Source organism: Dermacentor silvarum, chromosome 3 (genome assembly GCF_013339745.2).
Source record: "Dermacentor silvarum isolate Dsil-2018 chromosome 3, BIME_Dsil_1.4, whole genome shotgun sequence".
NCBI classification, from domain to species: Eukaryota; Metazoa; Arthropoda; class Arachnida; order Ixodida; family Ixodidae; genus Dermacentor; species Dermacentor silvarum.
This window is the reverse complement of record NC_051156.1, coordinates 175,309,721-175,381,187: the sequence shown is the minus strand read 5'-3', so window position 1 is coordinate 175,381,187 and position 71,467 is coordinate 175,309,721. Positions and strand designations below refer to the sequence as shown.

General features: G+C 45.0%; 3 protein-coding genes across 3 annotated transcripts in view; all 3 read left to right on the top strand.

The window, feature by feature from the left end:
* Positions 1-7,661, top strand: part of LOC119445040 (ubiquitin-associated protein 2-like) — a 79,717-nt gene extending 72,056 nt beyond the window's left edge. Inside the window, 4 exon segments of the mRNA XM_049664848.1 lie at positions 2,060-2,147; positions 2,891-2,983; positions 3,501-3,559; positions 4,788-7,661. Coding sequence (XP_049520805.1) covers positions 2,060-2,147; positions 2,891-2,983; positions 3,501-3,559; positions 4,788-5,000 — 453 coding nt within the window. The 3' untranslated portion in view covers positions 5,001-7,661.
* Positions 7,662-11,728: 4,067 nt separating this feature from the next.
* On the top strand, positions 11,729-22,523 carry LOC125944086 (uncharacterized). The gene is made up of 6 exons (XM_049663928.1): positions 11,729-11,893; positions 14,044-14,137; positions 15,667-15,777; positions 20,185-20,245; positions 20,533-20,594; positions 22,384-22,523. The coding sequence occupies exons 1-6, from the start codon at positions 11,858-11,860 to the stop codon at positions 22,443-22,445; spliced, it is 426 nt and encodes a 141-aa protein (XP_049519885.1). The 5' UTR covers positions 11,729-11,857; the 3' UTR covers positions 22,446-22,523.
* An 800-nt stretch (positions 22,524-23,323) lies between these two features.
* Positions 23,324-70,668, top strand: LOC119446128 (nuclear pore complex protein Nup85-like). The gene is made up of 17 exons (XM_049664847.1): positions 23,324-23,401; positions 24,433-24,544; positions 26,815-26,939; positions 34,119-34,238; positions 34,730-34,852; positions 41,229-41,266; positions 42,896-42,989; positions 46,573-46,676; positions 49,517-49,600; positions 50,970-51,035; positions 52,186-52,236; positions 53,035-53,132; positions 54,713-54,798; positions 60,181-60,212; positions 62,504-62,695; positions 67,433-67,595; positions 70,458-70,668. Exons 1-17 carry the CDS (start codon positions 23,324-23,326, stop codon positions 70,548-70,550), a joined length of 1,659 nt encoding a protein of 552 aa, XP_049520804.1. The 3' UTR covers positions 70,551-70,668.
* The last annotated feature ends 799 nt before the right edge of the window (positions 70,669-71,467 follow it).

Below are 71,467 nucleotides of genomic sequence, written 5' to 3'. Positions count from 1 at the left end.
GTTTATTAGGCAGCATTGAGGTGCCTTTGTTCATGGGGGGGGGAGGAAGGGGATCACGCAACTCAACCTAACCAAGGGCAGTTACGCCGGTTCAATCACTGTTGAGGGCAGTGCTCCGTGTATTGCTTGTTTGCCAAACTTGCCAAACAAGCAGAAGTAGCTGTGAACAAAAAAAATTGTGCAACCGTTACATTTGAACCATTTCGTTTGTTTGCCAAGTATACAGCGTACATCCTGAGACAGTAAAAGCATATTCTGGGCGTTCACTGGCGACAAGAGCCCTGTATTTCTGTGAAAAACTATGACCATTCTTTTCATGCTTTCATTCACACTTCTGCCTCTTTCATGTTTGTTCAGTAAAATCATAGATAGCCTTTCTTTGCCTTTGATGTCTGGGGGGGGGGGGGGGGGGTAAATCTCATATTTATGCTTTTCACTTTTAAACCGTAACTTCTGTAGTCTAATTTTTGTGTGGCCCTTCGTGGTTTGTTCGTGTGTAATGTGTGGGGAGCTGCTTTGGACAAATTCATTGCTAAAGTAGTGATTTATGGCAGTTAGTGATGTGTGGGAGCAAAGTGTGATTGGAAGTAGCTTCTCTTTCAGTTCCACGCCGTGCGTTCTGATGCCACGCAAGTGTTTAACTTTAGCACGTCCACCCCACCTAGCATTTCTGGGTGGCGTGCTTTTCATTTCTTCCGCCTGCACTTAGAGCCCTTTGCTTCCTGTCTTCACCATTAAGATGAAGTAAAATGTAAACACTAGATGAAAGTGCAATATTTATGTGTAGTGGCAGTGTCAGAATTGCTCTTTTTTTGTGCAGTGTGGTACGAGCTCAGTCTTACCTAGCAGGTAACACTGTGGTAGCTACGCAAGTATGATTGTCCTAAAAATGAGTCATGGTGGCTCATTTTATGGCGAAGTAGTTCGCACAATGTTTTCACATGTCCTTGATTCTGAATAGGGGGCAATTTGTCACAAATGCACGCTACCTATTGCAGAGGCTCTTGCAAGTAGTAGACTGTAGTGTTAAAATCTGTAGGCTCTCCATGCAGTGAGTGAGCTGCGACCACAATGTGTTGAGCTTTTTGCTTCTGGTATGGGATCTACGTTTGCGTGTAAATGCAAGCAGTGTGGAATGTCCATTCACAGTAGTGCCTGCTATGTATAAAATAGAGCACAGGGACTTGATAGTTTGCTCATGCGAAGTTAATGCTGAAAAAAAAGAAATTTTAATTAGGGGGGGTCTTCCCAATAAGAATGCCCATTGGTATGGAAGGAATGCTTATTTTATTCAAGAGCATTGATAATGCCAGCTCCAGTGTGCGACATACAGCAAAACCTTGTCAATTCTGATTTCCTATGGGATGAGAAGAGCTGTTTTTGTGAATGAATGTCAAATTATCAAGTGGTCCAAGAAAATGCTTGCTGCATTGCAACAGTGCTTGCTGTTTGCAGCACGAAATCTATGCGAAAAGTGCAATTTTCATCTCCTTGCACAGAAAATGAGTTATTGAATAATTCCAGGGTCCAAAGGGCAAATTTCAATTCGTCTATTTTTCGAAATAACAAGCTGTTGCGGCATTGCATTGTAATTTGTGTGTATATATTCTTATTGTGCTTTTTACTCTGTATGAGGATTGCTCACCGCTACCTTTGTGTGGCCACAAAACATGCCCAGTTTATTAAGCATCCATTAAGCTGTGCAAGTGACGTTTCTGTGCATCAAGGGCAAGTTTGGGGGACAGTACATTGTGGCATTCTCACTTGACACCAAGATCCCTGCTCAGGCACATTTGATTTCCAATGCCTCAGCTGGGTAGTGCCTGGCAAACATTGATTACATTTCATCAAAGCAGTTAGTGGTCGTGTAACTTGCAAGTTGGGAGGCCGTTCGTAACAATGGCAGTTCCTCTGTGCTGTGCCCCACGTTAAACTCTTAATGCACATTCAAAGATCACCAGATTCGCTAGCAAAAAAGAAACATAGCATTGAGCGTACATAGTAGTTTGATTGTCAAGTAGACGGGGCAGTTTTGACCCCGGGGTGTGTTGTGTGGCAGGTGCCTCCAGCGACCAACGCCCACGGCCCCACCACAAGCGCGCAGTTTCAGAAAGCCAGTGCGTATGCATCCCACTCGTTCACCTCCGGTACGTCTGCCCATTGTCAGCCAATTCTTGTTTCTTTCTGTTGTTTTTCTTGAACGTTACCAGTGCCACCACTGTGTGCCTTTCCCCTCACATGCTTGTCAACATTGTTGTCCTTCATTCCCATATCTGGGGCCGGCAGGGCAAGTCTGTGTGGCATGCACCCTAGCTGATCTGGGTTGATAAATTTTGTATGTGGTCATTTAGCCTCGCAAGGCAGTGCAAGTTCCCGGGTTTCTGCCCATGGCAGCCACTCCTTTGATAAGGGCAGATTGGGCAGGCACTGGTCAGTCTGCAATGTGTACCGTGTCTGCTAAAAGCCTTGATGGGTTAAAATTTATCTGTAGCCGCTCTGTAGTGGTGCCCTTGTCATCCAAGCAGCAGCTGCGGGGCATAAAAATCTTGCAAGGCAGTGCACGGCAGAGGTGCTCTGTGAGAATTGGCTACAAGTTTTTTACCTGTGGTAGTTTTGCGTACAGCCAGCTTTTGGGTGTTGTAAGACACAGTGGACTGTTTGACGGCCTCATTTCTGCTAGCTCAGACTTGTTCTATGCTTCTGGTTGGAATGATGCAGTCTCCCTCTCTGAGTGACATGAGAGGCAGTTGAGGACATGGATGGCTTGTAGGGCTCTGTGAAATGTGCATCAGGTGCTGGTTGAGCCTTGTGCTAATGTGTAGGGTACAGGTTGAAGTTTGGAACATGCAGGCAGAAGGTGTCATTTGTCATCCCTCCTTTTCTCTTCTAGGCGGGTATGACAGCCTGACTCAGACACCAGACTACGCCAAAAACACCTATGGTGCAGGTTCTCAGGGACAGGCTAAGGGCATCTCGGGTTCATGTGAGTAGAGTAGTGTGCGTCAAGGTGGTGCGTACCCCCGCCCACTGCGACGCTTTTGTAATTTCTCAAGATTCTCCCATTCTGTACAATGTACTGCTGGTGTTGTGCACCACCTTTGTTGTGCTTCTGCTTGCAACCTGAGTAAGGTGTCGTGTGTGCCTTTCTTGGTTTTTTGAGAGAGAGATAATGACATCGAATGTGACCCCATTATTATTGTATTGTTTGCTCCCCCTGCTTCTTTTGTGGGCAGTGCCTTGTGTGCTGAACCAATGGTGGGAAAGAGTTGAGAGAGTGGTGTCGTGGGAGAGGGACGCAGAGGAAGAAGCTAGGGCACAGTACAACAGGTGTAGCTGCAATTTGGGGCTGCTGCGACCACCGCCACTACGTAGTGCCCCTTCATTTTTAATTTCACTAGTATGAGTTGAGGGAGGTTGTCCCAGGGTGACTTCTTGGGAGAGACGCGTGGCGGTGTCGGGTGGTGTCAAAACAAAGAACAAGACCTGTGTCTCTCTTGCAGTGGGTTCGGCCGATGCTTCCAGGTCAGGGCACACTAGAACCCACCCCCATTTAGCAAAGGTACTGACCCATGGTTTCTCCTCTGTGTTCCTCCTGCTCTCTCTCTCTCGGCTCTCTTCTTCCATTCCTCACTTTTTTCTCTTGGAGCTGCTGCTGCTTTTTGCTCTTCTCCTTGGCTTGCCGAAGCTCCCATTACTTTAGTGGGTGTTGCTCAGGAGCACTTTCCTCTGCTTGCTGCTGCCGCAAGGGCGCTTTCTTTCAACTTTTGCGTGCATTGCACCATCTGGGAGTGTGCATTCATTGCCTGTTGCTTTCTCTCCTCAAAATTCACTCCCCCTCCTTGTGGCCTTTACATTTGTATCTTTGCCGAGTGGCTGGGGTTAGCCACCCGTGGCTGTCTTTGCACTCCTCGGGAGTTTCATGGTCAGAACTTTCCTTCTACCTTTTTGATGGCACAAATGGTTTCTCTGCCCTTTCCACATTTTTGCTGATGATTTGCCCCATTTTTGTTTGTCGCAGTGAATTTGCTTATTTCTTCTTGTCTAGATAGGTGTCAGTGAAACCTGGAAAATCTACATGCGTGCTAGAGTCCCATTGATACGTTCCCGGTGTTGCATTTTTCATGGCTGCTGTATCACGTGTGCACACACACCTGGCCTTATGGCTTTTACATATTCACAGCCCCTAAATTTTTTGTTTCATAGCCAATAAAGAACATATCAATGCAGTTATATTAGTGTTTTGAATGTCTGGCAATGGTGGTAGTAATGTCTTCCTACTGCACCCTCCATCTATCAAGCCCAGCATTCTGGCTGTGAAAACTTACCTCAAACAAGTAAAATGCTGTTTTTGTCCACGTATACTGAAGTCCGGAAGGCTTGCGTGGCAGTAATGGTAGTTTGCCCTTCTGTATGCTTGTCTGCGAAACACGTGTAAGCCACACCATACATGGGAATTTCCATTAGTGTTGTACACTTGGTGTGAGTTTGGAACACCCATTCGCTTAGTACTAAGTTGGTGTTAGTAGCCCTCAGTGACTAGCTTTAAACCTATGGAGTGTCAGAGCGGCTCATTGTAATCTGTCGGGATGAGCTATGTTAAAGTTAAAACTAGTGCTGCAGTCGCGTAGCTTTTGCTGTAGACCAGACATAACAGCAATCGTTGTCTCGATGCAACATTGAATTTTTGTTTAAACAAACTGCGTGTTTTTGTGTGCATGTGTTTTCAGTGTGTTGACCTGGAGTTGAAAAATAATTTTTTTTTCTCCCATCCTTGACGCTCTGCGCAGTCTTTTGAGAAGCCGGGTTTTCTGACTGGTTCCCAGTCTTCGGCGGCAGCGGTGGCATCCTCAACAGCAACAGCAGGCCACCAGCAGCAGCCCGGAGGCTCGTCATACCCACAGTTCGCGGGTCCTCGTGGTTCACCTCCCTCGTTGGCAAAGCAGCAGCAGCAGCAACCGGGTGGCCACATCCGACAAGGATACCCATACTGGGGCAACTGAGCAGCCTGTGTGTTGTGCTTGGGTGCCTTTCTCTGTAGCAGTTGCTCCCTCCTCGCCCAAGAAGAGTTTGCATCTATGCCTCTTCTTCATCCACTCTCCTCGTATTGGAAAAAAGATGCACATCTCTTGGAACTCGCTCCCCCACCCCGCCTTTCTGTCGAGAAGGATGGAGCAGAAAAGGTTCTGTCCAAACGCGCTCACAAGACAGTCCTCCCCCGCCTTTTCTGCTACCCCCTTCTCTGTGGCCCATCTTTTGCTCCTGTTGTATGCCTAGCTTGGCTTGCAGTGCTCTGCTGCCAACGAGACGGTGTGACTGAACATTAGGTCTCCAAGTGGCTGGCTGCTCATGGGACAGTTTTTCGATTAAGCGTGTGGTGTTCTGTGCCTCTGTGTACTGTGGTGGCCCTGCTGCAGTGACAGGGATGTTGCTTGCTGCCCCCCCCCCCCCCCCCCTTTTTTTTTTTTTTTTTCTGTGCTGAAGACAGACTTTGTTTCTTACATCTTTTTATTTTTCCCCTGCCCGGCCACATTTTTCTCCCTGTACCTGTGCCGTCATTCTTCTCTTTGTAGCATGCACTTGCTGTATTGTAAACCCTACAGGTTTTTTTTTTTTTTTTTTTTTTTCTTTTCCCTCAAGTTTGTCTTGAACTTCTGTGAGATCGAAAGACTCAATGCAATGTGTACTGGCAACTGCAGGCTCTGGTGTTCTTGCCACTTGTAGAAGCACGACCATCTCTCTTTTCAGGCCTGTCTTGTGGGGGGATCTCGCAAGACGGCGATTGTGTGAAGTCATTCTCGGGGAAATGCGCTTTTTCCTACAAATATTTCCCTTTCTACACACATGCTGCTGCACTGATGGGTTATGCCTGCAAAGTGTTCTAATTGCGGATTGTCCTTCTTTCTGATGTTTATTTTATTATTTTTTTTTTAATTCATAGAAGGCCTAATGTGTTGCACCTTGGCTCATTAGGCTTGTTTGTTGTTACTTGTATTTCAACCTTCCTTTCTTCTTTTTTAATATAGGGATGCCTGCCAGCCAGTTGTAGAGAATCCTTCAAAAACATTTTTTGCTATGTGCTACAGTGCTCCGTAAACACGCCCTTGATGTAAAGCATTAGCGATGACATTTGATAGCAAAAGTAGAAACTCTGCAAAGCCGTAGCACCGACAACATTTCTAGCATTTGTTTGTCAGCAGGTTGAGTGTAAGGATAAAAAGCTTGGCCTTCATTAAGTTTCTTTAAAGCTGTCTGGAGCAGGGCGGGATTTTTGTGTGGCTCCTCGAGGGGTTCCATCCCTTGTGTGCGTGTTTGGGTAGTGCCATTTTCTGTGGCATCCACACCATGCCTAACGACATTGCAGCATCAATCTAAGGCTGCCGTTTCACAAATGTGCCACTTGGTCTTTTCGGCATGAGTTCCAGCAAGGACTCTGTACAGCACATTAAAAAATGAAAAATTATAAACAGTACAAAGTGTACTTGAGACTTTGCAAAGTCCATATAGCGCATTTAGAGATGACATTGCACAGATTGACGTTGCTTTGCTGCCTTTTGTTAGTCTAAAGGTTATGGATTGAAACAGCACCGGCAAGGAATGGAACCATGGTGGGAGCTGTCTATTTGGTTTTTCATTATTTTAATAGCCTGAGCTGAGCTTATGCCATTGTGCGTGCTTGATTCTTTTCTCTTTTGCCTCTTCATTTTGTCTGTGTGCATGCGTTTGAGTGGTTCTTTTGTACATATTTGCCAGGAAGCGACATCGTAAGGCACTTTGACGCATTCATATTCTGCACCATATTTTTTTACAGAAGCATTTTTTTTCCCCTTGCATTCTAGTGTGTGTGTCTGTGTGCTTGTGTATGTGTGTATGCTGCTTTCATTGCCCTGTCCTCTTTTTGCTGTTTTTTTAACTTGCTGTTAACAGGATTACGATTGCCAGGTGCTGGCAGGCAGGCTGTCTTGTTGTGAATGGGGGAAAGCATTGCCTCCACATATTTGTTTTTCTGACGTGAAGTGCTCTGCAGAAAAGCAAAGAAAATGTCCAGAGTGCAGTTGTTGTGTTTGCAACTTTGTTCTTCTTCATGTAATTATTTTTCTTAGGTGCCTGTTCTAAGTAGCACTCGGTGTGTGGTGTGGATATAAGGGAATTGCAGCAGCCTACGGTAGTATTTTTTCTACTGAGCCATCTTGCACGCTGTGCGAATGTTGTCCTCCTCTCCTGTAATATTTTTGTGCCCTCCATTTTCGTTTGTGAAGTTGACACACATAAAATATATATATATATATAATGTATATGTATACATATTCGTAGGGCAATTGAAACAGAGCAAACAGAATCCCCTTTGTAAAGTTGTTTTACCCCACACGAAAACAAGAAATATGTGTGGCACTGCTGCGTGAAATCAGGATGAGAAGAGAAAAAAAATAAATGTTTGTAAATATATGAATATACATTATTTTGTTTGTTTTCTTTTCCGACTGTGTTATCAGCCTCGACATTTCTTTGCTGTGCAGAATGCTCATGGTCTGATATAAGCATGCAAATGGGAAGAGCTGGTAGTTTGTTTGTGTGGTGAGAAGGTGTGATATAAATATATATATATAAATATAGTTTGTGACGAGAGGCTCCAGAAAAAATAAAATGCTTGTCATTAATTTTGAGTTCAGTGGTCTCTGCTGTGTTTATGCTTTTTAAACCTCCATATGGCACATTAATATGCAGAAGACGAATATAATGTTCAGTAGCCTGGCAAGAGAACAGGAATTTGTGATGGGCAGTCAGCTTCTAGCATCTGTGCAAGAGTATGTTTAGGGGAATTACTAATTAATTACGAGAAGGAAACTTGCAGGGTAAAAATGGTTGGGAGTGCATACGATAGGCATTATCAGCACGAGTTAATAACTGCTGTCTACAGTTTTAATTGGTGTAGATGAAATTCTGTAGTTTGCCAATGTGATTTTAACACTATATGAGCAAGTGGCACTTCATTTGAACACATGCATTGGCAATTAAACGAGTTTGAGGCATAACAGGGGGACAAGTTTCCATTTAATTCTTACAATATTAGGTTGTGGACAACGGTTGTCCTTTTCTTGCGTGACCTCTTTCGACAAATTTTTATTTTTTTTTTCAGTTTGCTAGGCCAAGGAGCAGTTAAACCAATTAATATGCACCAGATAGTTACTATTGAGAAGCAGCACTAGGGCGGACCACTTTTTGCAGCAGGAGGAACGGCACACGACCCATGCTGTGTCTTGCTGGAAGCCTTCAAAGCTGGCTAGATGACTTAACAGGCTTGGACACGAGAAAACTTTTATGTGCACCCAATCAGTGCCATAACCATTGTCACAGACTAGACATTTCACCGAAGACTTTTAATCTTGAAAATTCGTTGGCACATTATATCGCGCCACCAGACATCATAAATTGTGATAATTGAACCTGGTCTGTGCTTGGGATCGCAAAGCTATGGCAAGTTTCAAGGTTTTGATGCATAAGGAATGATGGTGCATTTTTCTGTAAGTTGGTAAAAGGTATGGTGTAGTGAAAGGATATTCATGGGCATCTGTAACCTGACTGGATTGAATTCCATAATTACGTTTTCCAAGTTCTTAAATAGGTCAGGGAATTTAGTTAAATCATAGCTACAATGGATCAATGGGTATTCTGTTTTGCTGCTAAGAAAGGTTGTAGGTCAGGGGAGAGGGGGGGGGGGGGAGCAGTGGTTGGAGTCGCCCCACACTCGGAAGCTGTTCTGGTAAGCTACCGCGCTACTACGTTTTCTGCTAATACAGCTGAAGGTTTCGCATTTGATGTTTCACATAAACGTGCTTTGATGGCTACATGGAATGGCATAAGCGGCATCTGATCGACATGACTCCGTATGAGGCACAAAACGCGAAAAACACCTTACACTTAGCATATTGAAAACAATGTTTTGCGGAAGTAGATGCCCGGCTGCTTGCAGTTGGTGATGTAATGATTTTGATATACAGGCAAGGGATTGAACGGTAGGAATTGCCGAAAAGAATGACTACACCATATAACGTTAGAACCATAAATTAAGCGAGCAAGATTTAAACTACATCCGTGCTCGTAAAGACAGCGCATTATTGCTTGTACAATACTTACGTTTTCACTAATAAATCTCTCCGAAGATGCTTGCTCTCCGCAGAGACTTTGCTGCTCAGCTTGGACCCAGAAGAGCAGCTCTGGGCCGTCCGGATGGCCGAAGACGCCGCCAGAAAGCAAGGGCTGGCTGCCGTCTGAGGAAGGGGAGGCCTGGGGGTTAGTCTCCCAACCCCCGCCGCCCCCAGACCCCATCATGGACACTATAAAGTTTTATCTCTCTCTCTCCGAAGATTCTATCAGCCTTCATTACTCTGCATTGCGCTTCGTCAGTGGCCGATAGATAAGAGTTGAACTACACGATGCGATATAAGCCCCGGGACGTCGCCCTAACACGTCTGATATACTTCCGGAGCCCCTGTTGCGACGGCGGCGTGCTTAGGCTAGGCAGGACGCAGCGGTTCCTGGCCAAAGCAAGCCACGCACAGTTGGGACGCCTGAAGAGCAGCGCGAATACGATGAGCGACGAAAGGAACGGCAACGTCAGTATGCACAACGGTGTCATGCTCGGGCTCGACAGGACTCAGTTCGAGGCTACGTCACATTCGTCTATCAGATCAGGTTAGGTCACTCTAGATCAGGTGATACCATATCGCTGGCCAACCACCTCCACAGCGTGCATTGGAACCCTCGTTTTTTTTTTTTTTTTTAGTTATGCGGGTCGTACGTTTCCCGGTTCGTACGTTTTTCCTCGATTTTTTGATTTTCAAAGACGTATAGATGAGGTTCTACTGTGTTTTTTTTTTTGGGGGGGGGGGGGGCTTTTTGCTTTTTTTTTTGTGCTTTCCCATGAGCACAAATTAGCACTGAAGAAATCGTTCTTTGCCAGTGTAAGGCATTCACACATCTTACTGCAAAGGAGATAAGCATTTATGCTAGCTGGAATATTGACAGGATTTACATAGCACTTCCTCACATTTCGTTAGATGTAATGAAGGTCCTGGTCAACTTCGCATGACCTGCCTGGCAGAATTGGGGAAAAAAGGAACTATCGGTGCTAAGTCATTAGCTTGTTACGGTGAAGTGACTAGAATATTGGTTATGTCCAGCTACTTTCTCGCACCAAACCACACTTCAGTGTTCAACACAATGTGTGTGTAAACGATGCAACAGATGCAGCAGAAGCATCGCCATGCTTAGTTTATATTTAATCCTACGATGTGCCAAGTGCAACAGATCACCAAGTCTGGTTCGTAATAAATGTTGCAGTAAAATATTTTTAAATTTTTTTCTTGCTATTCGTTCTTTCCTCTGGCAGCAGTCAGCAATTGTATTATAATGAATTTTTATTGCTGTACGTAGTTTTTCCAAATAGGCTACAAGATTTTGCAGGGCTCTGCATCAATTTTGACCGTAATTGGGTTCATTAACGTGTACCTAAATGCAAATGCAAGCGTGTTTTATTGCGATATCAATTATATGGACACTTCAACCGGATTTCTGCCGTCGTCGTCACTGTGAGGTTACAGTCCAAGGGCGATAAAATCGTCGCCGCGCGCCGTATGCGCGAGCGAAAGAGCGCGGGGGACCCGCGCGAAAGGCCGTGGGGGTATGGGAGGGAGGGAAGCGGGGCGACGCTGTGCTCCGGCACCAAAGGCGTATCTTACAACCGGGCGTAAGGGGAACTTGCCACTCATTCTCCCACGCGAAAGCAAGAAAGCTGGAAGGCAGCGCGGGAGGGAGGGGGGGGGGGGGCGCAGCTTCTACTCTGCCAACTGCGCTCGTACTTTGCCCGCGGCTGTGGCGGTCGCCCGCACCGTCTGTTATCTCCACACGGCTCTGACCTTTGTATGCGCTGTGCATTCGCCGCTCAGTTTCCGCTGAAGCGATAGACCGCACGAACCTTCGCCCGCTGCGGCGGCTGCGCTTGCTGCCAGCGTTCTGACAGTCGTTGTCTGCGGTCATTCAGTGTGATCTATTCATGTTTGCTTGTGCACGCTGACACCACGCTTGTTAATTCAGTTAGTAAGCGAATATGTCCAAGTTTATGCAGCCGATAAAACTACTATCCCTACTCCGAATAGCTCTCTACTAATTTGCTATCGCAATTGATGCTTCGCCTTTTGGGCGAAACTGCGATTCTTTTTTTTTTTTTTTATTCTGCCCTAAAAACTTGTTTTTGGAACTTGTTTTTGGTATCGGAAGGGAATTCCATGGTTTGCGCTGCGGGTTTAACTTCATATAATTTTTTTTTCGATATACGTCAGAATTCGAAATTGTGAGTGTACATGCATTCGTGTTGCTTAATTGGACGATCCTTGAATGTCTTTTTGATCCTTGAATGCTAATTTTGACCTCCAACGTTTTAGTTCGTAGGGCAGAGAGGTAAAGTGCTAAAGACTGCAAAATGGCATCCTTTTCAACTAAAAATAAACAAGAGCTGGTAGCAACGTGCAGGCTGAGCAGTGGAGAAACAGAACCGAAACTTCGATACTGATCGGAACGTTGCGTGAATCATCGCGTAGGATTATAAATAAAATAAATCAATCCCGTGTCTGCATGTGTTTGCCCATTGTGAATTGCAAAAACCACACAAACACAAATAGAACATTTTCTGGAAACAGACGACGAAAACCTTGGCATTATCATCATCATCGTGTTTTGAAAGTCGCCGGCACGAGCCGCAAACCGTGCGACGTGCGCGAGTTGCAGCAAGGTTCTTTATTCTATGGTTGCAGCAAGGGTTGAATTATTCAAGTCGCAAAGCGGTTGAGAAGTGAGCAGCAATATGCATTCTTTTTCGGATGACGAAACTTCCTTTCGGGTAAGCAGTATCCGAATTGTCCTTATACACCTTTATTCAGTGAGTTGTTGCCATCACATCCACTGTATTCGAAGTACGTGTGACTTTCGCACTAGCGACTAGCGGGCTTTACAATATTTAGTATAGGTGCAATCGCACGTGGTTGGCATTCTCACTCGTCTACAACTAGACTAGCCTTCGCATGAAGTTCACAGCGTTTTCATGTCATGCCGTTTTGTTTAAAGTGAGCCGACTCACTAGGCAGTATGAAACGAGGCAAAAGTGCATTCGCAGAGTCTGTCTTGCCTAAATCTTGACAAGAGCTCTGTTCGAGGAAGCGGTTAGGTGCCAGTAGGCATCGTTTTCGTGAAACATACGTGCGTTTGTGCCCTTTCATGGCGAAATTTTAGGCGTTCATGTTCGCTGTGTCACCATTGATACACCATGGAGCAGCCGGGTGATCAATTCACACTTGCGACTAGGCGAGGTCGCGCGACCGATTGCGACTGGCGACCAAAGGTACTCAAGACGAACGATGTTCACACTGACAAATGCGACCGACGAGTCGTTAAACCGAAATGTCTCCCGATATGCCGTTCACGTCTGCTTGAAATGGCATCGCCGCGTAAAATAAGCGTCAGCATATACGGACAGCCTGTTCCTTCGCATCAGCAGATTGGTTCAGCTGTTCTGCGACTGCGGTCGCGCGACTGAAAAATCGAGCAGTGAAGGCTCATTCACACTGGCGACTGGTAGTGGTCGCGCGAGTTGGTCGCAAATGGTCGCTTTTCTCGAAAAGCGACCATTTTGAGCCAGTCGCTCGCTGCTCGATTTTTCAGTCGTGCGACCGTGGTCGCAAAGCTGCTCAACCAATCAGCGCCGCGCCGAAAGTGATATGTGTTTTTATCCGGTGTCCTCCACGCCAAATGCAATGCCCACGCCACCATATGCAGACTACAGGCCGGCAATTGGTGTCTTTTCTTGGGGTGGGGGGTGACACTGGGACGCAGCAGTTCCAGCAACGTGTCGAATGTACGCGGGCGCATTCGCTGGAAGCTAAACAGCAGGAAAAGAAAGCACAACACAAACCCTTTTTCCAGCTGCCGTACACCACCCAAAGGTGAACAGAGGGTGAACAGCTTCACTTTAATATTATGCACCGAATCTCACGCAATGCGAACTAGAAATTACAAGTTGCTCTCGATAATACTTCGTTGTCGTTCACACAAAGTTTGGGCAGAAGGCGGCTTGCGTGGCCGGCCACTTTTTTCGTTGTCTGCGTATTCTTCGGAGGCTTCCACGCTGCCACAGCTGACACCCCGGCAGAGCACGTCAGCACAGGGACGACGTCTTCCTGTTCGCTCGAATCGAAATCCAGCCATTGCTCGAATCAAAATCCATGGCTGTTGCCGGAACGTGAAACCAATTTACACAGTGCGCGCGAACTGCATAGATTCCTAGAGTTCTCGCTGAGAACGATAATCTCCGGGATTGCGATTTGCCAGTCGCGCTCAGCTGGGCTTGCCGGTGTGCACATCAGTCGCCTTCGGTCGCTTTTTGGTCGCGAGTCGCAAATGGTCACGCGACCTCCTCAAGTCGCCGGTGTGAATGAGCCTTGAGCGACTGGCCTGAAACGGTCGCATTTAGAGAAAAGCGACCATTTGCGACTACTTCCGACTGGTCGCGCGACCTCGCCAAGTCACAAGTGTGAATGGGCCCTCAAGTCGCAAAGTCAGAGCAGCCTGACGTTTGCACGAGCTGCGGGTGAACGTCAGGCTGCTGAAGAATGACAGGATAGATAAAGACATGTGCTGACTTCTAAAATTTATATTCACTTGCCCACCTAAACATCAAAGTATCTGCCGGCGTCGTCCACTAGCCTAAACTACTTGGTTGATTTCTCAAAAATGTTTGAGATCTTTTGTTTTGGTTTAAGACTTCATGCCCGTGTTTCACGAAAATCAATTTTAGTCGAAAGTCAGCACTTGTCTTCGTCCTTCCTGTGCCTCTTTAGCCTGCTGCTGCGCTGTAGATAGTACCAATTTGGGCCCGGTCCAAAAAGAGCTGCGAAATCATAAGTGGTCAGTTTTCTTATGGGCTTGAAGTTATTAGCAGCTGATGCTGCTCTCGACGTGCTGCTCTGATAATGAACCTTGCATATCTGTTTTCAGTGTCGTGTGCCCGACCCTGCATTTGGGAGTGGCAGAACGAGCTTTGCATGGGGGATTGGGAATTCCCTCATGGTTTTCCCTCAGGCTCCGGATGGTACGGCTTGCTTCCCACTTCTCAGTGAAGGTTCTTTTACAGCGCCACTCCGAAAATATTGTGTGAGGAAAAGATCTGCCCTGCAGCAACTGCTTGCTTCCCTTGCACTGAAATTTAGCAAACACAGGCAATCAGGCCAGTGCAGTTAGGCAGTGCCCCTAAAGTTGTAAATTGGAAAACACCCATGGTAAGAAAACGCAGGTGTAAAGCTGTAAATTGCTAAACATCCATGGTAAGAAAAGGCAGGTGTGCAAAACACGAAACAACAGAACAGCATGAACGCCGACTATCAACTGAACGGTTGCACAATGAGCGAAAAGAAAGGCGTAATACCAGCAGTTAGGTTTTGTTTCTTCTTTACTACCATGGGGACAAGGATGCACAAGCTAGTATCCTATGATGGGCCAGTGTTGGAGTCTGCTATGGGCTATAGTACTATTAAATTGACCTGTACAGTACCCAGAGCAGCCAAGCTACTTTCATTCGAAGTAGTGATGATAATGTATACTCGTGAGCAAACGTTCGGAGACCACGGCACGAACAAAAATAATAATAATAATAATAAATTGAAATTTCTTTGAATGCAGTTTCACATTGTGAAATTGCTTTAATACAATACATTGGTAGAATGGGCATGTCCAGGCTGCACCACTTTATTTCAGGCAGTATGTCCAGGCTGTGAAGAAAATTTTTCTTCTATATTCCCACTACCATTAGCCTCCAGAGTTTTACTTGTGAGTGTACATTTTTATTGCAATAATTTGGTACTGAAGTCAAAGCTGCGAAGTGTCCTGTGGTGATTGAAGCTGAGCAAACGACAATCTCAGATGGAGGGATTCTCATTAGGAAACATGGCTTTTGCTTTCTTTTGATTCTTGCTTTTCGTTGGATCACGTAGCCTCAACTCCGTAACTAGATTAGCGTAGGTATGCTCCATTTTTATACATAGCAGGAAACACTATACATAACTTCTCTCACTGTTCACATTTGTGACCAAAAAACAGTGTGTCATATTTGAAAGAAACATTTGAAAGAAGAAACAGGTGTGCATCATGTAATTCCATGTAACATTAGGTCTGGCACATTTATGCCACTAAGTGTGACAATTATTACATGGAAGGTGTCGGAGATCTGAACGTACTTACCACCGAGTGAGGAGATTGACACGTTTCTGTGACCAGTGGCCCTTAGCTTGTGCTCATGACCAAAATATAGCACTCCGTATACTGGAAGCATAAAGGTGCACAAATAATAGGTAATTTGACGTAAGCTAACATCGACAAGTTGTAGTTGTAATATATGAAGTAGTTATTCTGTAGGCATCGCAGATAAAAAGATAACTGTACTGCGAAAAATACGGAGTGACACTTGTATGACTGTGCTACTTTTGTAGCTTCCATAGCGTAGCCTGCAAAGTATGCAACCTGGAGTGTAGTGTGTGTCGTCCTTTCTGATGGAAACATGTTTCAGGTAGAGACTTTGCATACATGTATCTTTTGTGTTATTTCTTTTTTTTTTTTTTTTCTCAGCCAAGCAAGCCAAACCGAAAGGTCAAAGAAAGGCCGGCTACCTGCATGATGTCTGTTGGAACACTTCCCTCTACAACAGCGTGATGAGACAGCTGGTCAATGAGTCATCTTGTGAGTTTGAACTCCGCTAGTCAAACCTGCACAAAGCTTTTCTTCTGCAAAACAATGTACACATCTTTCCTTGTCTTTCACAGTCTGTGCAAGATGATGAACTACTAGAGAACTTTTTAAAAAGTAATTCAGAATATTATTGATCCAAACAAGACAGTTCACAGGAAGATGGAGGCTTGAGGTGATGATGAGTTCCCTTACTGAAACGTTGGGTACAACAGCATTCTTTGTTCAACCATTGTTGAACTTCATTAATGTTTCATACAATATTATCACATTGCTGTTAGCATAGTAACAACTACAACACTAGGCATTAAAAAAAAAAAGAGAATAGATGCAGAACCCAGACTATTTTCCATCTTGTCTGTAACCTATAATTTTGTAAATAGCCTGCAAATGTATTTTCATCTTTCTGTCTACCTGTAGCATTAATGCAATCTTTCCTACTATTTCAAGATTACAATGAATAAAGTCTAATTTTGTTGTAACTGTGCCTGAGAAATTTATTCTAAGTACTATCATGCATTAAAGAAACAGTCAGGTTTTAATTAGACTTGGCTTTATTGAGGCTTTATGTCATAGCTTCTGTGCAGAATACCACAATACATTCAGGAATGAGCGCAGGTTGTAGCTTCTGGGCAAGCATAAAAGACCACATTAAAGTCTCTCGAGGAAATGAACGAGAAGAAAGGAAACCGAAGGCCCAATTTTTATTAGTCATGTCATAGGATACCAACAAACAAAGACACCAAGGACAGCATAGGGGAAAATACATCTACTTATTAATTGAATTAAAGAAATGATAAATTAATGGAAATGAAAGTGGATGAATAAACAACTGGCCGCAAGTGGGGCACGAACCCACGTCTTCGCATTACGCGTGTGATGCTCTTACCAATTAAGCTACTGTGGCACCGTTTTCCCATCCACTTTGTGGGGTATTTATGTTTATCTACTAGAGCTAAACCTGGGAATGTTAGGCCAGCACCGTACTTAACCATCTTGACGGCAGATGTGGAACATCCTTTTTTTTTTTTTTTGTCGCAGGCATCATGTGTACGCAATCTTTTTTTTTTGTGGGGGGGGGGTTAACGCAACTGGTTGATAAACCCACACATGCTACCTGAAGGCATCAATGCTGCCGGATTCGAGGCCTCGCTATGTAGTGAACCAAGAACTAAGGAAACCGAGAGCCCAATTTTTATTAGTCATATCATAACGAGCCAACAAAGACACCAAGGACAGCATAGGGGAAATTGCACGTACTTATTAATTGAAATATAGAAATGATAATTAATTAGAAATGGAAGTGGATGAAAAAGCAACTGGTTTCCTTCTCGTTCATTACATAGTGAGGTCTTGAATCCGGCGGCATTGGTACCTTCAGGTAGCATGTGTGGTTTTATTAATTAGCCAGTTGCCTGTACCGAAAATAAGATCACGTGCACGTGACACCTGCAACAAAAAAGGATGTTCCACATCTGCTGTCAAGGCCGTGAGTTGTGACTCTGGCTAACACTCCCAGGTTCAGTCATAGTAGATATACAGAAATACCCCAGAAAATGGATGGGAAAACGGCGCCGCAGCAGGTCAATTGGTGAGAGCATTGCATGCGTAATGTGAAGACGGGGGTTCGTGCCCTGCCTGCGGCCAGTTGTTTATTCAGACACTTTCATTCACATTAATTGATACATTTCTTTAATTCAGTTAATAAGTACATGTAATTTCCCCTGTGCTGTCCTTGGTGTATTTGTTTGTTGGCTTCTCTTGAGGAAATAGTCATTTCTGCTATTGTAGAACCTGAACAATGCTGGCACTTGTAGCCCACTCGTGTAACTGCAGCACATTTCAGAAATGCTTTCATTGTTCAGTTACTACAGTGATAAGGATGAAACCGGAAATTCTGCTGGTACCATCTAACTGTTTGTACAACCCATGCAATGTTGAAGAATGCATAGTCAAGCGTACTCACAATGGTACTACTCATAGTGGATGCTTGTTTATTGCAAACTAGCAAAATGGGGCATTCTAGACTTTTAAATTGCGCAATGGTGCCATCGCAAGCAGTATGTGAACCATTGGCTCTGAACAAACAGACTGGACCCCCCTCAACCACTTGATAACAATGACACACTCCCCTGCACATTCTCGTTTCTTCCTCAATTCCTCCCGGATTTTATTCAGCTGCAAGTATATGTGCTGCACATAATCGGGCAGCCCTGTGGTTAGTCATTCCTTGTTCTGCCTGGCTTCATCCCAGTGGATCGATTCTCGCATTATGGTTTTGCTTTACATTGTTCGGATAGATTAATTTGTTTTTCCCGGCAAATCTTGCTGTAAAGCCCGACCCTCATGGAGCGAACTTCCCCGGCCTCCGAAATCTTCCCGAATAGCCTCCGAAATCTTCCCATCTCAGAGGCCATATGCCATCTTCGCGCCTATCTCCCAACTTGACCGACAGGTGGCGCTCGCATCTCAAAGAAAATTTATCCCGTTAGGCTTAGGCGCGTTCGAAACGAGAAGCGATCTCGAAAATTCCTCACGATTAGCTCTAACACTTTCTCGTCGAAGTGGCATGAGACTAAGCAAATGCCGTTTGCGCAGTTATTTGCTACAAACGAAGTGAATTCTACAAAAACAACACCAAATTCAGTTCGAAGCGGGCGACCGGGACCGCTGCCATGTTTTAAGTAAACTCAGTCCCATGATGCAACGGCCGGAAGTGCTGCCTCCTGATTGGATCGGGATTGTCGCCGCGCGCTGAACGCTTCCGGCGGCGGGCGAAAATATCCATCCCCTCCAAGTCGGTGGCGTGTGTCCTGATTTTTGACGCCGGCCGACAAGCAGCCGCCGTCGGACGAAGTTTGCCGCTTGGACGCCGGAAATTCGTTCTATGAGGGTCGGGCTTAACTCCTAACTGTGAAATCCTTTGAGTTCTGCAATGTTGTATGCCCATGGTCAAAGTAGTGTATTCTCCATCATGTTGGATGCATTGTTGCAATTATCATTGAATACAAAAATAACAATGGACAGACACTTCGACCTCCTGAGAACGCCAATATGCATTATAGTAACAGCACATTGCCTTCAGTTAACTCGGAAGGGATTACAGAAAAAGTCTCCATCTGGATACGAAGTCAGATATACGTGCAAAACTGTGTGGAAATGGCTTAATCATGTTCTTCATGTCAGCCTTTGAAAAAATTGACACTAGTTTGATCTAAACCACTGTGTCATCACAGACAATGAAAAGTGCCCGTAAAGTGCATTTTGAATACTGCAAGGTGAAATGAAAACCCTGGATGCAGCATCAATATGCCCACCTACCACACAATGTCACAAATTCATCTCTATGTGTAGGCAATGAAAAATGTTTTTTACCATAAATGAGGAGATTGTTACTTTCTCCATGTATGGGGAGATGTTGCTTTCAGTATCTGTGTGTGATATTCGAACAAAAGATGGAGGTTCTTGAAGTCTGTAACGTACCAGAAGGTAGTAGTAGGTAGGTAGGTAATAAAAACTGTCTTGAAAATAAACTGTCCCTGAGCTGTTTTCAGGTCTCAGGAGGTTAATGTGGCATTAAATAGGAGTATGAAGTGGACTTGTATCCTAAGTTATGCTTATGCAATAGCAAAATGGCCACCCTTACATCTTATTTTGTGTCTTTATTTATAATGCAAATGTAGTTCTTCCTCTTTGATGAGCAATTAACTGGACCCTTATACTATGTAGACTTGTGTAAGGGCAGCACCCCTAAATTGGCAGCCCAAAATTTGGAAAAAAATATTTCAACAAAGAACTGATCGCGTTTGGTGCCTGAGGCCGTGCACCTGCATCGACAAATTTTTGCGCACTGTGTACTTCTGTGTGCAGGTACTAGATGGTGAGAGCTGTGCGTTGACCTCTGATGCAGTGGTAATCTGTTGTGTGCACAAGTCGCCGGCTGTGCTTCACATCGTCAAAATTGTGAAAAAAAAGTGCGGCCTTTAGATGAGTCTATACGGCACACGCTGTCAAAATTAGTCGCGTCACTCCAAGCTAGTATGGTAGCATCAGTGAATCATTGCCATTTATCTTTCGTTTCTTGCACTTTTTCTGGCTAGCCAATCTCCCTCTCACAGTAAGAATGAGTGTTTCATTATTGCATAGTTCAATAATACAGCTTAACATGATATTTCTCTATATTGTCAATTTAATTAATTGCAAGCTTATTAGGGGTGATTTTTTCTCCTTTCACTACAATGTGTCAAGCTTGCAGTTTTAAGGATTATCACAAGCGATCCTAATGCATATTGGCACATTCATTGCGACCTATTCTTTTTGATCTGTACACCTTTATTGCTGCTTTTTTTGTTCTTGTTCATGTGCACATGGTGACCCTGCTTTTGTGTTTATGGTCTGCAGCGGTGTTCCTAGACTTGCAGAATTTTGCTCGAGAGTTCAAGGGTGAGACAGCACATCCAGGGTAAGATGCATTTAAAGTTGAATGCTAAATTCGTCCACGAGTATTAAGTTCAATGACAGCTGATGATAATGATGTCATAGTGATATTTGGGCATATACTTCAATATACGTAACTGTAAGATGTGCTAGACATGCATTCTCATCGCAGCATCACACATGTGTATCAGCGTTCGCAGAGCATTGACTTGGCGGGGACATTTTGTAAGAGTTTGTTGCATTTTCTTGCAATGGTTGCTTTGCCATGTTTGTTTTTAAGTATTAGCACATGTTGATTTTGTTTCATTACAGCTTCGTGACGACCAGCAGGAGTTACCGTGCTACCCTGAATGGCTGCTGGAATAGCTGCCAGGGTAAGCTGTTCTGTTAATGATGGCCATCTATCTCACGTTTCAATGTGCTAAGGGCGTGCATCATGCCGAAGGTCAGTTACTTGGCTAGTGTGGAATGTGCTGAAGCCTTTCTCTTTTGTCAGACTTATGTGTGTTGCGTTTGGCGAATACTTGCTTCAAATGCATCATCACATGTACAGGCAGCTCCTATTTTGCCACTACTATATTGCGCAAGCATTTATCAAGGTATATGTACGCATGGTAACGAAGGTGCCATAGAAGCCAGTATATACTGCAATGGCGGCTTGTAGAGGCACAGCAACGCCATCTACATTTTGCGGGGCCAACCTCTCGGCTGAAAAAAAAAATCAACATTTGCCGTTACAGGCTTGTTGCGCCACGTAATCTACTGCGCCAGCTCACATCACATCGCTATGACATCGCATGTATTCTGCACCCAACAATACAAATGAAACGTAGTAAGTGAGAACATTCGCCACAACATCGCATCACAACCCTAACGTGAAATTCTCACATCTATATTTATAGACCTCATTCTATAACCGCACACATTACACCGGCGAGCCTTGAGAGTTTTGCATGAATTCACAGCAATGGATTTACCAAGATTTTTAACAAAGCATATCCATGTGTCATTATTACCAACACACATCTGTTATTCCGGTGTTACGATAAAATCAACATTACATTGAAATTATTCACAAAACCACACTTTATTCTTCACTAACAGTGCATGCGTGCCACTTGTAGTTTTTCTCTGGTACTGAAGACAGCCAAAATGTAATATTTAGTGAAAAGGCAGTTCAAAAATAAAGTTATTGATCTAATCTTATAGGGTAAACAAGATATGTAGCCATTACTTTTTATGGCTATGCACAGAGAGCTTTGACGACATTACAGTGTTAAATATGGTAATACGACCTCGGCATATCTCGGCACGCATTGCCACGAGCAAACTTAGAAAGCCTGCACAGTTTCGTATTCATGATTTTTCGTGGATGGAAGCAAGCAGCCTGCGACTTCACCTTTCCCTATTCTAATGGAATTGGCTGTACTTTTTAAGATGTTTCCATTGGAGAAGTATTGGATGAATAATTTTCAACAACTAGTGTTTTGCTCAGCGAGATGTCACGCCTCAATCGCACGACCATAATTGATGTCACTGCTCATTGGCTTGGAACCGTATTTCAGCATCGCCTTCGCGACCATGTGAATTGACCTTGCATTTATAACAGCGTAGACGACGATGGGGAAACCGTTGTCTGTCGTCTCGTTTTCTTGAGAGTGCATAGACCTCGCCTGTTTATCAGCTTTCAGTGCCACCTGCCACTTAGCAGGGTGCAGATTTGACTTGAGTGTCGTTCACGATTGGCTTGAACTGTGTTGCACGTATAGCGTGTTTTGTTTGGTGGTTTGCTTCTGTCCTTTGTTTGTTCTGTCCAAAAGCACAGCTGCATAGCTGCGCTTGGCAGCTGATAGCCCTGTGGGCTGATGAACAGTAGATACTGGGGCATGCAAAAAGCAATGGCAATAATCATAATGCTGCGCGTGTCAGGAATGATTGTGCACTATCGCCAGTCTTGCTGCTGTGCTCCTGTAACATGGTGCTGAATGACCAGTCGCTTGGCGCTTAGTGACTTGCATCATATTAATGAAAGGTCGAATAAATGTTGTGCGTATCATTTTTTGTTTTACTGTCGTTACAGCCCATGGCATTTATCTAATCGTGTTAAATGTGGCATCTCACCATGTAATATATATATGTTTTACCCTGCCTCCACATTCGCAGAGGAAATGCAGTCAGTGGATGAGGACAGCAGGCTGGATTTTAACTGCAAAGGTGAGCATTGACCAGTCATGGCCTTAATGAACAAGAAACATTATGATGATGCATGCAATTTCAGGCAACGTGCTTCACATTGCTTTCTGCCACCCTTCAACAGAGAATAGTTGTCAGGTGGTGTGACGAGGGGGGACATGCAAAACAAGATTGTCTCTGAAGTGTTGTGCTTTGTGGCTAAAATTGTGCCCGTCTTTTTTTCTAACAGCAGGCTGCCTTGGCCAACTGAGTAGGTTGAACCCCTCTTGCACATTCAGGAGTTTTGGAGTTGTGTTGCCATGGCACATATGTATCAGTACACTTAAACATTTATGTAATGTACTTCGCTGTAACAAAATTTTCTTTATAACGAATCGTCTTAATTTTTGTAAGTTGATGTCCAAAAATTGCCATATATATATAGTGTTGGCACTGGTGGTCAGATGGTTGAATTAGTATGTGCACTTTATTAATGCAACACACTTGGCAACGTAGGTGAGCATGGCACTGTGTAAAAATAACCTTCTTTCACAGCCTGAGTGTGCACAGGATGTTGCAGTGCATCTGTTACTCATTTAAGTGCAACCGCTTATTTCAGAAATATGTTCACTAAGCATACTGAATATATTACAGTCGATGCTTTTTACAACAGACCCATATGCAGCATACTTTTGGATATAATAGACCGTTCTTCTCACTTAGTTTGCTCCACCTATATTATTTGTGTAACAAATTCCACTTTTAACGTACCTGCCTATAATGGACTTATCGGCTACAAGGGACAAAGTTTTGGGCCAACAATGCGGGCGTGCAAGCGATAGTGCACTCAACTGTATCTGCCACTTGCAGTATGGTGCGAAAATGCAATTTTTTTTTAAGGAATAAGAACAGTACCGGCAACGTTCCCGCAATGGCGTGCCGCATGATGCCCCGCCATCTAACGGAGAGTTTTAGGGACTATACAAACAGCTCACCACTGCCTGCCACTGTTAGCTCAGTGCCAAGCAAGTGCCAGTAGTGCCCTTAGGCCTAACCAGCTTCGCCCTGAAGCCGTAGCATATGGCACCTCAAAAGTAACCACCAAGCTAATGCAAAATCCATTGATTTGAGAACACCTTATTTCTCGCCACATCAGTTTGCTCAAAAAAGAAAATAGCCTGCTATTTGCGTCATGCAGACTGCGAAGTGCGTAATGCGTTCGAGTCGTCTCACATGCAGTGCAGCGGTGACTAGACAGGGGCTCCGAGTTGAACTTGCCTCGTATCGCAGCTCTTGTTCATGCTACAGATTTGACAGTGGTTGTCGCTTCTCATCAAAGGTTAAGTTAAGACATCAGTTTATTCTATGGACCATTGTTTTGTGTGAAAAGCAAACTAGCCGATGTTTGTGTGATTGGCGGTGACAATGCGCTTGGACAGGGTGCCACAGCGGCAGAATTTAGGATGTTTAGCAGAGAAACTGCCATTTGTTGGCAGCCTGTCTTCGGAAAATGGTGAACAGCAAGGTGCCGTGCTTACAATAGTGTGGATGTACGATTATGGTGGAAATCCGTCTATCTCTTGATTTATTCATTCTCAATTCTGTTGAAAAACTTTTTTTCCATTGCCTCTGGGTTCTAATAATTAATTACATTAGGCAGCGATTTATGAAAAGTTCCGCCATTTCTCGACATATCATGGCATTGCTGTGGCATTGTGCTGCTAAACACGAGGTCGCAGGTTTGATTCGTTGCAGTGGCCGCCGTATTTCGATGGGGGCGAAATGTGAACAACACTCATGTGCTGTGCTTTGGGTGCAGGATAAAGACCCCCAGGGTCTAAATCCGGAATCTCCCACTACGGCGTGCCTCATAATCAGACAGTGGTTTTGTCACATAAAACCGAAGAATTTAATTTAGAATTAAATTGAACTCCTGTGCTTTGCTTTACACACTCCTGCATAAAACTTGCACCAGGGCCATCATGGAGGGATGCCACACTTTCGGAGTTGCTGCCGTGCCTTGAATAATTTGTGCTGGAGGTTGTTTTATCGCCTGTCTCTTTTCTTTCATTCCATGGGCAGTACGAATTGCTGAGAAACATCGAACACATTTGGCACTTGTGCGAGATACTTTTCTTGGACGTCCAACCAGGTGGGTTGTGAAAGCTTTTGTCAGGGTGTCATTTATCAGGGAAGACGGACAATTCTCAGAGAAATTGTAATTTTTGGAAAATTTAGGGCGAAGACGGGGGAATTTTCACCTCGGTTACTTTTTAGTCTGGGACCTATGTACTTATAGTGGTTACAGCCAAGCTATTTTTATGCCAGAAGTAAGCTAAGTTTTCAAGTGAACCTACACGGTCTGCATATTTAGTCTCTTGGTGGTTTTTTGGGTGCGACCCTTGCTGGGTGGTATGACTGTATACAGCTTGGACAACTTATAACGTAACCGCTTATAGTGGAGGACAGGATATAATGCGGTCATTTCTGACTCCTGTTTATCTTCCCGTAGAACTCAATGTACGTATATGCATACCGCTTATAGTGGAGCCGCACGATACGAAATACCAGTTATAATGCGGTTGCTGGAAAATAGACTGCGATCTATGCGACTGCGGACAAGTGAGGCAGAAAGCACGCTTCTCACCGAGGTGCAGCTAGCCAAGGCGAGAGTAACCAGGAGGCGCAGACCGAACTAACTTGGAACGGATAGAAATAAGAAAACATGGGCAGCAGTGCACTGGCTCGGTGCGCTTGTGGGGCTTGCATAGGCGCAGTACGCAGTCCGCACCGAACGCACACGCACTGTCACTTTTTGGCTCTTCAGCTTGTGCGCAGAAAGTAAGTGAAGTCACCGTCTTATATTTTCGGACATGAATGGGGTCTCAAAATTGTCTGAATTATCGGGCAGGCTGGAAAAACTAATTTCGACAAGACATAATTTGCATATATTTTTTTTTAAACTCCAGCATCGCACAAAAATCGGTCGAGGCTGCGAGTGTGCTTCACGTGCACCCGTCATGATGTGCATCGTTGCGAGGGGCAGATATCGCATGTGTTATCTTGACTCCGTGACGCTGTCAGTTTAACCTGTGCTCCCCAAATTAATCAGTTCAGAACATTGTCCACATGCGAGCTTTCGCCGTTCCTAGCAGTACATGCGTATAATAGCTTTTGCTATAAGTGTTTGTGGTAGTTCCCGGCTGATCGCCTGTAAACCCCGCTTCATGTGTGCAGCCATCAGTTCAGCCTGTGCGCATGATCTTGCATCAGATCTCCATGTATTTGTGTAGGGGTACGAACATATATCAAGGGTGAGCTTACTGTGACGGCATTTTGCCCAGCACCCTTGCCGGCTAGGCCTATTGTCTCATCAGGAGTGGGCAGCTAAAGTTGCAGTTTGGCGCAGAGTCAACAAAATGCTTCGTATCGAAATCGTATTTTTCATCAGATCATCATCATCATCGTAAATCATTAGATTTATCTAGCTCGAGTTCTTTGCACTGCACTCCTCTTGACGTGCTTCTCTGGACATAAAAGGGAACAAAAGGAAGGTAACTTCAAAATCAAAAGAAGGGCACACTGTAAATGGCTCAATGTTCATCGAAATGCTTCGCCATGGCTGTACAGCACTTGGAAAGCTGAAGAACCATCTCGCCAACTAAAGTTAGACACATTTCGGTTGTATGTTTAGATTCCTGGACACACGCAGCTGCTTGGTCTACATGTTTTGCACATGCACAGCCTTTGAAGAAAGTTTGTTTTCACTATAGTACAGAAATTCGCAACTCCAGCAACTTACGTTATAAGCGGTCTGTGCATCATGAAACAGATAGTGAAGACCTTAACTTTGGCAGCCTTGATGCCACGAGGTAGCATGCGAGGGTTTATTGGCCACTTGCCTGCTCACCTAATGCGTCAGTTCACATACTATATGGCACCTGCAGTTAAGTGGATGTTCCACAACTGCTGCCATGGCCATGAGTGGCACTGGTTAACACTCCCAGGGCTATCAACTATCAAGAAAGTTGGTGGGTGGACGGCAGCCATGGTCACTTAATGGTAAATCACTGCATGCATAATGCGGAAGATATGGGTTCAGCTCCAACCTGTGCTAAATAGTCTTTTCTTAGATGTTAATTTCCCTTTCCTTTATTTCTTATTATTTCTGCATTTCAGTTACACATAGAAATTAATTTCCCCCACATTTCATCTTGCTTAATTGTTGGCTTGCTTCTCATGGTCATAACAAACAAAATACCGAGCCCCTCAGTTGTTATTCTTTCTCGTTTATTGGGAATCAGCTCTATGGCTGCTAGTACCTGTTGACTTGCAGAGTGAGGATGTATGATGATGAATTGAGCAAGGAAGCCAGTACATGTGGTACCTAACTCTGAGTCCTACTTTTGCTTGCTGGAAAAGGCACAGCATATTTGCAGCAGCTGCAGCGCTGGGTTCAGAGCCGTTCTGCAGATACCCTGGGAGCCCGAGTGCAGGAGCTGCTCGAAGAGGATGAACCACACCGGGCTGTGGATTACTGGGATCATGTGAGTGATGGGGGTCGCTGTGGTCTTATCCTGGCCTGGTACCACATGCACACACACACAACAGCCAGACAGACAGGCAGAGAGGCAGCATTCAGATATTTATGCCAGTGAATCGCTAAGTTTAAATTTTCAGCCCCATTCAAAGACAAAAAGAATCTGGCTGTAAGCGTCCATTAAAACTATGACTGATTTAGCCCACATACACTTTACCACATGACGGAGGAATGTGGTAAATGGATGCATAAAACATATTCGTAAGCATGCTCCAATTCTTTTATATGGTAATTACTGTCCCCTTCTAACTTTTAGCATCAGATATATTTCTAGATTTATCTAGTTTCATCAAATCGTATTTTTCATCAGATCATCATCATCGTAAATCATCAGATTTATCTAGCTCGAGTTCTTTACACTGCATTCCTCTTGACGTGCTTCTCTGGACATAAAAGGGAACAAAAGGAAGGTAACTTCAAAATCAAAAAAAGGGCGCGCTGTAAATGGCTCAATTTTCCAGAGATCCTAAACTTTCATGCATACAGCCCCATGACCGGCAAGACAGCTATTCTAGGGCCTGCAAACGTACAATCGTGTGTCACAAAATTGCATAGTTCAGTGAATCATGGTGCATCCCATCCCACCATAATCAACCGGGTTGCATGATTCTGGGTTTGCCTTAGTATCAGCGCATTTGTGGTGCCGTCTACCTTCCAGATTGTGTGCTACAGGACAGCTTACTACAGTGTAGACCGCTTATAATGTAAGTCGCCGGAGTTGCGAATATCTGCACTATAAACAGTACCGCACTATAACCAAAACAACGATTTTCAAGCCCTGTACGTATGCAAAACATGTAGACCAAGCATGTAGACACGCTTTGTACTATCGCGCGCACATCGCGATTACGTTTTCTCTAGTGAGCTGGCGAAAACATAATCGCGATGTAGCCGGTGCTCTTCAAGCTCGACAGCTTTGCACCGAGTCAAAACGTAACAACTGTCTGCCGCAACCGCTGCAGAAAAAACCGTGACCGCTATCGACGCGATTATGAACGGCGACATTGTGGTGCTGAAGGCACGCGCCCGACGCACGCACCGAGTCATCCAGTCGCTGCAACTGGTCGTCGAAACCGCGGTCGCTTTCTATGCTATCATTGATGGCGACTACGCAGTTTTTTAGGCACGCGGCCGACGCGCGTACCGAGTAAAAATGAAACTACTGTTAGCCACAACCGCTGCGGAGAAAACCGCGGCCGCTATCGACGTGATCGTGGATGACGACTACGCAGTTACGAAAGCCCACGGCCAACGCGTTATGTGCAGCGGTGAACGCAAGAATACAGGCTTTAAAGACACAAATAGGCTCGAAGCGTTCCGGCGTTGCTGTCATTCACGTACGATTTCAACTGATGGCTGTGGTGATGCGGACTCTGCCGCTTCTTTTCGGTTGGACGCTAGCGCTGTTCTTGCTCTTTTGCTTCGCACATTTGCGGCGCTCCTCGCTCACCAAGCTCCAAAAGTAGTCCGAATTAACCGATGGATAGCCAAATAAGTCCGAATTAACTAGAGTTTGATTGCATTGATTGCATTGAAGGTGCGTGCTGGCCGGCAGCACGCACCTTGTTGAGAAGCGTGCTCGCTGCCGCCCTTGTCGGCGAGATTTTCCCGCAGAAGCCGCATTATAACCGGTATTTCATCTGACGCGGCTACACTGTAAGCGGTATGCGTATACATGGAGTTCTATGGCAGGGTAAACAGAAGTCGGGAAAGGCCACGTTGCTAGCCAGCTTCTGCACTATAAACTGTTATGTTATAAGTTGTCTATACTGTATAGCTTCTGATATCGTTCAGCACAGAGTGCCGTACAGCCCAATCTAGGAAGCCATACATTTGCAGGAATGAGTAAAGCCTCCTTTCAAAGATCCTCGTGGTACGTGGTAAAATACCGTGTACCAGATAGTCCAACAGCAAACTGTCTTGATCTTCAGTACTGCGCCTAGGGGTGTGAGAGTAGTAATTTTCAAGACTGAATTGAATAAGAATTGATTAATGCCAGAAGCCAATTGAATTTAATTATCATTTCCGAAAACACCCGTGTACTTAGATTTAGGTGCACGTTAAAGAACCCCAGGTGGTCCAAATTTCCGGAGTACCCCACTATGGCGTGCCTCATAATCAGATTGTGGTTTTGGCATGTAAAACCCCATAATTTAATTAATTTGGGGTTATTTAATTTTTTATCATTTACATTTCGAATGATTTTGGAATGATGAGCAGCCGTTTTCATCATTAATATATATATCTTCACATCCTAGTACAGTAGACTTCCGTTAATTCAACTCCGATTAATTTGATTTCTCAGTTAATTAGATCTCGACCGAAGGTCCTGGTCAGCGCCCATGCATTTCTATGGTCCCAAACGTTCGTTATTTCAACCCTAAAATTGGCCTACGCCAGATAATTCAAATTGGACCAGTTGCTTGTTGACCAGTCAGCACAGTGTGTGTGTGGTTCTTCCCTTGTGTCCTGTCTTGAAGCGCTGTTTTTTTTTGGGGGGGGGTGATAATGAACCATCTAGCCCGTCAGTCAATCCTTGACCACTCAGCATGCTCGCATGTGACCTCTATGGTGACCATCTTGCTTATTTCGACCCGCCGGATAACTCGATAAATTTTTTTGGCACCATTAGGGTTGAACTTAATGGAACCTCTCCTTAACGTCCCATGTCAAGGCAACATGTGCACTTCATGTTTATTTGCATACCCAGGACTCATTGATGAGGGCTCATGATGGTAGTTTATCTGGAAAATTCTGACTCTTTGAGCAACATAGCGTAACACTACGTAACTTATGTCAGCTATGGCGGCTGGGATTAAGTTTCCTGCACATTTGCTCTAATTTTATGCTTGATTGCACGCAGTTGGGGATTTGAAATATTCAAGAAATAGTATTGGAAAAAATTTTATATTTGTGAATAGCTACTGTTCAGTTCGAACATTGAATCAAATAATGCAGTACTTGATTTGTTATTTGAAAGTTTCAACTATCTGCACACCACTAGCTGCGCCTTTCAATGTGGCATGGAAGGTGGTAAGCAGTGCTTCATGCTGAATATCTTGCGGTGCATCGTAACTCTACGGATGTTAACATTGGGCATCTTTTTCACATAGTGGTTATTTTGAGGAATGATTGGCAAAAGGAAACATTCTTGCAAACAGGAGACTACTGTTTCCACGTAAGCACATAGCGGAAATTGGAACCATGCCAGCAGCTTCTTTTAGTGGCTTTTCGCACACTGTTTTGGGACTTTCAAGCGTTGAAATTTTTTTTTAGCATTGCTATTGCTCAAAAAGCTTTTCACGTCTGCTGAATTTTAACCCTTTAAATGTGTAAACTTTAGCCAGTCTGTTTGCATGGCAAGTATTATGTGATAACTGACAGCGCTGAAGGCTCAGTGGAAGATCAACACCTGCACCTAATGTTTAAATCATATGCTCACTTACAATAGTGGTACAGTTAAACCTGCTTATAACGAACCTCCATATAAAGAATTCCTGGATATAACGAAGTTTTTCGATTCCCCGCCGTTACTCCATAGACGCACATGTATTTGAGACCTCTACGTAACGAAGTGGCAGCGGGAGACCCCCTCGATATAACGAATTTCCCCCTCCGACCACCTAGAGATTTCGCCCCAAATTTTGTAATTTTTGCGCGAGCAGCAACCGGAAGCACCTTCTCCGCCGCGACGGAATGCGAAGCGAGCGCACGTGTGCGTGCGTGCGTGTGCGAGGCGGCCCTGCATCCCTCGACCCGGCGTTCTTGCAGCCACGGGCATGACCTTTCCCCCTCCCTTCATTCAAATCTGATCCTGCCGCTTGCTGCAGCTGGCCTAGCCCGCCAAGCCGGCACTCTCTCCTTTTCCAGCTGATGTTGCCGACGCGCTGGTACACGCTGTTGCACATCAGACTCGATGAGCGTGGACACACGCTATCAAACGCTGGCGGCGTGTGGAAGCGCCGCTGGAGAAGCGAGCGAAGTGACCTTCGTGCTGTTGTCTATCGCTTCAACGCAAACTGAGCGCCGAGAACACGCAGAAAGCTACGAGCCGCCGACGCACCTACACTGCTAGACTCTGCCCCAACGCAGATCGCTTTCAAGATACGGCCTGCGCGACCGCGCGCCGCCCCGCTATGCTCCCTCGCTTCCTCGCCGGTGCCTCGAGCGCAACGGAAGAAGGCGCGCTTCCTCCCTGCTTTTCTTGCGCGCGCGAGATTTAGACGCGGTCGTTGGCTCCTCTCGCACGTTTTCGCTCGCACATACAGCATACGGCGCGCGGCGACTGCATTATCACCCTTGGACTTTAGGGTACGGCCACGCTAGCGGCAAAAATGCGCAGCAAAAACGCGCGGCAACGCGTCATGCTGCGCGCGGCAAAAGCGGCAGGAATCGGGGGTCTTGCGGCGTGCCGCGCGAAATGGGTTCTGCGGCAAATGCCGCGTGCCGCGAGATGAACCAATCAAGACCGACGAGGGTGACGTCACGGAGCCATCACAACCGGAACACCGCCGGTCCGTGCCGGGTTTTCAATCGACGATCGTTGTCTCTCGCATCAAAACAACGAGCGCTCGCGGTGTTGCTCGCCCGTTCGGAGAGCGCGGCAGATCTTATCGCGCTGACGCGCGGCAACTTGCCGCTCGCTGCATGACGCGCGCGTTTTTTGCCGCTAGCGTGGCCATACACGCTATACGGAATATGTATGAGCCAAAACCAATTTTAGGGCCACAACGCCTCATGGACACCATCTTTATATAGCAAATACGGATAGCAAGGGCCATACTTTTGCTGGCGGAAACCGAAAATACGTCATAGTTGTCGCCCCCGGCACTTTGGGCGGCCAATGCCATCGTCAAGCCACCAAGCCAAGCGACATGAAAAGTCAAAATGGCCGCTCGGGCCGGCGCGGGGTGGCAGTTTGCAACGTATGATGCGGGAACGGTCCCACAGTTGCGACGCAACAGCGGGGTTACCAATGCATTGAGTTCTATGGGAGCTGTGCCAGAACCGGTCGAAAACGACGTAACAGCCGCGAAAACGCAGCCCCCGGGAACGTAACAGCGAGGTTCTACTGTAACACTATACGACGCTACGACGCCATCGTGACGCTCGCTCTTCGTTTCCGATGCCTCGCGCTTGTGCGAAACGACACGCGTCCACGCATCCGATACCTGGTGTGACATTCCGAGGATGAGTGCTTCGACGTAAACGGAAAACGGGGGCGTGTGTTACAATTGAGGGCGCGTTAGAATCGAGGAAATACGGTAAACGTCTATTTTTCGAATTTTCGTGCCGAACCTGCATATAACGAAATCCTCTTTATAACAAGTTTTTCGGGAACTTGTCAATTTCGTTATATCCAGGTTTAACTGTACTATGTATGTTACCCTTTTGGGGTAGCCTATCAACCTATATTGACTTGATTTTTGTGGTGATTATGCCTTAAATGAGTGTTTGAGGTTGTAGAGTAATGTGTATGTTGCTGGGACTGGACAGGCAGCCTTAATTAACATAAGCAGTGTTTGAGCTTGTTGACACATGACAACAGAGTAATATAGCGTAAAAACGAGACAAGGACAGAGGAGGAACTTGTGTGTCTCGCCTCTTCTGTCCTTGTCTTGTTCTTGCGCTACAGTCAAACCTCGATATAGTGAACTTTGATTTAACGAAATTCGCGATGTAACAAACTATTTTTATTTCCACATCTTAGTTCTATTGAACCAATGAAACCTCGATATAACGAAATTCTCAATATAACGAAGTTTTCGCTGCAAGTGCAACTTCATTATATCGAGGTTTGACTGCGTTACTTGTGGGCGTCTCGCATCTTACAGGAGTACCGACTACCGTGAGTTCGGGCTTAACGAGCTACAGGGCCACGTCAGTTGTCACCTTGTGTAATCTAGTGTGCCGCTGTTCCAGCGCTCAGGCCGCAAAAGGGGGGCACCGAGCGCTGCGCACGCAAGAAACACAGTATTGTCCTAAGTTAACGGAAACAGTTTATTTGTCTCTCGTGACACCCAGCACTGCACAAACGCTCGGTCCTGTAGCAGCATGGGAATCAAAGGGGCTCCTGCGCTTAGGGCGAACAATACAGAAACGGACTCAGCTAGCATGTCACTGTGGGAGAATGGCTCACCGCAACATGTCGCTTGGGAAGAGTGTCCCCATGGCTATGCTGCATGCTCTCGTGGTAACCAGTGGGCCCACTCGTGAGAGCTAGGGCAATCTCCGTTGACTTGGGCCTCCGATAAATGCAGCTCGGCATAGCTACGACCATGCGTAAGCACTAGGCACCACTTTTCAGCTTAGCGTTTGGAAAACGGGCAACACAAGGTATGCACTCTCCAGGTGCAAGGCACTGCAGACGAGCTCAAGACCGAGCTATTCCCAAACAAAGGGGTCGATGGACGAGAGGGAAAAAAACTTGTCGAGTGATGTCCCGGAGAAGTCTCTCTTGCACTTGATCTGCCGATCGCGACACTGTGACTGACAGCATGAGAGCCAGCGGCAGTGTGAGCACCACCGTTGCAAACCTATCCCTGGAAAAAGCCACCCCCGATGACCATCGCGAGTGGAAAGGGAGAGGCATGGAGACGACAGAATAGGCGAAATGCTCACACAAAGGCACAGGATGCGCACCTCAGTCCTCGCATCTGTAGCCTTAATTACCCGTCTTTCAAGTTGACAAAGAATAAACTGAGGTGCATCTTGAGTAGGACAATAAAACTCAAACATCAGCTTACTCATTGTTTTTGTGTGCCTGGACTGCTCTTGAAGTTGCCCACTTATCTCCCCATCTGAGGGCATCTTCACCATGGCACTTCCAGCTTTTTTGTAAACTTTTGCCCTGCCTTCACAATGGTTACTGAGGAGTTGCTGCATTGTGTATAAAGTGAGGCCAGCTGAAATCTGCTTTCCTTCTAATTCGACGATCGCCGACTGCGATTGCCATCGCTGACACTTTAGCATTGCTTGATTTACAGCGCGATTCTTCCTTCTAACTGCCTGCTTGCCTGCCACTTCCATATTACTACATTGTGGCAATATGTGCTGGCAGCACATGTAATCATAATACAAACTGGTTATGGTTATACTGATGCTCCATCTAATAATGGATTTGCAGGTGTATATGCTGGTCCTTCAGGCCAACCTGGATGACGTAAGGAGGCTTCTCAGAACACACCCAAGCTCAGGCCGAGACGACTTTGTCATGCTGGATGAGCTGCTGCAGTCAGCACCACAGGTGGGCATGCTTGGGCAGATAGTTGCCATGTGTGCAGATGCTGTAAAAATGAAACTCATTTCTGCTTAGCTCTTTCACAGAATATTCTTGCTGACTGCTTCAACTACAGCATCTGGTTATGGCATATGTTACATTTGACAGTGTACTTGCTTTTATTCAAGAGAAGCCACATAGCTATGCTATACCCTGTGGCTAAAGCTGAGGAATTGAACATGACCCTTTCTAGATTGGACTAGAACCATGAGCTAGGCGAATCGATCTGGTAACATCGCTGGAAAAAAACAATGCAAAATTATAAAGACACAAGAAAAGGGACGTGATGCAAGTGCTGACTAGCAACAATTATTTTGTTCGCATTAGAAAAGAAGGTAAAGGTTCGAGGCTCAGGTGCACATGTCACCTTGATTGCGTACACTCAAGAATGAGGCAGAAGGCGAAACTGGAAGTGAGGGAGTTCCAAAGATTAATGCCTTTTTGTTTTTTGTGTGTAGGGCTCCCACCAGGTGGCGTCGAGGGAGCTGCTTGTCTGGTGGCAGACATGGCAGGCCCAGTGCGCACGTCATCTTGCAGATGGTGATTTTTCTCTCTTGCCGGAGCTGGAAGTCATCTGCAAGGTTAGCTCTTTCCCAGAATACTTTCCCAGGCTCTTTCCCAGAGCTCTTTCCCAGAGTGACATCTACAGTGAAACCTCATTGATACTACAAACACCACATTAATTAATTTTTCAGGAAACATTTCAGAAATCCCCTGCTGACTGCTTATAGTTTTGGTGAAAAAGTATTTCAGTACTACGAACTTCAGAATATCGAACTTTTCAGAATGAGGATCATTATTCTGTTTCCGTGTCATGTTGACAACGCTTCGGTACTAAAAATTCATAATACAAAATGTGGGGATTCTTAGATTTCAGTGTATCTTCATGGCAGCTGAAGCAGTAGGTTAGCAGATGACGATGCAGAGCATGGGCTCGGAAAACCTGAGACGGCGTGGGAGTAGAAAAACGCGGTAGTGGACTTTTATTTTTCTGTTTCGGACATAGAGTGAATATAAACACCCTAGAGGAAAAGCTCCCCATTGTGGCCATGCAATGAAATTGGCAACCGCAAGGGCACTGCCATGTTGCTTCTTTGTGCAGGTATGCAGGCGCAGACGTCGAGATGAGTTCAGACGAGACGCATAATCAACGTGATCCATAGCCTTCCTCAGTACGGTGGCGCCCTCTAGTTCAGGCACCTGCAAACGCATCCTTTCATGCATCGAAAGTATTACATCAAGATCTTCTAAATAGCCATTCTATCTTTCTGAAAAATATGCCGAATGAACTTTACACATCCATATGTACGTGATACATGCTAATGCTTGTTCTTGCATGATACTGTGAATACATTAAGTGTCACAAAAATCAGTCGTAGCAACATGGCAGCAACTGTGCAGTTGCCACTTTTCTCGCTGAGCTTTTCCTTTAGAGTTAGTATACTAACTCAGTCGTTTCGGAGGCGACAGCGCATCAGGTTTTGCATCAGGCTTTGCGGGCACATGCTCCACCCAGATGACAAGTGTCGCCTAGCAGCGGTGGCGCGTCTCTTCTTTTTTTCGGCCATCTTTCTGTGCATGCCTCTTCTTTCTTTTGCAATTCTTTCTGCAGCCATTACATGCACATAGAAATGTAACCTCCATGCTCACGGGGATGCCACATGGCTTGCCCTTTCGGGACGGTGTCGTTTATTCGTGCTTCCATTTTGGAGCAGTTCAGGTGTCCACCTCAAATGAGACAGTTGCGGTGTTTGCAGCAAGGGATGTGGAAAAAAAAGAAAGCAGTGTGTATTCGAGGTGTCATGGAGCTTCCTCCTTGTCAGTGGTTTTGTAGGTGGCATTTTTTTTTGCTCGAGCCACTATTACTAATGGTGTGTTGGTGGGGCATGGCGGCGGGATCTACGGAAAATGGTGGCAGCGCGGGCAAAAGCCAACACTGATGTTTTCGTGGACGGCCCAGCCCATACAGTGACAACTGATGCACTGACGGCTTGATGGGCGAAATGGTTAATTTTAGGGCTTTCACTCTAACGACCTTTCAGAATAACGAACAATTTGCTGCAGTCCCCTGAAGCTCATTATATCTCTTGAGAGTTCACTGTATCAGAAGTAAAACCATACACATGTTTTTAGAAATTGCATATTCATTAGGCTTTGTGGTCCTAGAAACCATGATGCCAGGTTGCACAATATTATGCACATCTTCAAGCTTTGCTTGCGTTTTTGACTATTATGGCTGCATCTACCACCAGCTTCCTATTAGGATCTTGTAAAGGAATTGCCGTCGTTGCCATCGTGTAATCGAATCAGTGAACAAGGTAAAAAAAGAAATTCCGGCAGAATCCAGCTCACGATTACTGTCAATTCTAATGCAGTTGGCATTCAAGCAATATTGACTCACAATTTTGCTGAAGGCCTGTTTATTGAAAATCAGTTGTGGTCATTCTGAGACATCTGTTGCTTCGGCTGTATGTGCATGCACTGTTCTCTGTTATCGGCCCCCGTTGATTGGCATTTGCTTGCCAAGATCAGCCATGAGCATGACGGCATGCCCACAACTATATGACGACGTCGCATTGAAGACAGTAGAATGATGCAGAAGGAATGATGTCGATTGAATGACAAAGGCAGTGTGAGAATGAAGGCATGATGACAGTTAGAAGACGTTTCTAAGATGATAACGATGGTATAATGACGACAGCATGAGGACATTTGGATAATGAGTGTATGAATACGATGCTGTCACGATGACGGTATCACGAAGACTGTACGACAATAATAGCTTGAGGACGACGGTTTCACCACAATGCCATGACGACAACAACTTGACAAGATCAGATGGTGAAGTTAGAAGATGACTATGGAATGACCACGACAGCATCACGGGGACGGTATGATGAGTGCATGACGATGACGCAATGACGGTGATAGCATGACAACTGTATGGAGACAGTTGGATGATGACAATGGCATGACTTTGATGGCATGACAAGAGTTGAGTGACGAAGCTGAAATGACAAGGATGCAACGACCAAGACAGCATCCCAACCACAAGCACCTACCCAGTCGCCCAAGCTATTAAACAACTTTGTCCACTGGGTTGGTGTAAAAGGCGTGATAATGGCAGCATGATAGAGTCAGATAATGAAGCTGGAATGATGACGGAATGACCACAATGGCATCACGACCACGAGCTCATACCTAGTGGCCCAAGCTGGTAGACAACTTTGACCGCTGGGTTGGCTTTAGAGGCTAGATAGGTAGAGAGATTGGCTTAAAACACCTGAAGCAGGCAAAGAATGCTAATCACAATAAAATAAATGCCTATTGTGGATTTTACTCTCAATCATGCGCAAATAACTCTGCCATAACAGTTTGGCTCTTGTACTTCTCATCCTTTGTTCTCTTCACTTCATGACTAGGACTCTGATCTCCTGCTGTGGTCACATCATGTAATCGGATTTATGCCACCTCTCACAATCTAAGTTGCCAAATTTTAAATGCTGTGCCCTTGCAGCTGAATAAACTAGAATTGCCCTAGTGTCTCCCAAGAATTCTCATAAGGCACACACCGTATTTATTCGAATCTAGGCCGATAGTTTTTTTCAAATAATCACATACGAAACTCCAGGGTCGGCTTAGATTCGAGGATTTTAAAAAACGCGCTAGTTTTTAACTGAAACTGATAAATATGGTGCATAGTTAGCGCCATCTAGAAAGTCATCGCAGCCGCTACTAGCCGCGCCAGTATCCAACTGAAGTACACGAGCGACGTCGCCATTTTGACCTGCGTCGTATCGGTAGTATCGGTACGGTGGCTAGATGGGTAGGTGTGCCGACCGAGCGTAGTTCACCACTTCTCCGCATCATGACGCAAAATTGGCGCTGCGGACAGTAGAACGGTTCAGCGGCGCGCAACGGCGGCTGCGCTGTGTAGACGAGCTGCGTGTCTGATAGTATCGCTTGCCTCTGATTGTATCTTTGAAGTGCGCATTATAATACCGTTCTGAGCAGTGTAGGCCAAGCCAGAATGAGGAACTTGTTGTTGTCGTCTAGTCAGAAAAAACGAAATGCTGAAGTAAATTTTCTAGCTTGGCAATCGGTCACATTTATTGATATAAACGCGGCGCTCCAGCCCATTGCATTAAAGACGTAAATGCATTTTTTCTATGCATAAAACAATACTGCAATGGTTTTATACGGTATGTGAAACCGTGTTTACATGATATTTAGCGAGTTCTGATGTTTCAATTTCGAGAAATCCAGCTATTGTTTTATTGCTGCGTCAGTTACGATATCTAAATTGGTGCGAGAAGAATTGTGTTGGTAAGTGCATATGGTTCACTGTTTCATTGTAATAAAATAAAGCAATATGTCGATCTTGGGCTAGATTCGTGAATATATTTAAAATACAAGAAAACCTCTCGTAACTTGAGTCAGCAGACACACCAACATAAATTAGCTAGCGCCAGCAAGGCCGCAACATTGGTCCACCACATCATAGCATTGTTCACAGCACACGCCTCATCTTCAGGTGCTTCCTCTTCCCCCTGTTGCTTTCGGGCGCCATGTTCTTGCCCTTTACAAGAAAGTAAAGCCGTGTAATCGTATAGAACTTCACAACATCGTTTGTGAGCTCTTTCTTGTGCCGCTTGCAGCCGATCAAATTCGGGGGATTCAGCTGCAGAAAGGATGCAAAGTCGGCGATACACTGTTCCTTCGTAACTCATTTAAACTGAAGCACAGCTTGAAGGCGTCTTCGAGCGATGCTACCAGTTTTTTTAGTGCTTCAGAAGGGAGCAACAGCCCTGACCTACTCATTCTGTTGAATTCAGTAATGTCCCTGAGCAATCGGAGCACTTGGTTCTTTGCAGGAACTTCCTTGCTACATAGCCTGCGCTATATAGAATATCAGCCTAGAATCACTTTTCTTTTCCCTGTAGCAGTGCAGCGGTGCTCGATGTCGCAGGCGCTGAGCACCTCATGTGCGGCTTACAAATTTCCAACGTCGAGGAGCTCATGGACGTACGCTTTTCGGTGTACCGCTTGCTCATTAACGTCGCCGATACAATCTAGCCACAGTATCAATACTGAGCAAGCTACTGAGCAGCTCGGGGCGAACATTTCCGCTGTCAGACAGCGGAACAATTCCGCTGTCTTTCTCACAAATTAAGAGCCCGACTTGCAGTTTGGAGCGAAGCAGTAGGTCTCCTTGGTGGTCTTCTTTGGTCGAGCAACGCCGCCGCTTATCTCGCCGGTCATTTTTCCTACCTGGAACATTCCACATCGCTTAGGAACTTACAAACAGTACGAGAGATGCGGAGCTCTTCACCTTTGAAACTGACACGAACAGACGACATACAACTATTCCAATACAGGCTTTATGTTTTTTGCTCGCCGCCAGTCCGCCAGCCCCCTGTAGCAGACGACGCGCGCTGCGGAACCGTTCTACTGACCGCAGCGCCAATTTTGCGTCATGACGCGGAGAAGCGGTGAACTACGCTCCAGAGGCGCAGGTCGGCACACCTACCCATCTAGCCACCGTAGTATCGGTATGGTGCAGCATCGGCGTGCGGTGTGGCGTTATCGTAATGGCACCAAATGGGCGATGCCACTATAGTGCCGTTTTCTAAACGAATACTGTATTTACTCGAATCTAACGCGCACGTTCAACACGACCCTAAATCTGCGTCGGCATTTCAGAATGGCCGCCTCGCACGCACGTCGAGCCTAGCTACCGTAGCATGCGGAAGCTTCCTCCGTGTGCTGCAGTAAACGTGCTTAGGCAATAGTCTACCGTCTGTCTTCACGTTCTCAGCGTCTGCTCTATCTATCAGCATGAAGTACCGAGTTCATCATGATGCCGCATTTAAAAGGAAAGTGATCATCTGTGCGGAGACGGACAGAAATCGGGCCGCATCACAGGCGTTCGGAGAATCCGAAACTTGCGAGGGGGACTGGCGCAAACAGAAGGAGAGGATTTTCGCCAGCAAAGCAATGCGGAACGGTTTCAGTGGACCGAAGCAGGACGTAATCTGTGATGATCCGCTCTGGCGTTACGGTCGCCTTGGCCCTATCTTGAAAGCAATCTGCGACGGGTAAAGTCCGCCGCGCGCCGTGTTTTCGCCGCGTTGAAGCGATAGGCATGCTAGCACGAAGGCGCGCTTCGTCTCCAGCGTTTTGACAGTTCGTTTCCGCGGTCAACGAGCGAGATGTGTTCATGTTTGCTTGAGCGCGCGTGACACCATGCTTGTTAATAGCGGTCTACTAATTTGCTACCGCATTCGATGCATCGCCTTTCGGGCGAAACTGCGACTTTTTTTTTTTATTCATCGCAACATCAGTGCATCGGGAGGAAATTATTTTTCCAAATGACAGAAAGTTGTATTTCAGTTTGAAAGCATGAGGTGCGCGGTACTGGTAAAGGACTTTTTCCTCACGGAAAACGGGTGCGTGTTACAATCGAGGAAGCGTGAGAATCGAGTAAATACAGTAGTTGTGCTAGCCGTAGAGGCATCGTCAGACGTTCAAGCCGGGCGGAACTTCGGCATCGGTCTGTCGTTGGAGGGGGCCACGGGAGATGGTTTTTGCGTGCGCCGCAATGTGCGCTCCTTCCAAAAATGCAGCGTCTCTAATGCGCTGGATGGTACTGAATATAGCGCACTGTTTGAAGATGTCAGTAGTAAGGAAGATAGCGACGAGGCTAGCAGTGATGGTGACATAGAATGAGCTCGGCATGTTCATATTTAATAAATGCTGTTTCATTTTGCGAATGCTGTCCTCGCTTTTTCGTTCGGCCTACATTCGAGGTAAGTTTTTTTTTTTTTTCGGACTTCGAACTTTTGGGGGGTCGGCTTAGAATCGGAGTCGGCCTAGATTCGAGTAAATGCGGTAGCTTCATGGTGATCTACCTTTTTTTTTTCTTCTGAAATTGTATGTTTCTCTTTTTGTCCACAGATATTAATGGGGGACAAAGAAACTTTCAGAAAGCTAAGGTATGTAATTTTTTTTTTTTCCTCCTCTCTGTTTAGTTTAATCACGAAGGGGTCTTCGAGTATTTTGCTCCTTGGTTGGTTTGTTGTTTGTTCAGTCACTTGGTCTGTCATCACAAAATGCCGCTGAATAGAAAAATATTCTGTTCTCTGGGCTGGGTTCAAGTTGAAGATCTTTCACTTTCAAGCCAGGTGTTTGACTTTTAAATGCTTCACCAAGGCTGTCCTATTGAAGTAAAAGAATATAATCAAGAGTTCAACAGAGCACCGTCTGGTCAGCTAAAAGCATCATTAGTACAAAAGGCCACTGACCAATGTGAAAAACACAAAGATTGGCTGTTATGAATCTGTACAGATTCCTTGTTAACAATGAGCCGGTCATCACACTTCGAGAATACACATTGTCCAGATTGCCTTGCATCCTGTTGAACATGTTGTCTGTCGAAAATACGAGCCAGGCTCGTATTCGGTCTTTGCCTCGTATGAGGGGTGACCTGGTCTTGGCCTCGTATGAGGGGTGACCTGGTCTTTGCCTCGTATGAGGCAAAGACCAGGTCACCTCGTAGGATGGTCTTTGCCTCGTATGAGGCAAAGACCATCATCACGGAAACGAACTTATCGGCAAGATTACGTCTGGAATCGCTGGTTATCCAAATGACAGACATGCTCAACAGGACGCAAAGCAATCTGAACAATGTGTACTCTTGAACACTAACACGAGTGCTCAAGCATATGTAAACGAATCTTGTATGGGCAGGCTCTTTGTGAACAAGGAATCTGTAGAGATATTGAAACACAAGCTTTGTGCTTTTGACATGGGTCAGTGACCTGTTGTACTAATGAAGGGAAAAGAATATGAAGAGCATGTTATGCGGCTCGACCCACATGTAGTCAGGCAATTAGATGTGCCACTTTGCATGCACTTCATGGTGGACTAGAGACAGCAGTGGCATGCTTATGAACATTGTGCACAACAGCAAAAAGAAGTGAAACATGCCACTTTGCCCGTGCTTCAAGGCCGATTAAAATCTGGCATGGCAAGCACTGGTATGCTATGTGTGACAGTGTAAAGGCAAATTTTTTAGCTGCCATATTCCTCGTGGGATGAATAGTAAACCTGAAACACTTGTGAGAGGGAATGTCAGTGAATGAGCTGTCTGCACATATCATAATGTGATTTCAATACATTGTAGATGACGTTAATGCATTTTGAAGTGCTTGTGTAAAAGCATTTATCAGGGGAAATGCCGGTTCTCCTTGGGTATCATCATTACATCTTGTTCATTTTCAAAAATGAAGGGTGTTGCAAATAAGGGGCTTGCATTGTTCTTTTTTCTTTCAGAGCACACACCCTGTAGCCAGATTGAATTGTTAACGTGGCATGAGAGCATTGTAGTAAGTGTTTTATATTACCATAGAACACACACAAAAGTTGATGGTGCATCAGCTGCTCATTGTAGTATCCAATATATTGTTAAAACCGGTATTATTATAAGTGGGTTTGACTGTATTGTAAGTATATGATTTGTGGCAATGGCAGGAGAGGTTGAAGTATATAGTCTATGGCTCTGTTCTGTTAAAGTGCACTTTCCGAGTCATATACTTGGTGCAGAGACTTGTGATAATTTACAGGGAGCTGTGCATGACGTGGTACAACTACCTGGTTGCACTGGTGACCTATACTCGGCCCACAGATGAGCCACAGATGCTGGCCGACTTGGCTGAGGTCAGTGAGGGTGAATTTCTTTATTTACCTTCTTTCAGTGTTTCTGATTCACTTTCCAATATGATTCTCTGTTATATGATTCTGTGTGTTAATCCTTTGCAATGTTCCTCTGCTTCTGTTCAGTGACTGAAGATGAGAGCCATTGTTGGCATAATCAGTTTCTATCCTTATTAAGCTCTCTCTGCATTTAAGTTTTCTAGTGCGATTTAAGCGCAAAGCATGGTTGAGTATTGCAAGATTGACGACAAGCTTGCGCACGAATGAGAATATCAGTGTAATGGGGCCTGTATCTGTGTCAGTTTTGATCTGTGTCCTTTCAAGTGCATTTTAATTAAGGTTCTCAAGTGATAGGCACTGCACGTCATGCCACATTGAGATCGCTCTGTACTTGTCCAGCACACTTGCAGGAACGAGAAACTGAGAGCCTCAAGAAATTGTAAACTACAAGTAGAAACTTTGTAATGACAAGAATTGTTAAAAAGCTTAATGGTTACAGTTTGATAATAATTTGCATCGATCTGACAAGACATGTTCTGGAGGTAACTCTAAAGAGCTGCTTTTTTCTGTTGTCTTAATGGTTTCAGATAACTTCTGCTTGTTCGACTATATTGTTTGCTCCTTGCTTATATTCAGTCTTTTAGGTTCCAAGCTTTGAGTAAGTAAGGAAAGTGTGGTGCACTTCGGAGGTTTTGCTTAGTTTTTTTTTTTTTTTTTTTCCCCTCTACTGGAACAGTACATTTGTTGAAATCAGTCTTACATTTACCGATACATTTGAAGAAGCTCAGCTTAAATGGAGCCCTGGGCTTTGAGAAAACTCAGTCGAACTACAAGCAAACAGTACACACAGTAGACTTGTCTTAATACAAACAGATCTCCAAATTTTTGTCAGCATGTGTTGTTTTTGGAACCTTTTGTAATGGCTTAGTTAAAACAAGCCAAATAATGGCTTATCTTTATGGCTTCCAGTGGGACAGTGGTAAACAGCCAGAACACCTAACTAAATGACATTCACTAACGCTTATATAGTGTGGAGAGGCCCATTTTTGATACCTTTTTATGCTGCTGGCAGTACTGGCTCTGTTGTCATGAAAGCAATTGGGTCATGCATACAGTATTCGTCCTGCTCCTGTATCTGTTCAGGCACAATTGCATGTGTATACAGTCGATCCTCATCATAATGAAGTCACACCTGACTTGAAAATACCTTTGTTATATTGAATATTCATTATAAGTGTTACATGCTCACATCCAGAAAAAAGAAAGAATAAATCACAATAGGGCCCGTGCAAAATAAACACTAGCACATGTGACTCATCCAAAAAGGCAGCAAAGGGTTTCCTGTAGATTTTGATGGCATGCGGGCAGCTTGCCATGGCGATACATGGCACAGGAACAATGCTAAATTACAAACAATTTGCACCATAACATAATATGCAACTGTGTGAACAGTGGGATCATGCTCGATGGGTATGTTGGCTTGCCGGCTGCAGGGCCCGCCACGCCATTGGCCAAAATGCGCATAAACATCCAGGATGTGCTGTTTCAAGTTGCCGAGTATTGACGTTTTTGCTACGAGAATATATAGTACTTTGAGCAGTCCAGTGAAGAAGCATTACTGTAACTGTTATTGTGTTGGACCTGGAAATTTAACTTACGTAATACAGTAGACTTTCATTAATTCGACTCCGGTTGATTTGATTCTTCGGATAATTTGATCCTGACCAAAAGTTCTGGCTGGCAGCCATGCATTTCTAAGGGCCCAACCTTTCGTTATTTCGATCCTAAAATTGGCCTTCACCAGATGATTCGAACTGGACCAGTCCACGCTAGCGCCTGGCCCCTATGGTGATCCCAGTAGCGACCCCTTTAGTGGCAGTGGCTGTCTCGACGGAGATTGCAGACAGTGAATCCGTTGAACAAATGCCATCACCCGTCGAAAACACTTATTTTCGACCTGCCCTTAGGAGATTTTAGAGCAATAACCGTATCCCACAATGCCTGACTACAGTATTTACCCAATTCTAATGCACGCCTGTTTTGTTTTTTCGAGAAAATTGGGCCGAAAATTGCCTTTCACGGTCATGAAACCAAAGCTGCCTTCGCGGCATTCGTATGCTTTACCGCATAAGACGAATGTATTGCGGCGAGGTTGACGTCAAAAAAATGTGCGGCGAAGCTGACTTTCGGAAGCCAGCCACTGGGGTGCAACACATATTGGACCCTTGCCCATTCTTCTTGCTAAAAAATCGGGTGCACATTCGATGTCTACTTTGCTTTAGGAGCTTTATTGTTATTTCTACATTAGTTTTCTACTTTGGACAGGTAGAAAGTGGGTGCACGTTTTCTTTTTTTTTTTTATTATAGGATGTGTTAAAATCGTGCAGATACGACAACCAAATGAATCAGTGGTGTAATTTGGCATTTTTTGTGCATCTTGTTTAATTTTACCCACCAGATAATTCGATCAATTTCGTCAGATCCGTTAAGGTAGAATTAACGTAAATCGACTGTATAGCAGAATAAAAATATTTGTAGAAATAAGCCATGGCCAACCAAAATTTATATTTACTTCATGATACCATTTACAGTCGAATCTCGTTAATTCGAACACGCTTAATTTGAACTGCCGCTTTATTCGAACTGACGCTGTGGTCCTGTCAAAGTTATGTGTATTTCAATAAGCAAAAACGCTAGGTAATTCGAGCGCAAAAGCATTAGCCATGGTTAATTCAAACATACTGCGGACCGACAATGCTCTCAGCAGCGTGCCTAATAACACAGGCGGAGCCTCTGACCAGCATTGCTCCGACGCCGCCATAGAGCAAAAGCTTAGGAGAGACCCCTTAATGCAGCGGCGGAGGCCCAGTCCGGCCAACGAAACTGCCCACACCGGCAAACGCTCGCTTCCCGATAGCGACAGACAACGAAACTTCAGGGAGCGGGCTTATCTGCGCCGGCCGGCTGTACTGGCGGCGGGCGCGCACGGAGACAGTCGAAGGGGAGGGAGCTGCGAGGGAGCTGAGAGAGAGGGCGAGGGGAGCCACCGAAGCGGTGGAGTTGCCTAGGCCAAATCCGCTTCCCTGCCGCCTGCCTCCTTCACCTTCGACGGTATCCGCGCACGTGCCCGTCGCCGTCCGCTCCCTGAAGTTTTGTTTGCTGCCGTTATCGGGAACCAAGCGTTGGCCAGCGTGGGCGGTTGCGCGCTGCGATATTTCACCACTCGCACTGTGGTGCTCGAATACTTCATAAATACGTCCTTTCTTTAATTCGAACTTCTTTTAATTCGAACAAATTTCCGGGCCCGTTCAAGTTCGAATTATCGAGATTCGACTGTAATATAATTTGTTGTATTCATGTTTATTATATCAGGCTTTGACAGTGTACGAATATAGTTCATGTTTGTGATAATTCATAGAAGATTGAGCAAGCACAAGGGTCCAGCTTAGGTAATTGATAGGGAAAGACCCACACCTGCTGCCAGTAATTATAATCTGTTCTTTACCTCAACATGCCAGGGCCATGGTGTTTGCCTGGGTAGTTACACATTGCAGCATTTATGCCCTGGTTATTTCTGACCTGACAGAACTGCCTTACCGCATTTGGAGGGTTCGAATCAACAGGAGGCATGGACAGCATTCTCCTGGCCGCATTCAGATTTGACTTGCCACAAGTTATTCGAGAAGCCAGGTATGCTAATTATCTGATTGTTGTTCGACATTGACTGTCCTGTTTCTAAGCGTGCATCAATTGCTTTCTCTTGCTCTTTCTCAACTCTACTGGATGGTAGACAGCATTGCTTTCCTAACTGAAATGTTTGTTTTACTTCCTTAATGTTTCTTAGTTCCTGTGCTATAGTTTGTGCACTTTACAGTGGTGCTATCACCAAACTGTGCCGAGTGGTGAGCCCTGCTACATCCTGCTACATTTCAGCTAAATATTAGAAATCTGCATCCACCCTGCGTCGAGAGGGTTGCTTGAGCTTTCGAAAATGGAACTAAGTCCTCAAGCGCCGTTTCTCCGCATCATCGAAAGCGACATGGCGTGAACTAGCGGCTGCGTTAGCTCCGCAGTGGACTGATCGAAGCCTCTACAATTAAGCCTGGATCGTACCGCTGTCTCTTCTGTGAACTGTTATTTGTTTTGAATACCTTTCGCCCTGCTGAGTGCGGGTTGCTTAGGCGACGGGACAGCGTCACTTTTCAGGCGGCAGTGAACGCTGACGCAGAGCCAGACCCCATGCTCCTCCCTTGTATGATTAATGTAAAACGGTGACCAAACTTTTGGATGCCGTATGGTGTTGCTCAATTTTTCGAGCATAATGCAGATGATGTCACAGACATGGAAGCTGTGAACAAAGTTGCCCCCATTCAATTTGTCGCCTATCCTCCATTTTTGTTGGCGAGGCGATTTCATGGCTTTAAGAATGCCGTATACAACCGCTACTAAGATTTTGGTCGACTCGGCACCAAACAGGAACTCTCTGCTAGATACTCGTGAAGCAGCGCTGGTTAGGCCTAGCTGCATCGTACAGCCTTGACAAAAATTCACTGCTGGCCGACGTGGTGGAGAGCTACAGGCCGTCACAGTAAGGTGGCTATTAGTAAGTTCGGACCAGTGAACTGGCTTGGTTATTGAGAGTGAGATCATGGGCTAGACTGGCGGCTGGAAGGTGAGATTAGGTCAGTGGGTGACGTGCCGGCAACTACCGCTAATGCTATCGTAAAGTTTTGTTCTGCGCTTACAGGATGGAACAGTGAAAGCTTGTGTGCAGACAGAAAGCTTCAAATTGAATTCGCGCATCACAGCCTAATCTGACAGTGCTGCACAGTCAGAGGTCGCGCACGCATGTCTGCGCTTTGTGACAGCGCATGACGCAGGTCGAGCTGTGTAATGAGCGAAAGCGAAACGTTCCTACGGTGTCGGCCATTGCAGTGTTTCAAGTGCTAGGTGGTATATTAGTGACGCACACTACAGGGCAAAATTATGTAACATTCGCGTACCTCTGGTGTTTTGAAAAGCAATAAAATTAATTTGACTGCTAAAATTCACGTTTTGGGACTGCAGCATTAGTATTTGGAAGTTCTTGCAAAAAATCTGAAAAATTGGATGGCAACTGTTTTCGTCAAGTTTGACACCCAGTACACAAACTTCACATTCAGAGGCGAAAGTCTTGACACAAAGATGATTCCACCATGAGACGTGGATGATTGTGAATGAAAGCATTCTTGAAGAATCAAAGAAAATGAAGTTGTCTTATAGTTGATCATTGAAGTTTTTAATGTAAACATCTATACCATAAATTGTGGGGAAAAAATGCAATTTTATTTCCCGGCTTTACTTGTTCACAAGAACTGTGTCTACCAAAGCACATAAGCCACCTATGCCAGCAACTGTTTGTGCTGATAGCATTAGTTTTATCAAAATTACTGATACTTTAACTTTACAGGACTTGTATAATCTGGAGAAATACGGTGTGCCAACAACAATGCAAAAATAAGAAATGAAATAATAGCCAATTTCATTTAAGGAGGCAAGCAATATAGTTCACTATTGCTTTTCATAAACCTGCTCTGGAAGTCCATTTTATTGCTCCAAAATGCATTCTTGTCTGCTTCAAATGCTGCTCCGAAATGGCATGGGCTAGTAGCATCATTGACTCACTGACTATAGTTCATGTGCTATATTGCTATAGCACTTATGCACATTCTTGAAGTCGTAGAAGCTCTGCCACATGCTTCTTGCATACAAAAGGATGACACTTTGCAAGCATGAAGGTCTGGAAACGCTTAAATCATTCTTCAGTGTTGTGACGACATGACACAGAGCAAGATTTGCTTACTTTGTGTAGCGATAAGGCTAGGTATGATGACGCTTTTAAAAGTAAACAAATGCTGTGTGTGTTTCTTCTGGCTGTGCTCACTTATAAAAGCAGCAGAGGTCGCAGTAATGGAGAAAGCCAATGCATCATGACATTATGATGCATCCACCTCTTGGCAGGATGTGCTTTGGCAGCCCTGTTCTTGTGTCAGTGCATCACTCGTCTCTCCAAGTGGTAGGATGTGCTGAAAGCCTTTGCGCTCATCCCTAGTCTTAGCTTCAGTAGTGAGTTCCAAGATTTGATTTTTGCACTAAAAAAATTCATGGGTTGTAAAATAGCGTGTCTAAGAGGGAAGAAAAATAAAAATAAGTTTTGTGCAGGAACTAAACAAATCAATACTACATCAAGTAAGGTTTAATTGTTTGAATGTCATTAAATTGCCACTGGCTCACGTTGGGGCTAGCATCTGGCTCTGTCTCTCTGCTTTTTTATTTTTTTAAACAAAATTTTTCAATAACATTTACTTAGGCTAGATTAGGTTTAGATGCTTTATATTTGGTGGGCTGGGGACATTGTCGCTGCTGCTACCATGTATGTATGCTGCAATTACAGCCATACCTAGGTTGCTGTAGTTCTCTCTAGCATGCTTGCCTGGTAAGTTAGTTCTGATGCTACGGGTAACAGACTTGTGCAAAATCACGACCTGCAGCTTATTCCTGGACAACTGGTGGTTCTCGGCACACCTGTCGGACCTGCTCTTTCATGCTGGACAGATGGAGGCTAGCCATGCAGAGTAAGTATACGCTCTCACTCTAGTTTTTTGTTTGCTTGGCCTTCATCTAGTAGTGTTAGCACAGAAAGGCAGAAGCAGTGCAGTCACTACAGTGGCCTGATAGATAAAATTCGTAGTGTGAACATTTTGGCAAAGTTATCTAAATGTTCAACAGCATGCAGTGCTTTACCAGCTGCCAGTTTTGAGGGACTTTTAAAAAATGTATACAAGAAGAGTGAGGAGATTACTATATTTTCTGGTGTATAACTCGTGTTCTGAACAGTCGCGCCATCTCTCGTCGTAGCTGGGTAACCATTTATCATCACATAGGAGACAAATCTGCAAGGAAGACAAAATGTAGGGGCGACAAGTCAGAGTCGAGGGTCCTCACAAGTACAACACAAGGGCCAAATCTAACTCACAACAGAAATAATGACTTCAAGGCTCCGACTGTCTTGACATTACTCTTGTGATAGCGGGCCACCACTGCAGTTTTTGTATGCACTCGTCATTATCTAAACTTTCTTTTGCTATTCACTTTCAAAACTTTCCTTAAAGGGGTACTAAGCACTTATTTTGAAAACCTGGAAACACATGCTGGAGTTAGTGCGGTGTCTTCCATTGAATATATTCCTGAAGAAAGCTTTGATATAATGAGTGCAATACATGTTTACTTTCCTCACTCCCCCTCAACTCATATGTTCCTCTCAGCTGGGACAATGCTGATTGCAATGCCCTGCCTATAGTTCCTTTCTTTCTCTCTATTTTTCTCTCCATGCTGTGCTTGTGGCAACCTTTCGAGGTTGGCGTCTCACAAAGGTACTCGAGATTGACAAAGCAGTGGTGACAGGACTGGCAGGACGAATTAACAGCTGCCACTTGGCTATTTTCCTTAAAAATCTGGAATGTTGTGCATGCGTGCGCCCAATGGCTGCATCTATGGGGCGTCATGTCCCATGTTATGTCATAGGTGACATTGCATAGGGCAGAAAAGAGAAGCGGGCACCTTGAAAGTTGTTGCAGAGAGCTGTAGAACTTTTGTGCGAGATTGTAGGTCCCTTGCTGCACTCAGCGCAATAGTGTTTGGCTCACATGTTCACGGCAGTATTGTTATTGTTTACAAATTAGGATTTCTTTTTGACATGTTTGAAAGGTGGTTCAGCACTCCTTTTAACCAACCTAATTTCTTCTGCTGTATCCGCAAGAAAGGTGAGAAACAAGTCAGGTAGGTCTCATGACAGAAGCAGTTGCAGAAAAAAAAAATGGATTGCTTTCTTGTTAGGGCCTCCTGCAACAGAAATGTTTCTCAAAGCATCTCAGTGGTGATTTCTTAGTGAAATTGCTTAGAGTTGCTCAGTGTCCTGTGTCTGGTCTCTTGCTTCACCTACAGGTACGCCAGTGAATTGAGGGAGCACCTGATCCTGGAGTATGCGTCGTCCCTCATGACGCATCACAGGTGCGTGTAGAATCTGTCAGTGTCATAGAGCTGAATCGAACATCAAAGTCTTAACTGCCACGAAATTTGGGACCAATTTGGGTCCAGTTTCAGATGGTGTTGATATTGATGAGTCTCATTGCAGAATATTATGTTTGAAATACAAGGGGAAGCATCATAACAATCTCGCAAAAAGAAGCGTCTCCGATATCGGAACTCTAAACAATGCTGCTGTTAATCCTAGCCAGAAATTACGTAGAAGCTGGAATGTTGAGAAACTGCATAGTGCCTGGGCATGACCTCCAAGGTCGGGTAATGCCCACGGCATGCTGCAAATCTCGCGAGGCCATGTTCGGGGATTTCAGGTCTTCAGGTACCTGCGATGTCTGGTTAGGTGCTAATTGAAGAATGTTGATAAGAAAATTAAGTAATTACCAGCTGTGCAGCTTTGCCAAGATTACTTCAGTAGTACTGCGTACTGCTCATTTAAAACCAATTTAGCCAAAGTGAAGTTTCGTTGTAGTTGGCCTTTAAAGGGACTCTAAAGAGAAACATTAAATCAATTTAGGTTAATAAAGTATTCTTTAAAAACAAAACCTTAATAATATTGTAGAAAATAAAGGTGAAAGTTCACTTTTTTTTTATTTGCACCGAAACCCCAGAGCCGGTACATCGGTGTAACGCCACGGATTTCAATGTCGTGGGCCGTCATGGCTCAGTAAAAGTCCCAGAAACTTTACTAATTCAGTCTTTGACTAATTTATAATGCAAAAGAGGTCCATCTTTAACGATAAAACAGTAGCTAGGCCCAAGCAGATGCTGTCAATATACATGACATGATGGCAAGCTGGTGCTGGAACTTCAAGGCAGTGTCGCCACAGTCTTTCATTTTTATGTCTTTTCCGACATACCAAGCCTGTTCTCTTGGCGAGAGTGGCTGTTTTTATATTGTGATATGGTAATGTGCTAATACAGCTTGAATTGTTTTTATCTTTCGTGTCCGTTTAAGAAACTACAGTTGCTGCAGTGCCTCAACAGTGGCGGGCTAATGTTTCAACTTTGTGGTATAGGCAATGATATATAAATTTCATGATAGAAAGTGTACTGCTTTGCTTTTGGTACCTTTAGTGTGGTTCTCTGTTTGAAAGTGGTGCATCGCTTTGTGTTGCAGCCTCTGGCAGGTTGGTGTTGGCTACCTGGATCATTGCCCGCGACGTGGAAGGTGAGCGCTGTGCTTTAGTAAGGGTGAAAATGATGATTGAGACCAGCTGACTCATGAAGCATCTCTGTTGCATATGCTTACTGGGCACATATAATATAGTAGCTATGGCATTTTTTTTTTCCTGTCATTTTGCACAAAATGTTTGAGCGTTGCACAGTTAAGATGCTTAGGTTCCCTTTTTTTTTTCTAGCTGTAAATTTATTTTCAAAAGCCAGTGCACTTTTCCTCACAAGATAAAACTACCAAAAATGCTTTCTGAAATCAGCTCTGAGCTGAAATTTTGTATACTGTATTTTCGCCAATATAACCTATTTGTGCATGTATAATCTGCACCTATAAGTGCAACTATCTGAAGGTTGGGGGAGGAGGGGGTGAGCGCATTTAATATGTGCAAATGATCACACACAGCAGTGCTCAAATCTTTATACGAGTACACTTGCACAATAGCACATGCAATAACCAGGATAACGCGAAAATAGGTAAATATTTCTTTGTGCTCTGTCATTATTGATTTCAGTGCTGCTCTTAGTGAGACCTGCACATTGATTCAAATGACAGCTTCACGACAGTGTGAAGCACAGTGCCTTGAAGCTGCATTGCAAGGCAAAATTGCCTTTACATAACCTTGCATGATATGAAGCGCCACTTCAGGATTTTTACTTGAAGCATAATGCATAAAATTATGTTCTCTTATTGCATGTACTGGCCCTTATTTTTTTTCTCCAAGGTGTCACAGAAAATTAGTATTGTTAGGCTTTAAAAAAACGTGGATGTTTCAAAATGTTGTGTTGCATGCAGGGAGTACTTGGAAGCCTTTATCGAGCACATCCCACTGAAAACCCAGGCACAAGCATTGAAGGTTGTCGAAATACTGGAGCGCAGGGAAATGCCAGCAGGTGAGGGGTGTCTGGAGAAGTTTTTTTTGGAAATTAAAAAAAAAATATGAAAGAAGGTGAAAGTCACAAGTGTCTCTGCAGCTTGCTTTCTCTTAGGTTTTGAGAAGCATGTGAAGTGTGGTGTCATTGTACATTGTTGCGAAAAGATTAGTCACAGGCATATCTAATGCCATGTATGCCATGGGCGATGACTGTATCCATGAGTGTGCTGCCAAACCAAGCCTGAGCAATGGTGATGACTAGATGAGTGTGCTGCCGAACCGAGCCTGTGCAGTGGTGATGACTAGATGTGCACCAAATGTGTGGTGGTGCATGCTTGAATGAATGAATGCATTATGAAAACAATACTATCATTAGTTGTTTTGCTACAAAGGGATCGTGTGGATTATGCACGGCCGAAAAAATTGGACCAATATGGCCCACCGCTGTATAAGGGCCTTATCTCGTCAAGATTGTAAAAAAAGAAGTGTGGCCTTGCCACAAGTGTATATAGTGCATTCGTTTCATGGAGTCTTGGAAACCCTTTAGCTTTGATTGTTCTTTAAAAGGTATTTGCTGGGACTTAACTCATACTAAAATAACTGGAACGAGGTTTCTTATGATCACACCTTTCTATCATTCCTAAGTTAGTGTTTACGAAACTGGTCTAAATTTATAAACCATGCATGCAAAAAGAAGAGGAAAAAAGACCAGCTTTGTCAATGGCTACCTAGGCATGCACCCTGGAATGGTGTACAGCACTGTCCTTTGTCTGTGATCACTACAATTGCTAATTTCTGGATATGTACGTAGATGCTATCAGCCTCAACTTCTCTGCTTCCTCTAGCTTAGGAGCTGCCGTTAGCAGTGCTCTACCCATCATGCCTACGTCAACTAGCTTCATAATTTTTCTTCCATTCCTTTTTATTTTCTTAGTGCATTCACGGTAACTTCTTACTTCAGCTTATCCTGAGCAGCACCAGCTGCAATGTTCAGTAAAAATTGCTCAGGTTGTTGCCATTTTATAGCTACAGTAGGGATTTTAAAACAATGCACCTTTGATTGTAACACACAACCAGTTTGCCCAGGTAGAAATGAGAAAGTGCGCTGCCCTTGATTGTTTACTCACCAGTTTCTCACACTAAGAGTGTGAAGAGTAGCAGTTTGCTCTCACTTGGAGAAAGATAATTTATTGCATCTGATCTGCAGTAGACTGGGCATCACTCACTATTGTCGTCAAAGACCTCCTTTTTACTATCAGCAGCCCAGAAAATCCATCTTCAATGCCATCCATGGCATCTGAGAATGTGGCATTTTCTAATTAAATGCCGTGCAAACCATGGCAGCGTGACGAAATTACTGAGTGGGCCCAGAGATATACGTAGCTGCAGAGACATGGGGATTGGATTACAGTGGATTACATGTAATCGAATGCTTCTATGGGCTGTCATGCCTCATGCAATGTCATCAGTGACATTGCATAAGGCAGAAAGGAAAAGCGGGCACCTTGAAAGTTGCTGTAGAAAGCAAGAGAACTTTTGTGCGAGATTGTAGGTTTTATGCTGCACTCAGTGTGTGTAGCTTCAGCAATTTTCTTCCAGTCAAGGACATCTGCCAGACACTGGCAGTTCGTATGGCGAAGAAGGGCCAGCTGGGAATTGCGCTGACCTGGGCCATGCGTTGCAAGGTGAGTTGTGCACCTTTTAGGCATGAGGTGCAAAACACAAGTCAATAGGAATCCAATGAAAGTCACGGTGGGTCCCACGACAGTCAACCCTTTAACGCCTAAGCCTGAGCTGTACTCGTCTTACTAATTTGTACCAACATTGCTGAGGGCGAGTCCTACTCGTCAATGCTGCAGTTTCCATTGCTTTAATTGCCGTAAATGAGTCATGCACATCTGCTCATCCCACCTTCTACTATTGAGATTGGGCACTCGTGCATATTATTTTGCAGCTTACATCTGTTTTGCTGTCATGATTGAAATAATATTATTGAGGACCTTTATGGGGCATTATGAGAACTATCCTTCTCAAAACAAGAATTGTTATCCAATGTTTTATTGAGTAAAAAGAATAGAGCATACATTTACTTTTCAATTAGCGCACTTCATGAATAATCTCGGAGAAGTGAAAGAAGACTTAGGAAATTTGCTGCAATATTTGTTGGAAAGATTTTGGGACTTAAAGGGGTAAGGCCAGCTGTAATGAAATTTCATTTTATCTAAATTTGTTATAAATGAGTAGTCTGCAGAACCTCGTTCGTAGGCTTTGTAAAAAAAATGCGTGAGAAAACATACGACCCAAAGGCACTACAAAATTTGGCAGACTCTGCTGTAGTGATCTACGTAATGCAAAGCCTTGCCTGAATCGTTGCAGCATGAGACACCAATGCACACCGACCCAATGCCCCTGAGCGGCTCAAGATGTGCGTTGTTTTTTCTTTTTTGACATTTTTGTGGCTTCGGCAAGCTTACGTGTGCGCTTCTCGGATTCGGCCTGGGTCAGTTTCGGGTGGCGCATTTTGACAGTTTTCACGTGCTCAGCCGGTAAGAATCGTTGTGGCACGAGATGCCGACGCATGTGGAGCTGGCGGGGCCCGAGCAGCCCAAGACGTGATTTGTCGTTTTCCTATTGCTTAGTGTTTTGAGCGACAGGAAACCGAAACAAAATCTAGCAGGCGGGCGAAGCCGGAATACGATGCCTCCATAGCGAAACATGACGCTTACTTTGCGCCGCCTGCAGTAGGGAACGTCTGGGTGCACTTAGGCTATGGCCTATCAGAAGCATGTAGTACACTTCCAATGGCATTACGTCACGTGCTGTGTAACAGATAGGCAAAGATGCTTATCGCAATAGAGTTAATGGCGATAGCTGTTAATGCAACGTGCTACGACCCGCGAGAAGATGATTTGCTGGTACCAGAAGAGGAAACTGAGTATGTGGTGGAATTTTCACGTGACACGAGAGAGCGAGTGCTGCGGCGAAGCTGCCGTGGCAGGCGCCTACTGCTCGATCGTGGGTGCATTGTGCCTTTTCTTGTTACGTGGGATCTAGTGGCCGGAAAATGTATCATATGATCGCAGTTTGGCGATGTGCTAAACGTTTGTTCCAAAATGTTGCGTTTTCGTGGAACGTATTAACCAGTAAAAAAGAAGCGTAACTGCATTGTGTCATTTTTGATACCATGGGCAGTGTAGATACCGTGGGCACCGCGGCACCCTGCGGTGCCCACGGTATCTATGCTGTGCAGCACCATGGCTTCCGAAATTGCACGTGTGCACAGTTGCACTCTCTGAGGCAAGGAGGTTATATACTTAGACTTCTGGAGTCGAGGTGGCTCTCCAAAAGTGAAGCTGATCGCCACCATCTTGCTAGGGTCAAAAAGCCCGAACAGGAGTAGCCGCTGTAGCACAGTGTGAAGTGCGTTCGTCATGCTTATTGATTGTGCGCAGTCAGAATGGTCTTTGAATAATTGTGGCATGCTTTTCGAAGGTATCTCAGTAGGTCATGGCTGCACCACTCACGTAAAATTGTTTGCTCTCGCTGTTTGCCCAACACTCGATGTTGTACATACGTTTGCTTCAGTAGGGAACGGTTAGGAAGGTGCTCATATGTACACGCATAAAATTTACTTGTCAAGTAGTCGCTGGTATGTCACTGCATGTGATATTACGTAGCGCAGCTGACTCGGCTTGTGACTCGTGGTGCACATTTTCCACTACCTGCTCTCTTTGGTTTGCGCGTATTGTGCAATGTCTCCATTTGTAATAGCGAGAGCGTGCACAGGAAGGACAAGCGCTTGATTTATGGCAAAAAAAATGGTAGCGGTGCAAATGCAGCGCTCATCTAGCCAGAGCTTACTGGTAAATAAGGTCAATTGAAATTTAAATTCATTACACTTCTTCCCTTGTGTACGCGTCTGCATGTTGAGGGGTCTCACACATGCTCTTGGGACAAAGGAACGACAACACAGTAGTGCAAACAATCAAAAGGGCATTTATTGCACCTTTCATACACTAATGCACACTAGCCGAATTACAACCAATAGAACATTCACATGGGCGCGCGACAAATCAAGTAAGTCCGACTCACCACGACCCGATAGCGAGCGAATACGTTCGCCCCATGCAATGACACCATCGCCTAGTCGTTCACATGTACGGTCACGCGAACGGTGGCACGTTCGAACGATCCGTGTTCGTCCATACCGGTGCCCCGCTCCGAGCCACGTGAGACGTCTCGCGAAGCGTGGATCGGCGCACGCGCGGGACGTCCGTGTCGCTCACAGATCCCAACCCAAAGAGGAAGCGCCCTCGACCTTTCTCTCCCAAGTCACCCCGCCGTTCGGCGGCGTTAGCATCGCGATACTCGCGCCATCTCCCGCAATGCGCCGCAACCACCACCACGACCGCCGCGGGCTTAGCCACGCGGAGAAGCCAGACCACAGGAGACACGTAAGAGTCGCGCATCCCCACAATGTCTCACTGGCTTCCTGTTTATTCACAAATACATACCAACTCTCCCAGCAAAGCATCATGTTGTATTATGGCTTGAACACAAGATTGGTTGTGCTTATCGCCAATTACAAGATTGCAGAGTTTTAAAAATGTTTCGGATACACCACATCACTCAGAAATCTAATCGCGCGTATCAAACACTGCTTTCGAGACATCTATTCTTTAAAAATCAATGGACACGAGACGTAAGTTCCAATCTGAGCTTGTTCATTCGAACCCGGTTATATCGAACTCAAAAAAAAAAAGGAACAACGCCTATCAGTTCGATATAGGGAATAATTCGATATAAGCCTGCTAAAGAATTGAAGAATCAGACATCGTAAAACCACATACCATTTATAAAAGCACTTTACTGATGAAACTAGCTTATACTACCCCTGTCACACGGGCACCCATAAACTCCTTATAACTCAGTCGTCTTTACCTCGAGGGCGATGCACTCGGTGTCACATGGTTGCCCTTCGGCTAAGGGAGTTTAATGGAGCTTCTGGTCATGGCAGCACTCATTCCACTCGCCTCAATTTAAAATAAAGGGACACTAAAGAGGAACCGGAAGTTCAGCTTTAAGTGTAGATTATCTTATCACGATCACAGACATACCATTCTTACTCCGAACAGAGGTTTAATAAGCTAGAAAATAGCGAAAAACTGAAGGATAGGTGTTGATGCCCTTTCAAATTTCCCGCACTATACGTTCGTGACGTCGGAGATCACAAACGCAGCCCGGTCGCAATTGGTCGAGATCGATTTATCGGTGTTAATAAAACGCAAAATGAAATACACCTTAAATGTACACAAACAGCATTTGCCAACTTTTTAAGCCGTTTCAAGCGCGGACGTACAAGTTTAGCACAAAATTAAAGAAGTAATATGAAAAAATGGTGTGGTGCTACATGCGGTCGTGATAGTTTCGTTTTTGCTCCATGCATCATCGCACGCGCCTGTTCCGCTCTACAGTGTTGCAGTGTTTGGTTGCGTGTTGCGTGGCTTGAAAAACGTTGACTTCGCAGGAAACAGCCAGAAAATGCCTCGTGTGTGTAGTGTTGAGGGCCGTATAAATGGCGCAAGGTGCTTGCTCAGGGGCAGTGGCAGTGTTGACCCGACTGTGTCCTTTCATGTGGTGCCGCCCAATGAGCCCCAGCGTTCGCAATGGCTCAGTGCTCTACCGATGATAAAAACGGCAAAAGAGCCAGAGAAAGCGATGGTATGCTCTCTGCATTTCTCGCCCTCGGATTATGTATATAATCCTGCCCTCGGAAAGTATCTTGGCGTGCCCCAGAGGCCAGTCCTTTCTCGAGCAGCTGTCCCATCAATGTCGCCTTCATCAAATCCCCTACTGATGCCCCTGCGGCAGCAAACTGGCTCGGTGAGTGCTAAATGTCATTAAAAAAGACACGAAAAAAACCATACCGAGTACGCGCGCAACTTTCTACGCTTGTTCTGTCGCGAACATCGTCGACTGGTGGACCGGCCGCCTCGCTTTCCGTCGGCGCGGCCGGCTGCTCACTGCCATTGTACGCGGAAACACCTACCGCGTGAGCACGGAGGATCATTTCGTGCTCCGTTTCACTGAAGTCGCTCAAATGCAGTCCTGCTTTCTTGGCGAGCTCTTCGTTGCAAGGTTGAGCGTCAGCAACGGTAGCCATCGCGGCCACAGAACACCTAAGCATAAGTCGCAGCGAACGCAAATGCAGCGGCCATGCAGCCTATGATGGAGCGAGCGCCTCAGCCGTTTACGCAAGCGGTGACGTATCATGGCGCCCTCTGGTTCGCTGAGAGCAATGAAATCCGTGACGACACTGCTTCAGCGCCGCATCTGGGGTGAGAGAAATTGAGGAAGAGATATTTGGTCTTTTTTTACGAATTTCTTTGCTAATAACTCATATTTTTGCACCCAACAAAAACTGCCTGCATTCCTGAAAGTTCCTTATTTATTCCAGCTGAACTTCCTGTTTCTCTTTAGTGTCCCTTTAACTGTGATTTGCACACTGTTGATTGTGCTCTGTACAAATGAATAATGCAAAAATCTTTTTTACTTAATTTTGAATTGACTGCAAAGTCAATTCCGTTTCTTTTCATCCTTTTTTGTTTCCCACGCTGTGAAGCTAGTTTCGTAGAAGGCACGAATTGGAGTATGGTAAGGCATACATATTTACGAAAAATGCTCCATGTAATGTTGGATTGGTTCCTGAATGACTGGATTTCTTGTGCGGGCATCCAATTGTCGGTGGAATAGTACTGCAGCTCAGTTTCTTGCAATTAGTAACGACATACAACATTTGGCACTGTGCCACGAAAATAGACCGCTGTGTGCTGTGAACACTTTAAATTTCAGTACTATATAGGCATTGCAGTGAGATAAATCATGATCAGCAAACCTCATGCGTGCTTTTATGTGTGTAATTTGCTTTTGTCAGCAAAACACTATATACAGCTGTGGTCATCTGTGCCTCACATTTCATTTACCTGGAAGAATACATGTTTGCATAGCGAAGTTGCATCATTTTTATTTCAAATGCAACTTATGTTTCCTTTCTTTTTTCCTTTCAGAATCCAATATTAACATCAAGACTGGCAGACCAGTAAGTGTACTTGCAATGTTTCTGTTGTGTAGTTAATAATGTATTAACTTTATATGTACTGAATGTTGTGGTAATAAGAGGTTAGTAATAGATGGCCCTTACAGCTGAACTGCTCACAGATTCACACTCACATTTATCACAGAAATGGCATTTAATGCCACGTTTGGGCGTGGTAACTGGTGTGTTATGTCCATAACAAATCACCACATGACATGTCATAGGGCAATGAGAAACCGAAAATGTTACTCTCATAGTATAAGAGGAGCAGTGGTGCAGTCTGTTAGTTGTGGGGGGAAACATGGCATGCACTATGTTTTGCCGTGGCACTGACAGGATGGTGCCATTTTTGCTTTCACTCAGAAAATCTACACTTCTTGTCCGCCATTGACACACATGACAAACACTTCTGATTTATTCAGATCAAGCAGGCAAGTGTTCCCGCACTTAATGAGACCCTGAACCACTTTTTAACCAAGTGGAGAAAGGCATTTGAAGTGAAAATAGGCTATATGAGAAATATGTGCTTTGCCGCAAAAAGTACTTCAATGCGTTCAGCAGAAGCGCACTCATTGGCCATCAAACACAGCCTCCACTGTGCTCTTGTTCCTTCTTCAGTGCCTTGCTCTACGAAGGCTACGGCCGAGTTGGGTGTGGACACAACACTTTGCCTTCGAAATGTCACCGTGGCGTGCAGTTCAAATTTCATTTTCGATGTTAACGTAGACGCCACGATTTTGGTGCCTGCGACGCGCTAAACGTAAGCCAAACGCGGTTGTCCTCAGCGAGCCGCAGTGCGCTTAGCCAGTGGTCTCGTGGCGGCACCCCGCGGTGGCCGTGGTGTAGCCAACCGCGGTGACCAATATCAGCCGCGTATGGGAATCCGCTTTATTATGAAATAAAGCGTCCAGAAAAAAGTGAGGATCATGGCTTCTGTTGAAAAGAGAGTGTTTGAGAGAAAGGTGATTTCATGCTTCGGCTTTCGAGCTCCACACACCGTGTACGACAGCAAAACATGGCTGAGATGTTCATAACAGTGTATGCTACCTGCGGACTATGTTATTTCAGCAATCACGAGGGTGGTTCAGGGCCCCTTTAAACATTGTATTAAATAAAATAAACTATGAAATGCCACATTTACATAACACTAGGGCATCAACACGCTTGCAGTTTAACAAGAATCGCCACTTATTTACAAGGCCTTCATTTGAGCTTCCTCATTCACTCAACACTTAATACACGGCTGCTTAAAGTTCAGGAGAAGCTATCTACACATTTTTTCCACTGGGGAGCAGAGATAATTGGGCTGCTTGTTGAACAAAATTTGATGTCAAGAATACAGTCTACCCTCATTACAACGGATCCGTGTACAACAGACTTTTGGATATAACGGACCATATTTCAGCCTTAGTTTGCTCTACCTATTTTAGTAATGTAACGAAGTTCGGTTTGAACAGACCCTGCTACAACGGACTATCGGCTACAGTGGACGATAGTAGCGGCAATTTTTTTCGAAATTGGGTGCATAAAGCGTACTTTTGCCGTGTCACCACGGGCTGACAACAGACTCGCAAGGGTCAGCCGACAATCGTGGCTCAATCTCGCGTGCGAGTCACGGGGGGGGGGGGGGTGTTCACCTACAGTGGCTGCTGCCTCGATCTTATCTTGAAAGCGATCTTATCTTGAATGGACAAAGTGTGCTTAGTGCCTGTAGCTTCGTATGCGCTGTGCTTTCGACGTTTAGTTCGCTCGCTGCTGCTGCCGCGCTTCCCGACTGCAGCAAAACGTCCAGACTTTGGACGTTTGTCACTCACTCTTTTCAACAACATTGTTAGACATCGCAACCAAAGCTTCGGAAGTGAGGCGTTTCGGATATTACGGACTTCGGATAAAACGGGCATTTTTTGCCGGATTATAAGGGTCCATTGTAACAAGAGTACACTGTACTATTATTTATTACTTACATTTTTTGAAATCATTATTTTCTATCGGTCAAGTCGGTGTTTTCCACAAGACATTGAGTACCGTCAATGCACACCCCGACTCACTCACAACTGTCAAGTACTAGCACACGTGCTTGGCACTTCCTCTTCCCTTGAAATGGGGCAATGCATTTGCTGTCTTAGCTGCGAAAAAAAATAAAAGTACTGCATGCAAAGCAAGCTTAGCAGTTAGAAAATTATTTCCGAATTGCAGTTGATTTTTTATTGTTTTGCGAGTAGTTTCTTCACAAAAACATTTGACATGGCATTTTTGGTTGCACTTCTCCCTTCCATCTTTCCTCTATGCCTCAGGTTCTTGGCTGAGTACAGTGAACGACGGGAACTGCCCTGCCTGGACTTGCTTGAGAACATGGGCGAAAGCATGTTGTTCAGTGACCGCCTGACATTCCTTGCCAACTACCGGGAGTTCCAGCGCAAGCCCCCTGGCCAGACAGCTGCACGGCTTCTAACTGACCTCATCGACTCGCAGCTTGCACCTCACTTGTAAGTTGTCATTCTTCCGGGCCTCCTTCAGAGTAAGTAATTATATTTAAGGGGCACTAAAAGAGAAATGCTAAATCACTTTAAACTGATAGAGAATTCTTTCGAACTCCGTTTTTATTAATTTCACAGCAATAGGTAGACTGCTGGGAGAGAAAATGGGTGTCAAAGTTCCATTTCAATGCGAAGCATTCTTCGAGTCATACCAATTTTTGTGGTGTATCTCGGTATTTTGCCGTTTTCGTGTGTCAGTGAACTGGCAGACAACTACCGCCATCTGCAGCCTAGGATGGGAAGTAGCTGAGACCCGTAGCAAGGGAAACAACAGAAGAGAACAAGCCAAGCGCTTTGAGTGCGAGTCCATTGTGTATGTGTGACGTGTTCTGCAAGTGTCTCCTCTTACGACATGCCCTTTTGGCTGCTATCATATTGCCTGTAGCAAGTGATGTGAACTAGCATTGCTAGCTCACGCTTTGGTTGGGGGCCGTGAGTGTCACGCTGGTTTAGTTTCCCCTTGGTGTCTTTAAACACTAGGCAATAGTATAACAACAAGGCATGTCTCAGGCCGCTAGGGCCCCATCAGCTTGACGCGAGTCAGCGTGTCGTGCTGCAACGATTCGTGCAGGGCTTCACATTACGTAGATGTCAATACAGTTAGTCGGCCAAATGAAGGTCAAAGTTCCATCTTTAAAATTTCGTGCCAAAACTCCAGCTTCAATATGTCAGTATGTCATCATGGCCTTAAAAGTATTTTCTTGTATTTGTATCACTGTGGCTCAATAAAACTCCTTGAAACAAGTTTAGTCTTTGGCTTCTTTAGAAAACAGTGTAATACAGTACAGCTGGGCCTGAACAGAAAGCCGTCAAAATCTGTGACATCACTGGAAGCTGGCTAAAGAATTTCTAGGCGGCACTGCCGCCCGTCTTTCGTTGTTGCATTTTCTCTGGCCCATCAAGCCTCTTCTCTTGGCAAGGGTGGCAATTTTTGGCATTGTAGAAGGGTAGTTATACAGTTCAAATAATTTTTTTCCTTTGTGTCCCTTGAAGCCAAACCTCATTACAACGAAAGTTACATCAAAGGCTAAAATGTAGACTTGTGCTAATATTCAGCATTTGCTTCGTCTCGCATTTCAGTATTATAAGTTTCCGAAATTTACGAATATAAGTCGAATCTTGTTAATTCGAGCACTGCTTAATTCGAACTGCCGGTTTATTCGAACCGACGCTGTGGTCCCGTCAAAGTTATATGTATTCCAATCACGCGGCGGCGCCTCCTACCGGCATTGCCCCGACATCGCGCGGTCATAGAGCAAAAGCTCAGTAGAGACCCCTCAATGTCGTGCGCGAAGGGGGGGGGGGGGGGGGGGGACACACCGTTGAGTAAATTTCATCCTCTCTCACATAGCAAGGTCACCATTTCTGCGTCGCACCAGAACACGCGTGTATGTGCCGACTAGAGTGTACTAGACAACCGTACTCTAGTACACTCTAGTGCCGACGTCTCAGCCACGCAGTGAAAATGCCAGTGAACCCTTCTTTTTTATGCTTCCTGTATTTTCTAGTCACGTGTTGACGCAGCCGCTGCTGTGCAGAGGGTAGCAGCGGCGGAGGCCCAGTCCGGCCAACGAAACTGCCCACGCCGGCAAACGCTCGCTACCCGATAAGGGCAGGAAATGAAACTTCAGCGGCGGCACCTTGGCGGGCGCGCACGGAGACAGTCGAAGGTGAGGGAGCTACGATGGAGTTGAAAGGGAGGGCGAGGGGAGGCACCGTGCACCGAAGCCGCTGCTACTGAAGCGGCGGAGTTGCCGAGGCCAAATCTGCTTCCCTGCCGCCCTCCTCCCTCACCTTCGATGGTCTCCACGCGCACTGGTCGCCGTGTCGGCGCTGCCCACTCCCTGAAGTTTCGTCTTCTGCGGTTATCAGGAAGCAAGCGTTTGCCGGCGTGGGCAGTTTCATGGCCCGCGCTCACTATGCGCTTGCGCGCCACGATATTTCACGACTCGCACTGTTCGTGCATCATGCCATGGTGCACAAATACTTCAAAAATAAGTAATTCTTTTAATTCGAACTTCTTTTAATTAGGACAAATTTTCGGAGCCCTTCGAGTTCGAATTATCGAGATTCGACTGTACATATTCGTTCATTTCTCTTTTCCCAACCTCTTCAGCAAGAACTTTGCCCAAAAGGTGGTTTCACGGCCGCGCCACTACGAAACCACACAGTCGAAGTGAAATTCTGACTGTTGTGAAGCCACACCTTGAGTCGAAATTGGCATCCAACCTGCACCCCATTTTAACTGTAAAATATTTCAAAATTTTAATGTTCCGATGCAGCACTAACAGTAACTTTGGGGGCTTATACCTGGCAAAACAGTGCTGGTTAGTCCTAACAGCCAAGGCAGGCGGGGTGGGAGATGGTAAATTGTCGCAGAAAGGTTGCTGCCCATCGATGAACCTGCCCGACATCATGCACGCGGACAAGATTGAGGACCGCAAAAGCAGCGAGCATGCCTACCAAGTTCATATGTGCACTTACTGAACAGAGCGGGTTAAGCTTGCGTGTTGATAGAAAGCCTCAGGCTGAATTTGCGCAACACAGCATAGACGGCAGGTGGCAGACGAAGGCGAAACGCTCCCGCGGCCTCAACCACCACAAAATTTTAAGTAGACTGAAGCACAGCAGTGTGCAGGAGGCTGTAAACAAATCTTCTGTGCTACTGGAGTTGTAAGAAATGTCGAACTTGCATTTTTGCATGAAAATATATGAATAACTGAAAATAAACTGACTTCTGAAATGAACCTGTTTCCTTTTTGGCAAGTAAACCAATTTTTTTTAGATTTGTCAACATGTGGCACTTATGTCAAGGTTTTATGCAAATCCTAAAATTCAAACTAATTCCTTTGAAATTATTCTATACTAATTACTGTTCGCTTCGAAATAAAAAAACTGATATTCCCACAAGCCTAATGAAATGCTTTCATCATAACCGATGTGCGAAATGAACTACATGGCGATATCAGATAAAAATTCCACGATCAGGCGATTCGCAAAAAAAAAAAAACAAGCATGATGCGTCCAACAGGCCAATTTTGATGGCCTATCAGCGGTTCACTATGCTGATACATGGCACTGAGCAGTGCTAAACCTTTGCACTGTCCTTAATATGCAACTGTTATACATCAGATAGCTCTTTATCCATGCATACTCTTTTTTTTTTTTTTTTTTTTGAGATTCAACTGTAATTAGTATGTTTTTAATAGTTATGGTTCGATGTCCTTAAGTAGCACTGTGGGTTGCAAGCAATGCCATATTGGAAGAGAGCCACATGTTCAGTTTTTGCCAAGATGGTTATTTAAGTGCACCTAAATCTAAATATAGGTACAGAAGTATTTTTACATTCCACTGCCACATAAATGTGAATGCTGGGGCTTTGGATCAAACAGCAGGTGTCCATAGCTGTTGGTCCACAGCAGTGGATTTTAGAGAATGCGCCGTTTCAGCCAAAGCGACAACTCTAGCTTAGCAAGACGTCACATTACGATATGTGCCACAAGCTCCGATGCACATTTGTTTATTATCTTTTCTCATCAGTGGCATCAGTGGGCACATACTACTCGCCCAGTAATCTTGATCTAAAGGTCATATGCTTCACATAATTGAACATTTTATTAATTGTGATCAGTGATTTGCTTGTATCAGCGAGTTCAGTTTTGCAGATGAGTTCAGGTATCAGAATAGCGCACCGCACATTTTTCACGTGGACTTGCACAGGCCACATTTTTCTATGGCAGAAATGTGTTTTCTGAATAACCAGAAGCAGTCATTAAACCAAGTGTAAAGCGCCTGCATTCACTATTCATTACATTGTTTGTAGAGATAGGCAGTTGATTTAGCGATGGGTGCTTTAATTGGGGGGGGGTGACGAAGTTTTAAATGTAAAATTAGTCATTTGCATTTCTCGATCAAAATTTGGGTCTCAGTTTTTTCACAGTGGCTGCCACAGAAGGCACTTTTCATTCTCCAGGAAAGCTGACTTTAAGGTCTTACAAAGGGTACACAACAGAGTTGTATGAGGCACTGCCTCTCTGTCCATCTTTTAGATGTTAAAATGACATGTAGGAAGTGTCAATGCGTGTCTCTTGCCACACCCATTCTCAAGGTACTGATTTGGGCTAGTTGGTTGGACATGATTAAACTAACAGCCTGAAGATAAAACGCGGGCAAAACAAACAAACGCAGTGCTGACTTCTAACTGGTGTATTTCTTTCGCAACGGAGGCTTTTTTACAATCCACATAAAAAAAAAATTAAGATTGAAGCAAGACAGTGCAAGTACTACTATCAATAAAATCTATACGACCGGCACAAAAATAAACACCAAAGCAAAGTCGATACCCATGCCTATGTTATGAAACTCCCACATTTCAAGTTTAACATTTTCAATCGTTTGTCAATGGAGGAACCAAAGGGACGCTGACACACTTGGTGTTGCGATGTGTCATCTCAGATTTTAGGCAAGAGAGTCCACTGTTTGCATTTCTGGATCTGGTCTTGTTCTTTTATCTTGTTTTGATTTTGCTCCATATACGAAGATGCATCACATCTAACTCACCCAGTTCTCTATTTTATTGCTTTGGAACATTAAACCCCATGAATGAATGAATGAATCAATCAATTAATAAATTGTTCTGGATCTTTGCTAACAGCGAGCTTGTCTGCGTTTGTGGCTTGTGTGCAGTTTGTGGCCTCGTCTTCTCCGGGACGCAATTCACACGCTGTCGGACTCAACGGAGATTCTGCTGGATATGAATCAGGTGGTGCAGTTGTTGAGTTGCCTGGAGGCAGTTTCTGCAGGAAGCACAGCATCTGGAAATGCCATTGATGTGCCAGAATCGCAACAGGTGGGTAAAAGTTCTGCTTTTCATAAGAAGAAACAGTTGCCAAAAAGGCAACATTAGCCAGTAGCTTGACAACATCGGGTTCTCCACAACATAATGGCATCCACAGTAATTTGCATTTGAGAATGAACACAGATTAATCTAGTACAGTCGAATCTCGGTAATTTGAACTCGAAGGGGCCCAAAAATTTATTCGAGTTGAATGTGGCTAGAATTAAAGGAGGCTCGTTGAATGGAGGACTTGCTTGCAGCACAGCGTTAGGCGGCGCAGTGCACTGAGCTAACAAACACGCAAGTGACAAGTTCGGGAAGTGTGGCTTCACGGCAGCATGGCACGTGCTGCCATGAAGCCTCAATTCTAGGCAAAAGTCTTGCTACTGTGAAGTTGCACCTCAAGGCAAAATTTGCATATAACCTGCACCCCAACATTACTGGTAAATTAAAAAAAAATTTGCTTTGGGTTATACGTGGCAAAATACGGTACTTGCAATGGGATATGGGAGCAGTAGCCGGCACGCAGCTGCACTGTCGGGTCCGAAACGCCATTGCGTGGGTTGCTGTGCTGCTGAGAGCGCAATCGAGGGCGCGGTCTGTTTGAATTAACACTCGCAAATGCTTACGCATTTGAATTACCGGGTGTTTTTGCACATTGAAATTCACATTATTGCGATAGGACCACGGCATCAGTTTGAATTAAGAGGGTTCGAATGAATGAGATTCCAGTCTACATAGGTCGGCGTACTCACGAGTGCACCTACTCATGCTCGCTCCATGCTCATTTCACAGCTGAGAGATAGAGGCATTAGCGAGTGGCGAAGGGTGTGAGTGAATATAAATTCGAATAGAGGTGAGTGCAACTGAGTTTGAGTGGATTCAAATATAAACATAAGTGAGTGCTGGTCAGCATGAGTACGGCCGAAAGTCAGTGATGGTGATTTTGAGTAAACGTGAGTATGAACGCGAGTGATTTGCTGCGAGTGTGAAGTGGGCATGAGTATGTATGCAAGTGAGTGCCGGTGAGTGGATGCCGGTAAATGTGAATGGAAGTAAATAACTATGAATGCAAGTGAGTGTTGGCGAGTGGAAGTGGGCGGGAGTAGGAATGTGAGCACATTAAAGCAAAACAAGATGTCTCAGTGTGAAATGTTTCTTTGGAAACGGAAAAGAGCGGTGCGTGACCGCCAAATGGTGTCTTCAATCTACCAATGCCAAGAGTGCTTCATTAGTACAGTGTTCATAATTTAATCAAACACATTATTTTGCAGTATTTTTGGATCGAATGCTTGCAGGCATTAGTAACTGCAAATCGATGCTTTTGCTTGGTGTATTTGCTGGACAGTGTGGGGATTGTGTTCATGCATTGTGTTGCCGTGCCATAGTGCAGCATTTTTCGGGCATAAAGGCAGCATCGTGGGGAAGTTGCTTTTGAACTTCGCACGTCTGGCCCACCGCTTTCCCTCTTTCTTTCCTCCGAGAGCAACGTACAGCAGCGACTGTAAAAAAAAAAAACACTTGCTGCTTTACCCCCAAAAGGACCAGAGGCTCACCCGATTGGTCTGTTTGGGTGGAAACTCGCGTCCACTAGCATGGTCGTTGGGAGCCATCCGCTCATATAGCGGAATGTTACAGCGTTCTCTAATACAAGATGTGAAGTGGGTTGTGTCACCCTTGAATTGAAAGAGCTCCGGCTCATGCGTACCGCACAGATAGGGAGTAAGAGTTAGTTAGCGCCAAGGTAGTCGTATAATAAATGCCTTCCTTGTACTCTGGCCCTTCTCCTTGTGGCAATCTGTATGGCTTCCAGTGGAGACCGAACAAGTGTCTGTTTTGGGCACATGAAACACAGGCGGCGGACCTGATCGTTTCCCTGAAGGCTCGGATCCTCTGGTAGTCTAAGTGACTCCTGGTGGAGCACCGCGGGATAGAGACCACAACTTTTAAACCCAAGCAATTATTTGCTCAGGCAGCAGTGCATCAGGATTAGGCTTCAATCAAAGTTATTTGGATCTAGTAATGTTTTGGTGCAAACTGCGTCATTCAAGGCTTTGCAAGTACCATGTTGCTTTTTCATAGACATATTTTAAGCAGCTCGCAACAGAGTGGCCAAGACTATTTCTTGACATGATGCTAGGTTGACTCACAATATTGGTATTCGAATGCAGACATAGCCACTTTTCGTCCATTCTAACAGTGAAAGTCCCAAGGTTCTTTTATCTGTACCATATTGGAAAGCGCTTGAGGGGCGTTTCTTCTTCACTAATTTCTAGCAACAGGTAATCTTTATCGATTCAGAAATAAGTATTCATGCATTTGGTGAAGAAAGTGCAACTTAGTATCTTCAGAACACATAGATAACTTTTGGCACAGTTCCAACAGCATCTTGATTCATTCTAAGATGAGAAACAGAGTGACCATCTGTTTCGCGATTCTTTCTTGACAACAGCAGGAAATTGCGACTCCATAATGTAGCTAGAGCACATCGACCTGCAGTGTGTACCAGAGCTAAAAGGCATGCACCCGAAGGAACCCCTCGTTTTGTTTTACAAGAAAAGAAAGACCTTGAAACTGGCCTCTGTGTACGGAAGCAGCTACATCTGTCAGCAGAGATTCTGTTTGATGTTTCCCTAAACAAGAGCGCACGTCTGTCTTCAGTGATTGACATAACATTGCATCTGCTGTAGACAGCAACAAGTGCTATTATACCAAATATAAAAACGCAATAAGCAAAAAATGCATCATTGCTTACTAAAAGTGCAGCTCATGTGGCTCCCAGAGATGTTGGTTTTGGCCCCTGCCATCTTGACATGTATATGCTTTCCATATTCCTAAAATGGTTTTGTTCTGTTATCTATTTTTGGCTCACAGAACTGGACAAAGACTGAAGAAAAGGAGCTTCGACGACTACTTTCTCACCATCTGGTACAAGCAATCACAAAGGAAGCCAGTGCACCACCCTGAGCACAGAACAGACCCTTCAGCTCATTTCAAATTGTTAACATTTTTAGTGAAGCGCCATTTATATGAACAGATGATGAAATTTCATTTATTGCCGTGAATAAAGTGGGAATCAAGCCTGTATGGCCCATTATCGGCCCATATTCCCATATTCAAGTTGGCCTGGCATGAAGGAAGGCGAACTTATGTAAATGTGGCCTGGTTGGGCTGTGTGGTTTTTCTGGTTGCATCACTTCTGACTTAGCCTGTTCATGGTGTATTTATAGAAACAAACCGATTGTTGACTGGTATGTATTTACTCTTGAGCATGACCAAGCGTGGCACTGAAAATACTGCTTGCTTAAGAGCTCTCAAGGACTCTTGGCAGAAGAAAAACTGCAGAGGTTTTTGATCAGAGGTATTACAGTTAAACCTGCTTATGACAAACCTCCATATAACGAATTCCTGGATATAACAAAGTTTTTCTATTCCCCGCCGTTACTCCATAGAAGCACATGTATTTCAAACCTCTACGTAACGAAGTGGCAGTGGGAGACCCCCTCGAAATAACAAATTTTCCCCGCCGACAACCTAGACATTTCGCCCCAAATTTTGTTATTTTTGCGCGAGCAGCAACCAGAAGCACCTTCTCTGCCGCGACAGAATGCGAAGTGGCGGCATCGCGCTTGGCACGCTCCAATTCACGGCGACTGCGAGGCGAAAGCGAGCGCACGTGTGCTTGCGGGCGAGCGTGCGCGACGCGGCCCTGCATCCCTCGACCCGGCGATCTTGCCGCCTCGGGCGTGACCTTTCCCCCTCCCTTCATTCAAACCTGATCCCGCTGCTTGCTGCAGCTGGCCTGTCCCGCCAACCCGGCACTCTCCTTTTCCAGTTGATGTTGCCGAAGGAAAAAAAAATCGAAGAAAGAAGTCTCTGCGCTT

Coding starts and splice junctions, on each gene's coding strand:
- LOC119446128 (XM_049664847.1), top strand. CDS start 23,324: ATGGCGTGCCGCATGATGCCCCGCCATCTAACGGAGAGTTTTAGGGAC. Junction 52,237..53,034: donor CATTGCCCGCGACGTGGAAG/GTGAGCGCTGTG, acceptor TGTTGCATGCAG/GGAGTACTTGGAAGCCTTTA. Junction 53,133..54,712: donor GCGCAGGGAAATGCCAGCAG/GTGAGGGGTGTC, acceptor ATTTTCTTCCAG/TCAAGGACATCTGCCAGACA.
- LOC125944086 (XM_049663928.1), top strand. CDS start 11,858: ATGCATTCTTTTTCGGATGACGAAACTTCCTTTCGG. Junction 11,894..14,043: donor ATGACGAAACTTCCTTTCGG/GTAAGCAGTATC, acceptor ATCTGTTTTCAG/TGTCGTGTGCCCGACCCTGC. Junction 20,246..20,532: donor GGTGAGACAGCACATCCAGG/GTAAGATGCATT, acceptor GTTTCATTACAG/CTTCGTGACGACCAGCAGGA.